The sequence below is a fragment of the Nelumbo nucifera genome, chromosome 6 (assembly GCF_055504915.1).
Source record: "Nelumbo nucifera cultivar China Antique chromosome 6, China Antique-T2T, whole genome shotgun sequence".
In the NCBI taxonomy this organism is placed as follows: Eukaryota; Viridiplantae; Streptophyta; class Magnoliopsida; order Proteales; family Nelumbonaceae; genus Nelumbo; species Nelumbo nucifera.
In genome coordinates this window covers 1998769-2064012 of record NC_142654.1, presented here as the reverse complement: position 1 = coordinate 2064012, position 65244 = coordinate 1998769, and the positions used below count along the sequence as shown (strand labels likewise).

Sequence of the window (65244 nt, the reverse complement as noted above, 5' to 3'; positions counted from 1 at the left end):
TCGGATAATAGAGGATAGCAGGCTGACAGTCAAAAGGTTTAGAGGCAAGAGCTTGAATCAAAGAAAGAGTCATTTAAGACTATCAGGCCCGAAATGCCAAGATTCTTTGCAGCATAGCAACAGGTTCTAATGACAAAAGCTTCAGCATATTCAGCTAATATCACCTTACATGAGCCACAACTAGCTTGCAAAAAAGAGCCAGTCATCCTGAATTACGAAACCAAAACCACTGCCTAGACATTTGGGATATGTTTGGATTAAAGGAAAAAGTAGGGAAAGGAAGGGAAAGGTAGATGAACCTTTACAAACATTGTATGGATTTTCCTACATTTCCTTTCCTTTTTTTACTTTTTCTTTCAAACCAAACACAATCTTAGAAAAACTACCATCTGTTCTAGTTACAAAAACCTGGTTTTGGACCATTCCAACCAAAAGAAGCATTGCTTGGCCTTCTATGATGCAAACAACCTTCCAATTCTTGAGGGAAAGCTATCTTCACTTTCCTCAACCTGTTTACATAGACAATGGATAGAGTTGGATTAGGGCAAATACCATTAAAAATAAATTCTTTTCTCGCTTACCAAACAATCCATAACATAACAGCTGGGAATTCAATAATATGCATATCTATCTCTTTGGAACATGAAACCTGATCCAACCAACTTGACCACCAATTTGCAAAAGAGGAATCTTCACACACGTTACCAAAAGATAAAAGTTTAATTTACAACCAAACCAGGTTGCCCGATCGTGATCACATAGAAAAAGAGCATGGGTAATGCTTTTTTTTAAAGACCTTTAACACAAAGAGCACATCTCATTGATTCGGATTCCTCTACTATCCAAGACTTTATTCACTGCTATACTATTGTCACAACATTTCCAAATGAAATGTTTGATTTTTTGGGGTATTTTAAAGGATTAAAGCCTTCTTTCAATGTTTCAAGGATAATCTGGAAGAGAGGTTTCAACATTACCCTAATTAGAAGACATCTTGAGAGCCACATAATAAGCACATTTGAATGAGAATCTACCCTTGTGGTCTAAGGTCCAAAGTCCAATATAACTTATCCTACCCAACAAAATAAAGTAGATCCATGTCCAAGATCTTGTTGACAGTATGATTATCAAAGTTTTGTGATAATCTCTTTCTATTCCAGCACTGGTTATGATCCTACCATATATTTATGTGGTCCCCAATTGAAATAATCCAACATGCCTCTTCTTTTAGAATATATCTTTCTACTAATCAATGTTTTTGAACCGTCGTTGACTTGGATGGTTGGACCATTCGGCCTGAAAACCGTCCAAGCAACTGGTTCTGTTTCACCCCTAATCCATTTTTGGGTAAAAAATCGTTGACTTCGTCAGAAAACCACTGAGCCGGACAGTCGAACCGTCGACTCATTTGACCCGGACAGCGGTTCGCGGCTTAAGAAAATTGTAGAGAGGGGAGAAACTAAGAGTCTAAGTCTGAGACATGAACTTAGATCTGAGATCCAGCATAGAGAGAGAGGGAGAGAGAGAAAAGAAGAAGAAGAAGTTGCAAAGAAATCGATCTCAGATCTAAGATCCGAGAAAAAAATGAAAAATCGATCTCAGATCTGTTTGTCTGTTACCACCGCCTTGCTGTCGCCATCACCGGTGAGCGTCAGAATCATTCTCCTCCTCTTCCTTCTTCTTCCCTCTTTCCTTCCTTCCTTCCTCTCCTTTTCCTTTTCTTATCCTTTCTCCTTCCTTTCTTTCCTTCTTTTCTTCTTTTTCAGTCAACAACAATCTCTTGAGTCTTCACTCTCTTCTCTAGTTCTCTTTTCTCATATAAGTATATAACTATTTTCCCTAATGCATACCGTCTGAACCATTCGACTCGGACGGTCGAACCATTGATCTAGAAACCGATAACTAGAACAGTTCTGTTTTTGGGTCGGTTTTTAAAACCTTGCTACCAATAGGCTTTTAAACCCCCAAGAGCAATTATATAGAGTTTTATTACTCCATACCTTTCAGATACCTCCCTTTAAAACTTACTTTTACATATCATAAAACTCAATTTGCACCAAATCTCCCTTTTAAACCCTCTCTATTTGCACCAAATCTCCAATCTTGCTTTGCCAAAAGTGCTAAATTGAAAAGATGAGAATCTCTAAAACCCAAATCACCATAAAACTTACTTTTACATATCATATTCCAACTAATCCAATTCATCCTTTTTTGATCTTTTGATTCCCTCCACATGAATTTTCTTTCGGATTTAGCAAGTTGGTTGCAAATATTTTTAGAATCAAGAAGCAAGACATGACATGTGCAAGGATGGTAGTTAGCACAGACTTAATCATTACTTCCTTTCCTATAAGGATAAATAAGCAGTTTTCCAACCCTTGGACTTACTCTCCATTCTCTCACATAGTTGAAAATACTCTTTTTTTAGTACCTAGAAAAGAAGGAATACCTAAATAAATAAAGGTCTGTTTTAACGGCCAAAACATTAAATACTATTTTTTTGAGCTTTTAATGTAATTTTAGATTAAAAAATACTTGATTTTGAGAGATTCACCTTCTGACCTAAGACCTTCCCGTATTGCTTTAAAACATCCATGATCACTCTCCCTTTCGAGATACTTGCTTTTGATAAGATGTAGGAATAGTTTGCAAAAAAAAAGTGAGTGATGACTGGACAAAGATTATGTAACTTAATTCCAAAGATAGCATTTGAATAATGTAAATTTCACAGAGCCAAGGATAAAACTTTAGAAGTGAGCAAGAATATAGGAGGTCTCCTTGTCTCAAGCCTCTAGAAGGGTAGGACTATCTACTTGGACTACCTTTAACTGATATTTGGTAAGACACAAGATATGCATTGCATTATCCAGTTTGAAAATCCATTCAACTTTATCATACGCTTCGTTCATATCAAGCTTTATAGCCATGAATCTTTGCTTTTGTTTAGAAGTTTTCATAAAATGCAAAAGTTGACAAGAGATTAGCACATTGTCAAAAATCATTCTTTCTAGTTATAATTTATGAGAGTGGGTTTTAACTTATTCACCAGAATTTTGGCTTAATCTTATAGATGGTGTTATAGGCTTATTGGTCGAAATTAAGAAGCATATTTTGGATTCTTACACTTGGGGATCAAGGCTATGAAGGTTTTATTTAGCTTTTTGTTTATAATCCCATTATGAAAGAAATCTTTAATTACTATGATGATGCTTGGCCCAATAACATCCCAATAAGCCTGAAAAAAGGAATTTGGGAAACCATCTGGTCCAAGGGCTTTGTAAAGGCAAATTTGTCTTCCTCATCTTCAACAGCTTTTTCTAGGTATTTAGGTCATGTTTGGTTCAATTTTCATTCTTTCTCATTCTTACCCAAGATGAAATTTTAAAATGGACAAGAATGGGTAAAAATCGGCAAAATGAGAAAATATTTCTATGAACCAAACACTTTTTTCCTAAAAAATGAATTCTTTTCATACTGACAAATGTCCTATGTTGCTCATTTTCATTCTTAAAAAAAATCGTGTTGGTATTCACAAACCATCAACCTAGGTCTCCAACAGTCAATGTTTACCACTTGGCATAGGTGTTTTGTAAAAGAACTTTCGCAAAAGTACTTTCATAAAAGTGCTTTTATAAAAGTACTTTCATAAATGTGCTTTTATAAAAGTACATTCCCAAAAGTGCTTTTTGTAAAAGTACTTCTATAAAAGTGCTTCATAAAAGTACTTTCATAGAAGTGCTTTCGTAAAAGTGCTTCCACAAAAGTGCTTTTGTAAAAATACTTCCATAAAAGTGCTTTTGTAAGTCCTTTTATAAAAGTGCTTTCATAAAAGTGCTTTCATAAAAGTATTTTCGTAAAAGTGTTTTTATATAAGTGCTTTCCTTAAAGTGCTTTTGTAAAAGTACTTCCGTAAAAGTGCTTTCACAAAAGTACTTCCGTAAAAGTGCTTTCATAAAAGTGCTTCCATAAAAGTGCTTTTGTAAAAATACTTTCGTAAGTCCTTTTATAAAAGTACTTCCATAAAAGTGCTTTTGTAAAAATACTTTCGTAAAAGTACTCTTATAAAAGTGCTTTCGCAAAACTAAACATTTATGGCAATAGTTTTATAGGTAGAGTTTCCTCAAAGAATGAAATGAGCAAAATGGGGCATGATTATTTTCATGTTGCAGACAACTCAATTTTTGTGCTATGAAGCTGATTTTTCATTCTGATGTAGCGCAATCCGGTCACTCCTAGCTGGCGCTCGCATGGCTCCTGAGAAGTACTTGAGACAAGAGGAAAGAGGAAGAACTCCCGGCGGGAATGCTCCGAGGCTTAAGTTAGTATTGTGTGCAAGAAGCAAAAGGAGAACGAAGGCTAAGAGTGTAGGTTACGCAAGTGATTCGAAGATACCTTGCTCCTTGAGAATAAGTTGCTTATAACCGAATTCCGTTGCTTCAGGCCCTCTAACTTCTGACAGGGCAGGCATAACCGCCACTGTCAGTCTGCCATAGCCATTACAGGCAAGACTGAGGTGGCACGCGCGGGGCCGTTGTTGCAGGGTATGTATCTGTTAGGTGCGGGACACCTTTCAAAAGGTGGCAGGCGCGGCGAGAGGGACATGCCTGCTGTCCACATATTTGTCGGGTACGGCGGTCGAGCAGAAAGCCCTCCTGTGGTATACCGAACTACCCTGAGCCGAGCTATCCTTTAAGTGATAGGCCGCTTGTAGTCGGTTGTGTCGAGCTAGCTGACCCGAGGTACCTGGGCCTCGGGGTGTTCGGGGAAGGATCGGTGCGTTCTTGCCTGGGAGTAGCCCGAGGTCCATTGGGAGGAGCTCGGGGTCTTAAAAGGGGTTAGGAAGCCCCGAACTCGGGACCCCCCAAAGTGCCTTAACCCCGGGGAGGAGGTGCGGGTAAGGCGGCTCCCGGCGAGTAGTTTACTCGCCGAGTTGCCGAGCTGAACTCGGTGGGACTTTCCCTCCAAGTTATGCTCACGCTCGTTGCGCTGTCATGCTGAGTCACTGTTTGGGAAAGGTCACGCTCACGTGTACCTGTGCTGCGAGGTCGGGCCAAATCACCCTCCATCAATTGCCCCCCACTCCCTGCACTGGTGGCGGTGACCCAACGTGGGGAGGTCATGACATGCCGGGTGGATTTGGCGTCGGTATTCATGCTGCTTTGTCACGCGCTCCATCCAGCTGGACCGGTCTAGTGCCCGGTTTGATCAGAAAAGACTCGAGTCGCGTCTGGTTTACGCGCGGATCTCACGCGATTTGGACTTCGCGGACGTCAAAAACGCGCTAAACTGCTTTCGCCTCGAGGAACCCGTAGCTGTGGCTATAAATAGGGGGCCCCTTGGCCATTTTCTTCGCCACAAAGCTCTCGTCGTCAGTGTTTGAGCTCGCGTTGGAGGTCTCTTAGCTCGGGTCTTCCAGTTTGTCCTGCTCTCCTAGTCCGATTGCATTTCTTTTGGTGAGTCCTCCCGAGCTTCCTCCCTCATTTTCAATTTGTTTATTCCCTTTTGTTCACTATGTCGTCGTCTAGTGTAGATAGCCTTATCGATGAGCCCGAGGTGGGTACCTTGGCTCGGGGTGGCTCCTTCGCTGCCCAGCCACCCGGCGTCCACCTCCCACCGAGGTTGGGAGCCAGACCAATTTGGCCCTTCTATAATGACTTCGGAGAGGCTTCAAGACCTCATACAGAGGTTCCGCCTCCCTAAGGAATTCTCATATAGCCTTCCCACCGGCAACTTCCCATGGGAGCACTGTCCCAACGAGATCGTGATCTTCAGGGAACAACTGATAGTCGGGCTCTGACTTCCTCTTCACCCTCTGATCATTGAGGTGTTGATACACTTCAACATCACCTTGGACCAACTCCGCCCGAGCTCCATACGAAATGTGGTGGGGTCCATCTCTCTTTGCTCCGATCGCTCCTTCTCTATAGATTTAGATATTCTTAGCACAATTTTGCCTATAAAGAAGAGCGCTTCGGGCGTTCTCCCTGGGCATAGGCGGTCCTATTACCTGTCCCCCCGCCCAGGTTTCAAACTCATGCACAAGCTCCCGAGCAAAGTCCCAGCTTGGAAGCGGGACTACTTCGTAGTCCGGAGCACTTGGAAGCGGGACTACTTCGTAGTCCGGAGCAGTATGGGGTGGCCCTTCCCCACCGATTGGAGGATAGCCGTTCAAGACCCCGGCGTCATCCTTGACGGGAAGACCAAGAAGGCGCTCCAGTCACTTGCTCAACTCGGATTGAATTATAAAGACTTCACTTCTGAGGAGAAGCTCGTCCAGGCGAGCTTGAGCCCGGGTAGGTTTTCCTTCACTTCGACTTTCTGTTCATATGTTCACTTCGGGTTGCTGACGTCGTGTTTTGCTGCAGGTCCCATGGAGGCGGAGAAAATAGACAACCAGAAGCTTTTCCACCAAATGAAGAGGAAGAAACGCGTAGCCAAGAAGGCGCGCGTTGAGTCCCCGTGAGTTTCAGCCGAGCCCCAACCTCCGCAGACTTCAGCCTCAGGGCCCGAGGTGGTAGTTGCGCCTGTTGCTGACTTGGAAGAAGGGACCGTGCCTAAGGGGCCCGAGGTGTCAACGGGACCTGCCATTAGGCCTGCCGAGCCTACTATCAAGCCCACCGGACTTACTAGTGAAAGCGTTGCCGGGGCCAATGCTGTTGCTGCCAGGGCTCGTCCTAACGAGGTTGCCATTGAGACCTCTGAGAGTTCCACTCGTGATGTGGAGATGACGGCTTCCAGCTCGGAGGGTCAAGGGAGCCAAACCGTCCTGAACCCCAAGTGTAGCCTGAAGAAGAGTAAACTGGCTGCATACCCGGGGGAGGTCAGCGAGTGGGTCGAACTCACTTCTAGTCAGCTCGGCGCCCGAGCTGCCACTCATACTATGGTGGTGAGTCTTTCCTCTTCTTTCTCTCTCCCCCCACCTTTTTTTTGACCGGTTTCCCTTTTGCAGGTGAACACCGCAAGCTGTCAACCTGTTGAGTTGGATTTCCGAAGTGGGTGTTCCTTAACGGCCATCGTGGCCCCGAACTGTTTAGTAGGGGTAGCCTCGTGTATGTCGGGGTGAGGGACATAGTAGGGCGCATGCCCGACCTATCTGTACCCGAGGTAGGTCGCCGTCTATTATCCTCAGTGGGTCCAACTCTTTGCATGCCAGGGCGGGCTATTTGTTGTAAGGTTCGTGCCTGAGCCGCTTGCACCTCAGGCGCTGCAAGTACTTGGTTCATGCTGATGGGGTGACTCAATTTTGTGTGCTGCTGAGGTTTCTTCATTAGTTCAGTGTTTCATCTCTTAGGCTGGAGGAGTGGCTCGTGGCTCACTCTCGGAGTCTGCCCATGCCGTAGATGCGACTGGGTCCTGTTGTGCCGAGGTCATTTAAGCTCGGTATTCTGGCCCTTAGGCTTTGGGAGTGGCTCGTGGCCTACTCGATTCTTACAGATAATATTGTCTTAGGTTGACAATATTCCATGCCCGAGGTACTTGTTTCCCTTCGAGGGTCCCGAGCTCATATGTTCCTTCCCCGAGCACTCGTTTCACTCGGTAAGGGCCTTCCCAGTTGGACCCGAGCTTGTTAGCGCCGGGCTCAGGCATCATAACTTTACAAAGGACCAGGTCACCAACGTGGAGATTCCGCTTCTTGACCCTGGCGTTATAGTACCGAGCTACTCTCTACTGGTAGGCTGCTGTCCTGATGTACGCGAGGTCCCTTACTTCGTCGAGTAGATCGAGGTTGGTACGTAGCTCATCTTCGTTTGTCTGATCGTTGTATGCCTCTAATCGTAGCATAGGCACTTCGATCTCTACGGGAATCACTGCTTTGGTAACGTAGGTGAGATTGAAGGGTGTTTCTCCCGTGGCGGTCTTCTCCGTGGTTCGGTATGCCCATAGAACACTGGGTAGTTCATCTGCCCACAATCCTTTAGCCCGGTCCAACCGTGCTTTTAATCCGCGGAGGATGGCTCTGTTTGTGACTTCTGCTTGACCGTTTGCTTGAGGGTGTGTGACTGAAGTAAAGTTCTGTCAGATTCCCATATTTTGGCACCAGTCTTGGAATTTGATGTCTTCGAACTATTTTCCGTTGTCAGAAATCAATACCCGGGGTAACCCGAAGCGGCATGCGATGTTTTTCCAAAAGAAATTTTGGACATTTCGGGCTGTTATCGTTACGAGGGGTTCAGCTTCTACCCACTTGGTAAAATAGTCCATTGCTACCACTAAGAACTTCCTTTTACCCGTTGCTGGCGGGAATGGCCCGAGTAGATCGATGCCCCATTGTGCAAAGGGCCACGGACTGGTGAGATACTTGAGGTCGGCAGCGGGTTGGTGGTGAATATTGGCATGTCTCTGTTTATTTGTCACATTTTCTAACAAGTTCAATGGCATCTGCCTTCATTGTTGGCCAATAATACCCTTGTCGAAGCACCTTCTGGGCAAGGGCCCTGCCCCCCAAGTGCTCGCCGCACAACCCCTCATGAGTGTCGCGGAGTACGAGTTCGGCTTTGGTAGGCCGCAAGCAACACAGATAGGGGAGCGTGTAGGATCTCCTATACAACCGCTCATCTATCATGACGTATTTGGCTGTCTGGCGTTGCACCCTTCTGGCCGCATTGCGATCTGCAGGGAGGGTCCCATGTAGCAAGAAGCTCGCAAGCGGGTCAATCCAGTTCGGCTCTGCTTGAACGACAGGAGCGACCTCCTCTGCCCCCCTGATAATGCTATGCCGAGACAGGTCCTCTATGTACACGGTTCTCATGGTGATGTCGCTAGTGCTAGCTAACTTGGACAGGGCGTCGGCCTTAGCGTTCTCCGACCTAGGGATCTGTCTGATGAAATGTGACTGGAAGTCGAGCAGGGCCTCTCTAACTTTGGTCAAGTAGGCAATCATGGTTGGCTCGCGAGCTTCAAACTCACCGGTGACCTGGTTAACCACGAGCTGGGAGTCGCTGCAGATAACAATGTGCTTTGCCTTTACTTCTCTGGCTATGGCTAGTCCGGCTATCAATGCCTCATACTCTGCTTCATTGTTAGACGCCGTGAACTCGAAGCGTAGCGCGTATTCCAGTTTCGTACCGCTTGGGCCGTGCAGAACTATTCCGGCACCGCTGCCTTGTTGGTTTGAGGAGCCATCTATGTGAAGGATCCAGGGCTCCTCATCCCAGCTCGTGGTTGGCCGAGCTAGGAGAGGTGCCACACTAGTTGCTACCTCACGGGGTTCGGACTCGACCGACCCGGGAGCTTCGGGCTCACCCGAGTTGGGAGCCTTGTGCTCAACCGGCCTGGGAACTTCGGAGCTGAATGTGCATTCGGCTATGAAATCTGCTAAGGCTTGGGCCTTAATGGTAGTTCGCGGCTTGTACTGGAGGTCGTACTCGCTGAGCTCAACGATCCACTTCGTCAACCGACCAGAGACCTCGGGCTTAAGCAATACTTGCCTCAAAGGTTTGTCAGTGAGGACGACAACAGTATGAGCTTAGAAGTACGGGCGGAGCTTCCGAGCTGCGATTATCAATGCGTATGCTAGCTTTTCCATCTCTGGGTATCTCGTTCCTGCTCCCTGAAATACTTTACTAACGTAATAGATGAGTCATTGGACCCGATCTACTTCCTTTATTAGTACCGAACTGACCACTTCGTCGCTCACCGAGAGGTACAGTTCTAAAACATCGCCCTCATCGGGTCGGGTTAAGGTCGGCACACTAGCGAGGTATTTCTTGAGCTCGTCGAACGCGTGCTGACAGTCTTGGGTCCATTTGAACCCTTTGCTCTTAATTGCCTTAAAGAACGGTAGACAGCGGTCCGCCGATTTAGACATGAAGTGGCTCAGGGCGGCTATGCGGTCGTTCAACCTCTAAACCTCCTTCAACTTCCGGGGTGATCTCATATCTAAAATGGCCCTAATTTTATCCGGGTTGGCCTCGATGCCACGCCGGTTAACGATGTATCCTAGGAACTTGCCCGAGGTCACACCAAACACACACTTGTTTGGGTTCAGTCTCATATTAAACTTACGAAGAATTTCAAAAACGGAATGCAAATCTTGTATTAATTCATGTAAGAATTGAATTTTGACAACCATGTCGTCTACATAGCATTCTACTTTTCTACCAATTAACGGCGCAAACAACTTATTTACAAGCCTTTGAAAGGTTGCCCCTGCGTTTTTCAACCCGAAGGGCATAACCTTGTAACTGTATAGGCTGAATTCTGTGATGAAGGTAGTCTTTTCTTCGTTTGTCGGGTCCATCTTGATTTGGTTATAGCCCGAATAGGCATCCAAGAAACTTAGCAACTCGTACCCTGAGGTCGCGTCCACCAATCGATCAATTCTAGGGAGCGGGAAGCAGTCTTTTGGGCAAGCCCGATTCAGGTCGGTGTAGTCGACGCACATGCGCCACTTGTCATTGGCCTTCTTTACCAGGACGGGGTTGGCTACCCAACTCGGGTAGTGGACTTCTCTTATGAAGTCAGTTGCAATGAGCTTTTCGACCTCCTCGTCGACCGCTTTCCACCGCTCTGGGGCTAGGTTGCGTTTCTTCTGTCTAACGGGCCTAACTACAGGATCAGTGTTCAACTTGTGAGTTATGAGTTCGGGGTCTATACCGGACGTCTCTGCCGCGGACCATGCAAAAATATCTAAGTTTTGAAGTAAGAAACTTGCCAGTTCTGATCGTAGAGGTTCCTGGACAGAAGCGCCGATCTGAAGCGTCCGAGCTGGGTCTGTTGTTGAGGCCGGAACCGCGACTGTTTCTTCTGTGGGTGCGGCTCGTTCTTCGCCTTGCTCCATAGGCCACTCCAGCTCGAGGTCATCGCCCCGCGTTACCCCACACCGAAGTCCGTTGGAAACTTCATAGCCAAATGGTAAGTGGAGACCACCGCCCGTAGGACATGGGTAATCGGTCGACCTACTATGGCATTGTAGGGGGAGGGGGTCGCGACCACCAAGAAGTCGTGCTTGAATCTGACCACACAAGGCCACGTGCTAACTTCCACAGGTACTGTTATTTTCCCAAGGGGCCGGACTTCCTCTCCACTGAAGCCTACCAAAGGAGTGTCTACGGGCTTCAGGTCGCCTCTCTGCAATTGGAGCTGGTCAAATGCAGTTTTGAAGAGGATGTCGGCTAAGCTGCCTGAGTCGACGAGTACGCACCTGACCTCGAAGTCGTTGATCCTTAGCTTTATTACGAGCGGGTCGTCGTGGGGGTAGTGGACCCCTCGCGCATCATCTTCTGTGAAGAAAATTGGCTCTTCTGTCCTCAGCCGCTTTGGGGGGTTCTGCTCCTCCCAGGTGGCCTTACGAACCGAAGTCCGAGCTGTTGTTGAAGTGCAACCAGCAACGATCAAACCTCCTACTATCATGTGGATGGTCCCCCGAACTGGCCTCTCCTCCGGAGGCTGCCTTTGTAGTTGTTCGGCCGGCCTGCTACTGGACTCGGGGGCATCCTTACCGTGCTCCCCTTGTCGACCTGTTTTATTACTATTATTATTATTATTCTATACAAAGTTTCTTAGATACCCGCGACGGATGAGCTCCTCTATCTCATCGCGGAGGTTTTTACAACTCTCGGTACTGTGACCGTGATCTTTGTGGAAACTGCAATACAGGTTCTTATTTCTTTCATTGGGATTCCCCCTCAGACGAGGTGGTCACTTCACGTACAGGGCGTCATTGATCGCCATTAAGATTTTAGCCCGCTTCACGTTCAGTGGGGTGTAATCAGCTCGGTCCGCTACAGGAGGTCGAGAAAACTGACCCGACCTTGCCCCTCGAGCTGTGTCCTTTTTCTTTCGACTGTCCCCTTGACTGGAAAGCTCTCCTTCCCTCTTTCTTTTTTCGGGCGCGCCCTCGCCCTTTTGGTTGATCTCCTCTTCGGTGGCTATGAACCTGTCCGCAAGCTTTAGAAACTCGGTTATGGTCGCTGGTTGGTTGACGACCATGTGCCATTTGAACTCTTTGTGTATCACGCCTTTCTTGGCTGCTGCAAGGCGTATGGCGGGGTCCAGGCGCGGTATTTGCATATAAGCATCGTTGAACCGCTTGATGTAGCCCCGGATGGACTTTCCCTCTCTTTGCACTATGCTAATGAGGCTTTCTTCAGTTTGCGGGCACCGTTTTCTAGTGACGAAGTGGGACGTGAAGGCTTGTGCGAACTGTGCCCAACTTCTTATCGACCCAGGTGCCAAGTTCCGGCACCACGTGCAGGTTGCTCCCCTAAAAGTAGTGGAGAAGGCCACGCACATGCACGACTCACTGGCTCGCGCCAAGTGCATCTGTGACTGAAAGGCATCTACGTGATCATTTGGGTCAAATGACCTGTCATACTTGTCAAGAGGGGGGAGCTTGAAGTCTTTGGGCATTGGGACTGCCAGGAGTTTGGAAGACAGGGGGGATGGAAACGAGAGGAGGGGAGCTTTGACTTCGGCCGAGCTTACCTCTTCTTTGCCCATGAGCTCAGGCAAATCGCGGGTGACAGATCGGCGAGCTCAGCGGCGGCGTCTCTGCTTCTTGGTGGGCTCGGCATTCGTGCTGCTCACCTCTGCGCTGTCCGGAATGGTTTGTGCAGGAAGTAGCCCGGTCTGCTGGTGATGGCTGCGGACAGAGGGGTCCTGCTTGGAGTCTGTTGCCAGGACCTCGAACCGGTTCTCAAGGAGCGGGGTTTCAAACTTCGACTGCCGAGGTGACGTAGACCTGGCGAGCTGGGGTCCTCCCAACCTATCCGCCCGCAGTGAGATCGGGGTAGCCGGTCTCTCTCGTCTACTGCGGGGGGAGACCTGGTTTTTTGGGAGGTTTTGGGGGACCTCTCCTTGGCCAGAGGGGCGCTCGTCCTGGCGGCAAGACTTAGCTTGCTGCGAGGCTGGGTGCCGAGGCGGGAACTACGACTGCTGAAGTTGAGGTTGAGGCAGCTGGGGGAACTGCTGCTGATACTGATACTGGGAGACCTGGTGCAGTACGTGTTGTTGATAGAGCTGAAGTTGCTGGAACTGTTGCATTTGGGCCTGCATGGCCCGCATGCACTGCATCAAGTCCTCCAGTTGGTTTGAGCTGGCCGCTGGGGGCACGACCGAAGGTTCGGTGAACGTCGCTCCGACTATAGCAGAGAGTGGGGCGACGACAGGTGCCACTGTGAGAGGCACATTCAAGCTGGGGATTCCGTCCTCTGAGAGGGGGATGGTGAACTGTTCGATAAAACAGTAAGAAGCTGGGGTTGTTCCCTGGAGTTATTCATTTTCGTTCTTCGTTTGGCGTTGCTAGAGGAAGCCATGAGCGTTGGATTGTTTCGAGGAAGAAAAGAACTGAGAAAGTTTAGAGAGAAAGGCCTTTTGAAGCGTTTCCCACAGACGACACCAAATGATGTAGCACAATCCGGTCACTCCTAGCTGGCGCTCGTGTGGCTCCTGAGAAGTACCTGAGACGAGAGGAAAGAGGAAGAACTCCTGGGGGGTTTCCCGGCGGGGACGCTCCGATGCTTAAGTTAGTATTGTGTGCAAGAAGCAAAAGGAGAACAAAGGTTAAGAGTGCAGGTTACGCTGGTGATTCGAAGATACCTTGCTCCTTGAGAATAAGCCGCTTATAACCGAATTCCGTTGCTTCAGGCCCTCTGACTTCTAATAGAGCAGGCATAACCGCCACTGTCAGTCTGCCACAGCCGTTACAGGCAAGGCTGAGGTGGCACGTGCGGGGCCGTCGTTGCAGGGTATGTATCTGTCAGGTGCGGGACACCTTTCTAAAGGTGGCAGGCACGGCGAGAGGGACATGCCTGCTGTCCATAGATTTATCGGGTACGGCGGTCGAGCAGGAAGCCCTCCTATGGTATACCGAACTACCCTGAGCCAGGCTATCATTTAAGTGACAGGTCGCCTATAGCCGGTTGTGTCGAGCTAGCTGACCCGAGGTGCCTGGGCCTCGGGGTGTTCGGGGAAGGATCGGTGCATTCTTGCCTGGGAGTGGCCCGAGGTCCATTGGGAGGAGCTCGGGTCTTAAAAGGGGTTAAGGCACCCGAACTCGGGACCCCCCGAAGTGCCTTAACCCCGGGGAGGAGGTGCGGGTAAGGCGGCTCCCGGCGAGTAGTTTACTCGTCAAGTTGCCGAGCTGAACTCGGTGGGACTTTCCCTCCGAGTTATGCTCACGCTCGTTGCGCTGTCATGCTGATTCACTGTTTGGGCAAGGTCACGCCCACGTGTACCCGTGCTGCGAGGTCGGGCCAAATCACCCTCCATCACATTCTAAAAAGAATATGGCTCTTGATAAGAATTTTGTAATCAAACTCTCTAATGTTATTCATTATTGCCCATTCTTGCCTAGAATAAAAAAGATTTAAGAGAATGAAACTCAAAACAGTAAATCAAACATGGCCTTATTATCTCTTATCTATACACTTGCATTTGTGGGACAGTAATAGCCTTTTGTTTTTTTTTTTTTTTCTCTATGATTTCATTGAACAAAGCTTAGTGATTCAGTTTGGAAAGGATATCTTATCGGTTTTTCTTCCGGGTTTGGAGCAGAAGTTAATGTAGATGACTCGAAGCAGATGAAGCTATATATCATGGCTAATATTTGGGTTAAGGATGATAAGAAAAAGAAGGGTTCTTTGTCTGAAACTCCATTCCACTTTTCTCTCTTAAACTTATCCTTTGACTTTTTTGATGCGTCCTCTCCAGAGGAAAAGCCCCCTTTGAGCCAAATTTCAAAATCAACCGCTTCATAACCAAAGCACCATGGAAGCTTAATTGAAGATCAAAAGTTCGTGGGTAGTTGAAAAAAGATCAAAAGCCATACTCGTGGGCCTCATTCATAACAATCAAGAAACAAAAGGCATATTGAGTAAGAATTAGAAAAGGGTCAACCTGAACCTGAACTGTAACGTTTGGAAAAATTAAAATGCAAACCCCATGGAAATTAAGAGTGGAATGTTGAACATATAAAATTGATCATGCATACCTGTTTTAATTTGTTTTTAGCTATATAGCTAGGTTGCAATGCATGTGATGGGGCGGGATGGCAGATAAGTAATTAAGGGTCTGTTTGATTTACAGTTGGAATTGAAATCAAAATGGGAGATGAAATGGTTCATTCTTATAGTTTGTTTAGTTCAGATAATAATAAAAATAAGAATTAAAATCAGCAGGAATATGATTTTATTCTCATAAGAGAGATAGGGAATGGCCATTTCCTCAAATGAAGAATATCATTCTAGCAAAAATGAGAATAAAATTGTAATTCCATTCAACCAAATAATTAGAATTGAAATGACCCATTTTGATTACTATTCCAGACCCTTATTCCTATGAACCAAATGTGACCTAATAATAGATAGATAGGAGACACAACAATACAACACACATGCATTATGTCAATCAACATTAATTACTGATGCATGGGCTGTTAGAGAGGCAACCCGCCAAATGGCAATTGATCCCAAACTCAACCATGTCTGGTTCGTTAAAGACTCAAGCCACGGATAGTAGTTGAATTATGGAGCGAAGTTGATTAATAGACAATACGATCAACGACTAAAATGTAAAAATAATTGGAAGATCTACACAATTTCTGAAGATATATAAAAGTTAAGATCCAGGGTCCAGTATGTATTATTCATTTCAGACCAGATCTATTAGATACAATATGGTAAGCACGTTGAATGAGTACTGATAAATATTCTGACAAGTATTAAAAGTGGTTTTTAATCATTAAAAATTGAGGGTATTTTAAAGGACATGTGTCTAAAAAATTTCTAAGTGCCCATCCAACATACTTACAGCGTTGTACTTACTTGATCCGAACAATATTCATTTAATCATCATGCATGGAAACAAGAAAATATTATTTTAACAAACTTTTATTTCTTCCCTCTAATTAACACTATTTCTCTTCCTTCTCCTTCAAGAAACTAGTTAGAATTAATGTTTAAGGAAAAAAAAAAAAAACCCGCAAGTTGAAAAACTAAACCACCGGGGGGCCGGTAGATGATTTCACATTTCAATAGCTAGCAAATGGCTTGCACTGCCAATCTCCTAGTGATGTTGCCATTGCATTTGCTTGATCCAAATGTTGCTTCAGAGGAAGTGATTTTACATCTCTCTTGTCCAAGACATGCCTGCAGCAAATTAATTACAAACATATACATAAAATTAAAAATTGGTTCTTCTATCAGAACTCAGAATTATTAATTAAATCATATATATTAATTAATTAATTAATTAAGTTGAGGTATCACGTACCTTGCGTACCACATTTAAGGTATTGGCAGATTCACAGGTTCCTTTGCGGAACATTCCACATGAGCCTTGAGGGTCTCCGAAGCTAGCAAATTGGATTGCTGTGAATTTCCGGCCACCTTGGCATGAGAGTTGCAATGTATTCCCTTCATACGCATTTCCACATGCTGTTCCCACGGTCACTGTCTGAAAACTCACTTGTGAAGGATTTCCACCTATTTCTTCAAACAAAATCAATGTGTTGCTTCTATTTTTCATCAGGAATGATCGTGGTATGTGGTACCTGATGATGCATGCAGTTGCAATTAATGTAGATTAATTAGTTTATTTTGTATATACATGCACTACTTATTACGTATTTAGTTATAAATTAATTAAGCTCTATCGCTATATATATATACATCTGAGAGAGAGATAATGCATGCATCAAGCAACCATCAACCTCTAGTTAGATCTGCTTGTACATTATATATATATATATATATATATAGCTAGAAAATATATAAAACTATTAATTAGTTGGTAATTAGGTAAAGTATTACCATCTTTGGGAAGGGTTTCCACAGTTGGTCAAGCATTTGGTTGGATCGTAAGTGCCACGATAGTCGCATGTGTCATTGCACCCAGCTTTCTTGTCGGCAAGGAAGGCAGGCCAGAACCGACCAATGCTCTCTCCATTTACCCACGCATGCCCTTTACCCATTCCCACCATATCCACTACTACAGCATCTGTTCCCAATGGAGTCTTGAAGGTGGTCTGATCATCATATACACACACATCCAACACTTTTCATTCTTTCTCTACTTTTCTAACTTATACTAACAAAATTAAAGTTAATTTACCATGTAATTAATTATGAAACACCCATTTTACTTAAGAAAATTAAATTAAGTGTTATACATCAGGATTTAATTACCTTGTACCAAGTCATGGGTCTGTTGATAGGAAGTTTCTTAGAACGCCAATACTTGTGATGGTGTATTTTGATGTCCTTGTAGAATTGCATCAACTCGCCATTCAAACCAATCTGATTGTCCGAAGATCAATATATATATATATATATATATTAAAAAAAGTTAAAACATCTAATTGGTCTTTTTTTTTCTAGCTTAATTCCAAAAGATTAATTAATTAATACCTTATAATACCATTGGTTTGATGAAAGGTCCTTAGTAACATTCCCACTTAGAACCAACTGAACTGGACCCCCTGCTATTCCTGTTGGCGTTAGATCGAAAAAAGGGCCATAATTCTGCTCAAACATATTAGACAAATTAAATAGAGTTATTGTGCAATCTTAACTGGCCTTTTAAATTAGAATTGAATTAGCTAGTTCCAATTAAACCATGCAATTCATATCAATTGTCAATATATATATATATATTAGCTAACCAGTGCAATTTCTTTTCTGTCCATATAATTATGCCTGTTTGTTTGCTTTTTCATACAACTAGCTTAATTATTCCATGATATAATATAATAGAGATAGATAAAAACAAGTTACATACATACATACCACGAGTCCAACTGTGGCACTGAGTAAAGTTATTTGGTTTTGCCCGGGCTTCAACATGATTGGTCGCTCAAACACGAATCCGTAATTGCCACCTTGCCCCCATTGTGATCCTGTGCAATCAACCCAACCCTCAATTTCGGAAAATTTTAATTACAAATTAAGGGTCCGTTTGGTTCACAGTTGAAAATAAAATTAAAATAATTTATTCCTATAATTTATTTGATTCAAATAGGAATGAGAATAAGAATTGGAATAAACAGAAATAAGATATCATTCTTAAGAAAGGAGTAAGGAATGGCCATTCCCTCAAATGGGAGAATACCATTCTAGCAAGAATGAAAATAGAATTCTAACTCTGTACAATTTGTGCTAACTAATTAAAATATATATTGTCCTAATAAGCTAGCTTAAATTATATTACCTACGAGCCTTCTGTTAACAAAAGCATGGAGTACATGCCCAGTTGTATTCACTCGCAGAATTGCTTTCTTTGCGTCTTTCTTAGCAACGAGTACGCTATATATGAGAAACAACGTATGCAGCATCATCATAAAAATTAAATAAATTAAAATGGAATGAAAAATAAAGAAAGAATTAATAATCTAAATAAACATATGTAACAAATTAATTTACACCAACAACGTAACAATTTATTTACCTGGTCATGTACCACAAGTAATCACTAACATCAATTGTTGTTGACTTTTGTTCAAGAAGTTTTTTGACCTTCAAAGGACCCCATCCTTTAAGAACGTCACGAACAGGCTCGGGCTTCCAAACCCACTTGAGTTGATGATTGTGTTCACTTTGATCAGTTGTTGCTGGCTTCTTTGTCATCAACGAGGTTTGAGTGTTCACCTGTGCGTGGAAGGATCATTATTATCATTATTATTATATATATTTAGACTTAAGAGTAATCTAATTAAGGTGTTATTTGGCACTGAAATCATTTTAGGAAGATACGTACTCTGATAGTTTAGATGGTCAAAAGACGATGTAATTAACTTTTGGGGTTTTGTCTGTTTGGTAAATATCCTTGTTTAGCATTATGTACAAAGTTGTTAAATAAAAAATTTTAGTAATTCTAAATTTTTGGCCATTTTGAATTTTAGGACATACATCTTTCTGGCTTCCTATGTTGAAAAAATCACACAAAAAGACTTGTCTAACGCTTCCTAATTCTTTTTGGACTCCCTTGCTTTGAGAACGAGATGTACCTTGGCAGTGTTGTAGACTTCCTTGCTGCAGTTGGCAAGAATAGTAGCAGACCAAGCAGGCACGAAATAGTCATTGCCATTTGATTGCAAGACAATGTTGGTGTCGTTGACCGTGTTTGCATTGCTCAAGAAGCAGATTGACTCTCCAGTGCCATTGTTTACGTATGTAGTCAACTGAGATAGCACAACGTTACCCCTCTCATTCACAATAAATTTATTTTGGTTATAGAAAAAAAAAAGGAAAAGATTAAGACTTTATTAATTATTAAGCTATATAATATACATAGAAAGAGAACTACTTACTTCCAGTCCAGCACCAAGTAGCTTAGTGGAATATGTACCATATGTAAGGACGCTCTGTGCTGACTTAATGACAGCATGAAGTTGCGTTAGATGTCCCCACTTTGGTTGATTCAAATTACCTGATATGTGAAGTTTGATCATACTAGTTCAATTAGTTTTAATTAGTAGGTAGAATAATTAGTGTCTAATTCATTTTATATATATATATATATATGTATAGTATTTAATTATATTTCTAGCTAGTGACCTGGTGCATGTGTTATATATGATCGATTGTATGCTTAATTAATTAGGCTTACCGTATTCATCAAGTAGTGCGTCGTAATCATAAGAAGTTGTAATGTACCCTCCTGGTGTCCGGCCAAAATTGGTTCCTCCATGGTACTGATGATGGTGATGAAGCCAATTAAAGCAAGCCCAACAGCGCCCACAACATCAACATATGTGTACATGTACGTAATTAATTAATTATTAAACTATATATGAATACATATTGCAATAATTAGTTAAGCAAAGCTTATTATTATTATTACTATTATATATTAATTATGCTAGGGAAATTAAATTGAAAATATAGATCTGTGCATGGGATGTGTAGAGGCTCTGGCTAGCTAAGGGCCTAGGGCTAGTGTGGAACTGACCATGTAGTAGTTATGGAAAACGCCACCAAATTGGAAGAAACGAGCAATGGAGAATGCCACATCTTCGGTGGCTCTGTGGGGGTCTGCTCCTCCCCACGTCTTGAACCTGAAAGTTGAAAGCTAATTAGTTAATTATCTATTTTAAATATCATATTATATAATTAGTTCTCACGCACACATTCATTTGCACCAGTTGATCGATCACTGAGAAGTTAGAACTGACTAATGAGTAATGAACAAAGAAAGAGAGTAGTAGCTACTAGCTAGTGTTACATTGGTTATAATTAATTAATTTAATTAGAGAAGAGACTACTACGTACATGCTAATACCTACTGATCAATACTCAGTATAGTCAGTACTACTCACCATCCAATCCAGCTTTCAGTCCACATTATAGGGCTATTGGGATTGTTTGGCTTGAAACCATCGCAGTAAAACCCATTACAAGTATTGATCTGTTCAAACATAATTAATTCAGGCTGATGGAATCAAATCTTGCATGGATGATCGATCCATGCATGCATGGGTCAGTTGAGAATTGATACAGAAAAGTTAATTAAAACTAGTACTGACCTGAGCAGCCAGCTAGTACGTACTACGTAGCTAAAACTAAAGAGAAGAAAAAAAAAGAGTATAATACCATTGGGTAAGGTGCATCGCTCTGTTTGCACATGATCCATGGGACACCAATATTTTGAGCTGTAGCCATTTTCGCACACCATTTGATATATTCTTTTCCCGCTTCCCTGTAAGGTCCCATTATGTTTCCATATTCGTTCTCAATCTGTTCCATTAATTTCCAATTTTCATGCATATAATTATATATAAAACAATATATATATATATATATATTTAATTAATTAATAGAGAGATGTGAGAAATTAAAACAGACCTGTGCAAGGATTATGGGCCCTCCTTGTGGGGCGAAGAGGTTTTCTCTTTTACACATGTCAACTATTAAGGTCGTGAAATTCTGCATCTCTTCCTGTTCAAATTAAATTAAACTAAATATGGTAATTAATTAAGATTTCAGATAGATGATGCTAAGATCGGCATTAAACAAAAATCAATAAATTAAAGGGAAAAAAAGGCAATTAAAAATATAACCTTGTATACTTGATTGTTTGTCCTTAATTGAATTCCTGGTAAATTGTGTAACCACACCGGGAATCCTCTGGTACAAATTAATTATAAAAATTAGCCGATTATTAGTTTCATTAATTACAATATTTATTAGGAAATAAATATAAATAATTATAATCCGCACTCACCCGTAATTCCATTCAGCACACACATAAGGACCAATTCGAAGAAACGCATACAGTCCCGCATTCTGTACAGTCTTGAGGAACTTGATAAAGCCTTTTCCACCAGAGAAATCATACTGCATGCACATGCAACCATACAAAATTAACAAATTAAATTACTTCATTTAATTAAATTAATGTATTATATACATCAATATAAGAGCTACACTACTAGTTTTGTAAGAAGATAATTAATTCCAACCTGACGACGACGAATCTCATGGAGGTCCCAAAACACATATGTCTCTATCACATCTATCCCACCATCCTTTGCCTTCTGGATCAGATCTGGCCACATCTGCATATGCATATGTTGCAATGATCGCGATCAAATTTAATTATTGATGATAGTAGCGGCCGGCCGCTTCGTTCCATTTCTATCCATCATCCGTTCTTTAATTTCTCTATACTACTTAATTAATTATTATTAACCTTCGTACCTCTGGTGTGCTGCGCGGATAATGGATCGCACCTGAGAACAAAACTCTTCGTATTCCATCGATTATAATTGCACGTCCATCGTAAGTTACTTGTGTTGCTTCAACTTCAAGCACCGGCAACCAAGACCAAAAACAACACACCAAAGCTACACCTAAAACAACTACGATTTCTCTATTACAACTCCTCCTCATCGTATTAATCATATACTAGCCTCCTTGTCAATGAAGCTTAATTAATTACTTCTGTATATCTCCACCTCCGTGTCGATACGTACTCGATACAACATTTATAGGAAAGAATTCCTATAAATTAATCAAAATAACTAATCTGTATTTTTCTAAATTTGGACAGAGGAGACAATTGGAATACTTCTGTTCTGTGATCTTGCATGTCCATCTGAATCAGATGTCATGCCTACTGAGACACATCTCAGTGACTCGTTCTCTTTCCCATTTTAAAATTAAAATCCGCTACAGACTCGTTCGTATTCTGTCGATGATCAGAATCAGATGTGAGGCGAGGTGGGTGCTCCCAAGTCCCAAGTCATCCCCAATCAACTGAGCTAATTGTACACGTGTTACATGATCAAGTGTTGCCAGAGACAGTGGATCCCCCACTCCTGAAGTCTCTAACTCCCTGGAATGTGCTTTGTTTGAAAGAGTAAAGCGGGAAACCATCAATTCAGGATATTGTTATTGCAAAACTCAAAACAGTTCCTTGTAGCAAACTAGATAGCCAATTAACCCATATTTAATGACTTATTGAGTGAATTAATATCCTAATAAAGTTTAGTGATCACAATAAACAGTTCGAATTAACTTGATCACCATATGTATAGCATTATGATCTAGCCAGTCATAGTAGCTTTGTTAGCTGCAAACTGATAAGTTTGAAACCTCAGTGGTTCAGTGGTTCTTTAGTCAAGATGACGTTGTAGCTATACTAAATGGGAAGATGTTGTTGATAAGAATACAGCGGCATTTGGCAAGTCTTTCCACCCAGTCTTCTGGGTTTCCGTAAATTTGAAAGTCCAAAAATAGTTATGTTTCCATTTGATAACCAAAAACCTAAAAAATAAGAAGTTGCATGTATAGAAAGGCCTGAAAAGACTGAAAACATTAAATTTTAGGAAGTTTCAAATTAAATTTTTTGGTCTTTCTACAAATAGATAGACTCTAAACATGTTTTTTAAAGCCTGATAGATCCACCTGCTTATTAAACAATCTTTATCTTTAAAGACAAGACCCAAAAGCTCAAAATGTCTTTGGGCTACTGAAAGATCTCTTGAAAAAAACTTTCCAAACGGCACCTACATCTTGATCATAATTAACACACCAGAAGTACTCTACCATGGTTAGGGTAGATAAAACAATTCCCATGTGCGCTCCTCACAGTTCATTCATCTAATTATAGTCCAGAAATGCTTTTGATTTTGCAATGTTTTGTTTATCAATTTTTTTCTTTTCATATAAAGATCATAAATTCATGTAACATCACGTAAATATAAATATGTACAATGCAAATACATTTAAAATACCCTACAAAAGATTTTGCACTGTGACTGAACATATTTGTACTTCACACTCAATATGTATCAGGTTTTGGACCCACCAATACGCCAAATATTAAGAATTTGAAAAGATTTTCCCATATCTAACGTCTAAATTCTAAAATAAAATGTTTAATTTAAGATATCAAGTTAGGCCCATTTAGCGTGCGTTGGGTATTGCTCATTGCCTTATTGGACTTAGATTTGAACGTGGGCTTACAAGGCCGAATCTAGGCCAAAATTGGTCATATGTTCTGTCTGGGCTGTTTGGCCTAGTCACAGACCCAGAGTTGTAGAGCAGTCCAGCTGGAGGATATATGGATATAGTACTGGTTCTAATCCAACTATCTCAAGTGGGATTCACCGCTCACCCAATCAATCTCAAGGAGATCTCCAATCAGGAGGCTGACAATTTTCAAGGTTCCGGCTGACCAACGGGCTAGCCAGTAGCCATTGAACTTTGAACGCAAGGGCCATTTTCGTGATAAGCTCAACATCCAAGGGTAGTTACATTCGCCGAGATTCCTCGGTAGAGTCTGTACCGGAACGGGATCTGCTCCTTATACAAGGGCGCCTCACATGCACATCCACCGTGCATTGGGTATCATTTCTCGTGAATAATAATTTATAAGTACGAGAGATGCTTCCGATGCATGGTACGATGTGCATATGAGGCGCGAGTGAGGCGCCCTATGTGAGGAGCAGATCCTGTCTCAGACGTACGTGTACTGTGTACATAAAAGCCTACCGAAAGAAACATCCATCGCTCTCTATCCGAACCCATGGCGGTCTTTGTCTTCCATTGCGACTGCATGTCTTTCCGGCCATATCGGCCGTCTCCGTCCGCTTTTCCCGGTGTACTTGTTCCCTCCGGTAAGTAATTATATCTCTTGACGACTTTCACCGTCAAATCATTCAGTTCTTCTAGCGTGAGTAGGAAATTGTCCACCTTCTTTAATGGATTTATAGCTCTGAATACTGTAACCAGACTTCGATTTTTCGGAATAAGACTTGAGTCCAAGTCATCTATTCTTAGAATGTACTCCAGTTTCTGTTGTTTTTCTGTAACAGGAACTGAAATGTTAGCTTATTTGGTAGATATTACTTATTTGTCGCATGGCATGTTTTATATTCTGGTTTCTGAGGTTACATTTGTAAGTTACGCCTTCAATTAGTTCAAATGATTTTCTGTTGTTCTTCTTATTCTTTTTTTTTTTTTTGCTGGAAATAAAACTTATATTATTCTTTAGATTTAATGAAAATGATAAGAATATGATTTACTAGAGAAAAAATGATAGCTTTTTTATCATTAATTAGAGTTCCTACTTACTTTTGCTAAAAGAATATGAAATAAAAAGGTTTTAGTATGATTTTAAGTTCTAAATTCTTTTTTTTTTTTGTTTTTTTTTCCTCTTCTCTTTTTTGAACAAACTTCAAGTGCTTTCGATATTGGTTATAATTTCTGGTATTTAGGTTGCTACTATTATTTGCTTTGAATTCTGTAAATAACGGTCATTTCACTATCTGCATGCAATTCAATATTTTAAGTTCTTTATTTGGATTTCTTGGTTCGTCTCATTTTAACATACATTTTGTTATGGAAAAATTGTTGTAGAGGAACGTTTTTGCCGTAATATTCTATGTTAATGTGCTATTACCGAATGAAGAAAGACTAAAGAACCAACTCTTTTTAGTCCTTCTAAAATTAGCAACTGATACTATCTTTTAGATCATTTTTTCCAAAAGCAAAATATTTTATTCATTACACATTTCATCTGCATATGGAATTTATTCATGAGATTGCAGCATACAGATTTTGTTTAATAATCATAATCTATTATCAATAAGGAAAATATGCTGTATCTATGACTCCCGTGTTTTTATTTTTCTTTCCCTTTTTTTACCTTAATGGGGAGTCTTAACTTTGGCCCAAGGACCAAGTTCCTTCCCTTTGAAACTCTGATTTAATTCTTGCAGCAAAACGAGGTCTAAAAGATATATTGCATGTGAGAATGGTGAAGATCTTTAAGCATGTCATGCAAGAAAAAGCATTGGGTAAGATTGATTTATCACCAACTAGAGGGGAAAGAAGTCTCTGTTCCTTTGTCAACGCTTCTTGTAGAACCCAGACACCAATTGAGACAAGATGCACATTGCCAAACTGCCGATCAATGTATTCAGGGCAGATGAACAAGTTGAAAGGAATTTGTGATACTGATCATAGGCTACTAGGCTTTTCCAAAGTTATTGTGGAACACTTATTTGTTCATCAGGTATGATGGTGAGTCTCCTTATATTATGCTTTTGATATTTCCTTTATTTAGATTTTATTAATTTTATATTTTCTTTCCTACAAGTGTCACAAATAAACCCTTTATAAGCATTGGAAGCTCCATTCCTCAGAGTTGTGCATTAACATATTCAGTATTGTACAAAGAAGTTTAGTTGCTCAGCCTGGCATTTCAATATCCTCAAGTTATTGCAACATAATTTTGCTTTAAGTTCAGAAGCTTTTATTGGTGGAAGACTGGAAGTTGGAGCGAAGTTGTATTTGTTGCTATTAGGTTGTCAATTTTCAGATCATTGTTTTAGAAGCAGCCTGTTTAAAAACCTAAATTGTGGTGTTACTGGAGTTTGACTTGTTTTCCTGGAGGTTTTCTGCTTGATCATCTGAGCCATAGGGACCGTTATATCTCTAGTAGATGTATGATGCATAAATCAAAAAGAGGAACCCGTGCCTCTATACTATAGATCATTTGTTTAATGAGACTTATGATTTGAGAGTTTCTTTCTGATTCGCTTATTCTCCTTTCATGCAATTCTCCTCTCCTTTCCCTACCCATCAATGGGATCCAAGGTACCCTCTGGTGGATGCTGTCTATTGTTGTTTGCTGGAGCATCTGTGAAGGGATTGAGAGGCTTTTCATGGTGCCTATGTGTGGATGCCGGTTATTACCTCATGGATTTGGGTAGTATTCGAGGACTTTGGGTTTAGAGGAATTTTGTTACTGTCTTTGTTTTGTGTCTTGGGAGTAGCATACTGTAAAGCCTTTTTTGAGGCTTTATTTGCCCTCTTTTTTACGTCTCTATATTTATTACACCAATGAATTTTTTTTGGGGTTTGTGATAAAAAATGGAATGGCTGAATACTTTTGTGTTTTTCTTATGTGTTAGTATATGGCATTTTCATAGCTAAAAATATGAATGCATGATATGATATATTATCATGGAAAGATGGAAGTCTTTGGATTTTGGCATCAATGCATACATTCCACAATACTTTATGTATCTCCAGCTTAGATTTAAGTAGTATATCATCCTATGCAGATCACTGTCAAGATTATCACGTTCCCCCATTTGATGGAAACTATGATTGTTGCAGATCACGGCACCATTCAACTCACCGACTACAATATTTACTGTTGCAAATATTTTGATGCTGGTCATGCCTTTTGAAGCTCTGGCAGAAACATGTGAGGCTGATAACTCTGTTTTCAACATGCCTCTTTTGCTCTTTGTAGCCCTTGTAGGGGCCACTGTTGGAGGTAGAGTAGTATTAATTTCTGTCAGTTTGTTTCAATGGAATTCCACTAGTACTTATAATGAAAGTTTTCATTAGCTTCCTGGAATGGATTATGGATTATTAGCAATGTAGTGACAGTTGAACTATAGTTGTTCAGTTTCTATTGTTTCCTTACATGTGTTGTTATTATGTGCATTTGACATAATTCTCAAATAATATTCTGAATGTAGTTGTATCTTAAATCATAGAGAAAATTGAATTGAATCAAATTGTGAATTGTATAATAAATTGTAAGATTATTTCCCTCTTTTTACAAACTTGTCTAAAAAATTAAAATAGATATATAAAAAATTTGAATATATTTAGAAAAATGATTCCACTCCAAGGTTCAAAATTTCGATATGTATTGAGCCGTATTGTATCGTGGGCTTCCCGATACACCCCTATAGAGGGTGTTTCGGGGTCTAACCCGGTTCGGGGGTTAGACGGGCCTTAAACCGACCCCTCTGAACCAGGTTGGAAAAAAAACTAAAAAAAAAGAAGATGTGAGCCTCGATACAATCTGATACACCCCTATTGACGTATTGGACTGTATCGATATTATGAACCTTGTTTCACTCTACTTTTAATCCATATGTACCATATATGTACCTAAAACAAAAGAGTTCACCACTTGTAAACTAGAAGTCTAAGATGATAAGTTTGACTTGAAAGTCAAATAATCCACATACAATGGCTCATTAACCTACATATGGTGGGAAATAAACTCAATATTGCTACTAAAAGGTTTTAAGTTTGACCTGTATCCATCTTTTATTTTCTTAATAAAATCTTACTCTACCTCTTCATAAAAAAGGTTTTAAGTAACCTAAATAAATGATTTTCTGGTAAGGAATTTAAAACAACTTTCTCTTGACAAAACTAAATAGACACAAAGAAATGACAAAATATATTACTATTTCTTAATTGATTTTTCTACCCAAAAAAATCTTAATTGAATTGATTTGAATCACATGAATCATATAAATTGTAAGATTCATAATGGCATCATAGGATTCAAACAAAAATTGTAAGGTTTTTGTAGAAAAGGATTTAAACATACGATTCAAAACAAAACTATTGGGATTTATGATTCAAATCATGAATCATATAATAAATCATAAGATCTTGACTTCTCGAAAGGAATGCCATAACTATAAATCAGTGGTTGCATAATAATTTGGTTCCTGGATCTTAACTTTTAGACATAGAAAACCAAGGTTTATGCTTTGGTTGCCACAGGTGCCTAAGAGGTCAAATGGCATGCAATTTTTAAATATGTTATTATATAATAATTTCTCAAAAAAAAAGGTTTTGGCCCTTGGGTTTGTTGTCTTTTCTTAGGGTACTTAGTTGTCAAGGCAACTCCTAGGTGACAAGGCACCCATGGAGAGTCGCCTAGCTTTAAAGTGCTTAGTTGTTATATACATGGCGCTATGAATTATTTATATTTTCTATTTTTATATTATAATAATTATATAGACATCATTAAATTAAATTATTTATTTTGTGGGTTCATATACTAGTTTCTTTTTATTATTTTCTTATCTGTTGGGGTTCAATCAACACACATGTTAGTGTATGCTGTCTTGAACCCTCAAAGGCTTCATAACCTGAACTGATGAGCAAGGAAGAAATTTAAATTTTGTCCAATCAACAATTCAACATATTCTTCCATCCTTTCTTTTCATCTTTTACTTGGATCAAAACAGGGGCTAAACCCCTGTATTTTTTTAATTTTCTATTCTTTCTTCTTCTTCTTTATTTTTCTCATGAATGTATAGATTTCAATGTTTTAATATGCAGGTTATAGATAATTACTAGTGAAAGATGGTTGTTGGTTGCTATGGAACCTAGGGAATTACCCTAGATGTTAAAAAAAAAAAACCATCACCTAGGCAACCCCTTGTCTCCTAGCCTTGCCTTGGTGCTTTGAAACCTATGGGATGCTTCTATTTTGGGTGCCTCAACTCTGTTTGAATTACAAAACGCAAAAAACATTACTTTATGGAAATGAATTACAAATTTGATTGTATGCAGATTTCAATTTGATACGTTAATAGAAGAATATTCCTAACCAAATGCAATATAAGAATCAAAAGTTACATATGGTAACTTTTTTCTATTTGAAATTGTCATAGGATATTAACTTGAGTTGGAAAAAAAGATATTCTTATAATGTTTAAAAGAAATTACTTAAACCTCCCCCATTTTCTGATAATTACTTAACAACTGCCCGGGTATTATCTATTGAGAAAGTATTATCTGTGAGCTTCTTTGTAATTAAACCACACTGTTTGTTTCAGGTTTGCTTGCACGGCAGAGGAGAGGAGAACTTCAAAGGTTAAATGATCAGCTTCGACAGATTAATGAAGCACTTCGGAGGCAAGCAAAAATTGAGTCCTATGCCCCCACCTTGAGTTATGCTCCAGTAGGTAGTAGAATATCAGAGAATGAAATAATTGTAGATTCAAGGAAGCAGGAGTTAATTTCACGTTTGAAAAATGGGAAGAAATTCCTGAGAAATCAGGACCCCCAGAAAGCATTTACAGAGTTTAAGACGGCTCTTGAGCTTGCTCAGAATCTAAAGGATCCAATTGAGGAAAAGAAGGCTGCTCGAGGCTTAGGTTTGTATTTCAGCCTTTCATTTTCCTATTGTCCTTTTGTTTAGTCCTTTTTGTTTATGAACTCTAGAAACGAAATAAATGGAATACTCAAACCCTCTCTGCTCAATATCTGCAAATTTTGGCATTATTATTATTATTATTTTTGAAAACTGTAAAGTAAAGCCACATGAGCTCTTCTCGTTGTGAAAATTTGTTCTCAAAAACCTAAGTGTCCACAGCACACAAATAGGAAGGAGGACAGAGGGTCACCCTGGTAGAGGCCTCTAGAGTCTAGAGCATAGTTTTCTAAGGCGCCAAGGCGAGGTTAGGCGACAGGGGGGCACCTTGTCGCCTAGTTGCCTAGGCGGGTACCTAGGCAATGGATTTTTTATATAGAAAACATAGATCCTAGGGTAAAATAATAAAAAGAAATTAGTATGTAAACACACAAAATGAATATTTTAGTTTAATAGTGTCTATTTTATAATTATAATGTCAAAAAATAAAGAATAAAAAAGTATTGTATAATACATAGTACAAAACTGCTTGGCGATTAGGCGAGGCGAGCCTCAAAGGGTGCCTTGTCGCCTAGGCATCGCCTTGATAACTATGGTCTAGAGTTTCTGAAATATCTATGAGATGCACTGTTGACTAGAATTTTTTTTTTTTTTTTTATCGGAAACGGTAACTTCGTTACTGTAAAATTAAGATACAATTATCAACCCCTAAGATAGGAGTTGGGCCCAAGTAATTTGAATTACAGAACTGCCCAGAACAAACTTTCCCTCACTGTCCCTTGTTTGGCTAAGGTATCAGCCAGACCATTAGTTGATCTTCTTTTCCACTTGAAGCCTACATCAAGCTCCCTTGTTATATTGAGAATTTCCCGTATGGGCTTTTGTTATGTCCATGCTCCCAACTTTCCTGATTGCAGCCAGTCCATTAACAATTTAGAATCTCCTTCTATCTCCACTTGGTGTAATCCCAATTGCTTGGCATATTTTACACCTTGAAGCAGAGCCATCACTTCTACTCGCAATGAGTCTCCCACCCCTATTAGCCCAGAAAACATAGCAACAATTCTCCCATCACCATCTCTGAATACTCCCCCTATACCTGAAGGCCCTGGGTTACCTCTAGATCTCCCATCAAAGTTCAACTTTATTCTTTGTTGTGTTGGAGGGGATCAAATTTCCTACAGAATAGGTTTTATAAATGTTGTAGCTGCCACCATTCCCCAATTCCTAAATATGTCCTCAACTGAGAAATCTTTAAACAAATCTAGAGTTTTCAACCAATGGGTAGTCATAATGGTTATTCTTTCTATAGCTGCCTCCTTGGATTTTCCACTCCTTTAAAGATCCTGTTATTTCTTTCTTCCCAGACTGACCAGAGTATAGCTGCTCTTGTGGCTCTCCACATAAATCTACCACGCCTCTTTGGTTGACTAAAAAAGCTTGGGTCAAAAAGGTTTATCACATCCGGGGGAGGTGTCCACCTGCAAACAAAGAGAGAAGAGAACTAGGACCAAATAAAGTGCACAAAAGGACAAGATATTAATAGGTGTGTGATCGTCTCACCAAAACCCAAACAGAGGCTACAAACATGGGGTGAAAGGCAAAAATTTGGCCTTTTTCTTTGCAACACATCCGGAGTATTGATTTTTTGAAGAACCACCTCCCAACAAAAAGCCCGAATTTTTGGGGGTACAGGGCTACACCATACCTCCTTTGATGGAAAGTTTCTTGGAAGGTTATTTGATTGAATGAGGACATTAAAGAAAGAGGAACAAGTGAAAACACCAGAGAGGGAAGGTTTCCAAATTCTACTATCCTCACAAGACTGATCCAAAAAGGTCAACCCTAAAAGGGAAACTAGTTCATCCACCATTGCCATTTCCGTCTCCCTTAGACCTCTCCTTAATCCCAAGTCCTAAGAATTATCAATAAAAACCGAAGAGATCACTTTTCTTTTATTTTCTGACAGTGAATAAATAGTAGGGAACTAAGGGGACTCTCTCCCACCCAAACATCTTCCCAGAACAACACTTTGACTAGAATTGAGAAAATATAGTATCTTGGTGCAGACTCTTATCCAGTTTCTCCAACTTTGGCTGAAGTTCATCATTTAAAAATATCGCCATCATCATCTAAGCCTTGTCCCAACTATATGGGTTGACTATATGAATCTTGTTTTGCCATACCATTCTGTTTAATTTATATCCATTGTTAAATTATGAGCGCTTAAATAATTTCTTACTACTTCAACCCATGTCCTTTTCGGTCTGCCCCTAGCCCTTTCAACTTGCAAGAGATTACTGCTTGTTTTTTTGAAAGGTAACAAATCTCTACTTCTTGTGGGTGCTGTAAATGATCTTCTATGCACATGACCAAATCAATCATCATTTAAGAATATATTGTAGACAATCCCAATTGACATGATATTTTGCAAATTATGCCAGGTAACCTCCTCTTTTGTCGTGAATCTATTAGCTCATTTATAATGAACACCCCATCTAGGATTTACCTTCCTATCACAAAAGCTCCATTTCTAGAGATGATTGAATGTAGACCTTCTCCAACCTGCCTGGCGCCTGCCAATACTTCATCTATAATTTTGTAAACGCTGGCAGTAAGGCTTATAAACCTATAGGCTTTCAGTTCAGCTTCTCCAGTGAAACTAGTCATGCCATCCAATATCACTGACTTCCACTGTTGAGTGATCTGATCCAAAACTCCAGCCTTTTGCAGCCTCATATTGTCAAATCTGAAGGGAGTCACCCTCCTTTCTATGTGCCTCTACATATGAATAGACTTGGGGCATGGCCTGAAGTTGGCCAGTGAAGAGCCTCTTGTATGGGCTTAAGATAAGCGTCTTTTCTGTTACGAGAGACTAGGAGCCTGCCAAGTTTGGTCATGGTGAGTTTTTTTTAATGGTTGTCCATGTATATTTTGCACCTTGCAATTGCACATCCAACAGATCCCACTGGTTAACAAAATGTGAAATTTCTCCATTGCTGGCCTGATTCTTGACACACACACACCCCCGTACTTGAGAATTTGATAAAGTTGAACCATCCATGCACCAAGGTATATCCCATATACCTTTGATCTCATTTAGCTCAGTCTCACTCTAGAACAGTTGTCTTGGTGCTTATTCTGTTGGACCATAAATACCAAACAAAATAAAAGAACAAGCCTTTTGCTATTGATTCCAAAACTATCAAGACCTAGAAGTTGCTGGTCAACTTGTAAGATTATGGACATGATTATTGCCATGAAATCACAACACACACTGCGATTCCCAAACCTCTGTGCACAAATCTCACATACAGGTGCTCCGAGACTCGCAAAACTTGGAAGACTTTGAATCCAACATTTAGACAATCCATCATTTTATGCATGATGAGTGCAGTGATTGCAACGAGATCTGATGGTGACACATGGAGATCGTGTGAGAGGTGGGGAAAAGTGTGCAAGGTTGTACTTGGTTCCCTCTCATATGTGTCCCTGCCCATGACCGCCTATGCTGAGCTGGTATAACTAACTAAAGAACTTTCCTACGAAGAATATTCCGGAACATTATCCAAGGCAATGCACGAGAGGCATGGCTGCCTTGACCTATAAACAAGGAGCCTGATCTCCTTTTCGGGGACCTTTTCAATACTTTAGCACTTCTAGGGTTTCAAACACCTCTCTTCTAGTTGACTTTCCCACTGGCATAGTTCCTAGCTGACTATTCCACTGCCTTAACGTCAAACACCTCTCTTCTAGGTGACTTTCCCACTGCCTTAACGTCAAGCCCTTACACAAGTGGTGTTTTCTGTCCAGCTTTCAGAACTTCATAGACCACTGCCACTTTATACTCTTACACAACTATCATGAGAACTATAATTGTTTGTGTCCCAAATATTTTGCAAGCAGCTCCTACTGATGGAAGATAGCACTAATCACAAGGTTATGCACCCAAGATAATTCTTATGATTGAGGAGTTGAACACTTCAAGCTTTTTTTCCTGCACAATGAGTATATCTAGATTCCATTTCCTGATGTGATGACTGCACACAAGCACCTTCTACCTGACACCAAGCCCCTGATGTTCCAAGATAGTATTTTGCATGACGACATTTAGGTGAGGCACTGATCTCTACTCCTTCCTTTTCCCCATTGGTCCCTGAGATGCTGCCTGCTTTGTCATTGAGTCACCATGTAAGTCACAGAAATTCTCTGGATTGGCCCCTCTTGTCTCTCTTTGACCCCTCTTTGCAAGATTGGGCGAAGTTCTGTTTCTCTTAAGAGCTCCATTATTCTGTCCTCCATGCGTTCATAGGACCCTTCCAGAAAAAAAAATTGCTGGACTGTTTAGATGGGAGTGGAGGGGAGGACAGGAGTTTTGGTGCGACAAGAGCCATCCAGTGTTCTCCCTCTAAGGTCAGACAGCTTTCACTCAACCATTGCCAAAGGTTTGAGTTTCTGGTTTTCCCTTGAGCTTCTTATTTATATCAGCAATCTTGACCATATGGAACAATATGACCCTTCTCCTATGTGGGGTGTGATAGATGTCTTGCCCTGATCTATTGGCACTGATCAGAGAGCAACTGCACCATGACTCTTAGTATACTTTTCCCCTATACCATTGAGTCACCAGTGTTGAAAATTTTGCCCATGGAATGAACTCATTAGAGGACAGGGAGTAGTACTCTCTAATATATTTACACGTACACAAGCACCTTGTAACTGCCAAGATGGCTGGTTGGAATTGTGGCAGAGTATTGTGTTAATATTTTTTTAATATACACAATGATTCCATGTGCAAGTATAATTTTGTACAGCAAGATGTTATGCATCGTTTAAGCAATAAAAGGAAAGGCCATTACCCAATGTTGGTCCCAGATATCTTGGGTCATGGGAAGGTAGACTGGATACGGATCTAACCTTCAGCAGTTTTTGCAACTCTCAGATTCTAATCATGTTTTCATGTTTGTTAGCCCGAGAGTTTACCATTAAACCAAGCATTGTGTGGACAATAAGCCCAAAAAATTTAAGTCAATTCTGCACATTTTATTCTTTGTACTCTCCATGTATCCCAATCAACCCTTTTCTTTTGAAAACTGGCTTCATTGCACTCTTTGCATTTTCTACATATAGAGCCCACAAAATGGCAGCATATAAACCCTTTTCTAGATATGTGGTGTACTCTCCAAAATGTCTGCTGCCAATTGACTGATGAAAATACTAGCACACTTATAAAGATGCTTAATACTTTAAATTTGAGTACATACAGACCCACAGAACTCGATGAAATAACAAGTTGGATGGGTCTTAAGACTTGTTTTATTTTATGCCAATTATGGTTTCATATAATTTGTATAAGTTGGGTTCCTCTATTGTGACCTGGGTGACCAGGGTTCAAATCTTGTAAACAGCTTCTGTGTATCTCAGGGTTAAGGCTACTATCATCTGTCCCTCCCCAGGCCCTGCATTTACGGGAGCCTCATTCACTGGGCTGCCCTTTCTTACATAGTGGAGCTAGATTTGAAGTTAAAGGATACAGTGCATGCTTTCTACCTCCTTTAAGAGCTCTTGTTGATCTTCATTGGTTACAAACTAGAATGTCATAACATTTCTACTTTTTTTTCTTCTATTGGAGGAAAGGCTGCAAATTTTATTATTTTACTAGTCATGTATTACTTCTGGGTTCTGACTCATCGATTTTTTTTTTCATTTTTGATAATTTTCTGACTCTCACCAATTTCCCTCAATTATTACTTAGTTTTTCTTTCTCATACCACCATATACGTGACAAAGTATATAATCTGTATATGCTATTTATGCATCTTTGTAATGATGAAAAATGCTTGGTTCAGGAGCATCTTTGCAGAGGCAAGGGAAGTACCGAGAAGCAATAAAATACCACTCTATGGTTCTAGCAGTGTCAGAGCGAGAAGGAGAGGATTCTGGCAATACGGAAGCTTATGGAGCAATTGCAGACTGCTACACTGAACTCGGAGATCTTGAGAGAGCTGGAAGATTTTATGACAGGTACATTTCAAGGTTACAAATGGATTAATCTGATCTCTTTTTCTTCCCTTTTCAATGTTGTATCAGGATTGGCACGTTGGCAAAGCTCATGATTTTGGGTTTGAGGATGGCCTCTGGCCTAAACTTTGCGGGAAGTTCTTTGGTAAATTTTCACCGTATATTGAAACTTGCGTTTTGCAATGTATTTTTAATGCTTATTGATCATTAGGATATTAGTTGTATTTACCTCTATGATATCATTATGGGAAACTCTATGATACAGAAAAGATATGATATGGAAAGAGTTTTGACCAATCAAAACCCACCCATGAATTTTGATAAATAGCACCTGATTGGCTACCATGTTTATGTTTTTCGGATATCACATCTTTTCCATATCATAGTCGAACCCATTCATTATAGTTTGGTGATCCATCGGCAAAGTCTATGGTCTCTTCAAATCATTCTAGAGTATAATTTTGACCAATTGTACGACTCATGGCTTTGCTTCTCATGCCGCTGCATAGAGATTCCACCCCTTTTGAATGCTCACTACTTCTGTTGTTTGTGTTCCTTGTGTTCTTGAGTTTTGGCATGACATCAATGCCGACATATCAAGTTAGATTTTGGGTTTTTGGTAAAATCTATGGTGCAGAACTGCAGAGGTAAAAAACGTGAAGTATACTTTGTGTAAGGTAGAAGTATACTTTGATGCCCACACATCAATGCCGACATATCAATACATCACAGCTGGCATCTTTAACATTGTTAAAATCTTGATGATAAGCACACTTTGTGAAAGGTAGAAGTATATTTTGTTAATCTTCAAGACTTCAACCAATGAAAGCGAAGTAGACCATGTGAAATCTTGATTTAATATACAACAAATATTTATAAGTGGTCGGTGATGGACTTTAGATTTTGGCATCCTATATATATATATACAGACTTAAGGTTGGGTTGAGGGCAACAATGTAATTTCACTTTTGTAGATGAGGGCTGGTTGATGTATTAGAGGGCTGATAGAGCCGAGGGCTTGTAAGTCTGACCTGTAGAAGAAGAAGCATGTTAGAGGCCTCGGGTGTTATCTTAGGGGTGGAGACTCCGATAGTCAAGAGGGGTTGGACGAGGCCTAGGTAGAGATAGTTCAGACGATGTCACTAGAGAGTTAGGGAGCTTAGAGCCGTAGAAGCCAAGATAGCTTACTTAGGGAATGATGGTACTTATTTTTACTTGAATCTACCTGGAGTTTGTTATGGGCGGACGGCCAGGATGCGATCTGGCTGTGTCACGTGTTGCCATCCTGGGATGGCTATGTCGCCATCAATATATATATATACAAATAACCCGATCTTTGTTCATGGAAATTTTGTTGCCAGAAAATACCTGAAGAGCATTGACTAATCAAAACCTTCAATGAATTTTGATAAATACCACTAACCGATTGGTTGTCAATTGCTTGGTTACAAATTTTTCCATTATTATAGTCGAACCCTGATATACTATTCTCATTGATCATTTTAATGAATTAGTCAAAATCCATCTCCAATTAGGGGTGTTAATGGATCAATTTTGGATTGCAGTGAGGTTCAAAGTATCAACATAGGCCGATACGCTCTATCTACCAGCATATTAACTTGTATTGGTGTTTTATTTTTTAAGTTTTATTTATTTATTTTTAAAATTGGTTCAGAGGGGTCAGTTTAAATCCCGACTACCCTCTGAACTATGGTTTGACCCGATACAACCCCTGGAGGGGTGTATTGAAAAATCCATCGGCACAATACGTGTTGATACTTTAAACCTTCATTGCACTCCACCCAAACCAAAATCAATTTGGACAGATTGGACGGACCAACAAGGCATTAAATTGGACCAGTCTAGATTTAATGGTCTAAAATATTTATTGGATTAGATCTGATCCATCCATAATGAATTTATATTGGATTGGGTTGGATTGAGACAATATCTGGTCCATTGATAGAAGATAAGAATATAGGTGACCACGGATCAGGTTTGGGTTAAAACCAATCTAAATTAAAACAAATTTGAACAGGATGGTCCAAACATTGAATTGGACCAGTCCAAAATTCTCATAGATTGGATTGGATCTGGTCCATTTGTAATGATCCAATCTGACTGGATCGGATTGGACCAAAATCCAATCCAATTGACACCCAATCTACAACAAAGCAAACCCCTTTCTGGTCAGGAAGAAGAAGATACGATAAAATGTCAGCAGCTGCCTTTATGGTCTTTTTTTGGTAGGTAAATAGTTGGGGTACACAAGGGGTAGCACTCCCAAACACCCAGGCCTCCGCTATGACCAGAAGGATATCTGGCTCGGCTGTTTTTATGCCCTAAGGTTTAAAAGAAGAGAGCTATCAGCTCTAACAAACATTTCATAAGAAAAAAATTATTATACAAGCATTTCTATCTTTTTCTAATTAATGTTATAAACATTTACATAAAATCCCAGGAATCCATCAATAAATGAGGAATTCCATGATATAGATGATGAGACAAGGCTATATCTGTAATTTCAATAAAGAATAGGGTAAGTTGCAATAAATAAAACAAGAATTAGTAGAAATTCTCATAGGTGAAGACAAATCAAACCCGTTTTCAGATAAAAGAAGGCATAAAAAAGATTCAGATAAAAGAAAGTAACTAATCTTTAAGGGTTAGTTGAGGTATTTACATAAATATTAATTATCATTTTAAACAAACATTAAATTAGTTTTAAGATATCCCCTTAAAATCATGATGCAGAAGATATACTTATGTCCATACTCTTCAGAGTTCAGACCATTTTAAATGCCAAACGACATATACTCTTGGATAAGAATATTAGATATTAATCATATTATCATTTAACAGAAATTATTTTTTGTTAGCATCCAATTGTCTTACACTATTAAACTAAATATTCCAGGGGATATAATGTAGGCGTATTCTATCAGATTTAAAAAGAAAATCTATAAAGCAAACTTTGTAGACCAGAGATTAATTATCTTTTAGACAAAGCTTCATATATTTAATAAAGAAAGAGATATGATTTTACGGGCCATTATACAACTAGAGAAATGACAAAATGTCACCTGAATTATTGAAAGCGAGAACCAGCTTATAATATTTGTAAAGTGTAATTAAGCCTGCATCAATCATTTTAGTAGTTTAGAATAAACAAGATTGCAATAATATTCTTTCATTTCCAGAATCTATGGGTTCAATTGGTACAAGTCTACGTTGATGGACTGATGGAATAACTGGACACGTAATCAAGACTTGGCTTTTTCTATTTTAGTGGGGTTTGGTCGGGGAGGAGTTGTTAAAACATGGGCCGTGGCCCATGGTTTAATTTAACCGCTTAGAACTAAAGAGACACGTGTACGATGAATGTTCTCATGAAGTGGATACGCAAGTCGTTCTCAAGCAAAAGAGAGGAATCGGCCCCACTCAGACGTCCACATCCTACCTAAATATTCCGTAAATTTCTTTTTTTTTTTCTCTTTTTTTTTCGGGGCGAAGAATTATTCCGTAAGTCAGGACTCGAGGGCTCATTAGTCATCACAAAAGAGGCAGCGATGGCAATTGCAGGATCGTTCTTTCGGATATAAATCAATCATCCCGATGAGAATTTAGGTTGTGTTTGGTTTGAAGGAAAAAGTAGGGAAAGGAAGGGAAAAGGTGAGGAAATTTTTACAAATCTTGTATATGTTTCTCTATTTTTTCCTTCCTTTATCTTTTCCTTCAAACCAAATCTAGCTTTAAAGAAAAACGGCGATCATTTGCATTAAAACGTGAAAGTGGGGGTCTGTAGACTGTAGCTGTAAGATGGGAGGGTCGGATTTGGAATAACAAAAAAAATCCTCATTGGACAATTGGATGTCTGTGATGTTATTCTGTTAACTGTTACTGCCTTCGACATCCATGTGAACTGAAACCTACGTAATTTCACTTGTTCTAAATTCTAATATAAAGCCCAAAACCTAATATAGGTTATGTAATATCTTATTTCTCTCTTTTAATTTTAGAATTTTTAGCTTGTTCCTATCCAATCAAATACCTCAAAAATATTGTTGCCTAAGATATAATTATATATTTATTTTCAAATAAAAAATCACATGCAAAATACAAAAGATAAAATAGTAATACTTATTACTAATATGTACTTTTTATTATTTATGATATTATCGAGCTCAGGCTGTGCTTATTTAAAAAGTCGTATTATATTTTGTAAACTTTTCTCCATGTGAGAAAATTATTTTACTCACTTGAAAGATGGATATCATTTACGTCCGGATCTCCTACCCGCATTTATCTCAGCCACACATGGAGAACATTTCATCCTCTGCATAGTATTATGCAGGGGAGATGTTCCCAATTCACAGGGATAGTGTGTTGTAGGTAGACGTGAGCAGGAGATCTGGACTCATAAGTGATGCCTATTGAAACTAACTTTACCATGGAGCCTAGAGCTTACGTGAAAATAAAATAGTAAAGTTGGTCAATAAAAATCATTTTCCTGTTGACCAACTTTCCCCTCCTACTTCCCAAAAAACAAATGAGACATTAAGGTATAATATATAAGGTGGGATTTTTTGAAAACTAAAAAGTATGAAAACATATCTCCGCATGAATATAATATACAAATACAGGAAATATTCCTAACTCAATAGTACAAATACAAATATATTCGGCACAAAGCCTTTCACCTTTGTATATAATATTTTTAAATCTTACATTATACATATTTACTTTGGTATCATGAACTCGGGGCAACACCAATGTATAAACTTTTTTTGTGTTTTTTCCCCCTTGTGGAGTGTGAACCAATACAATCAGGAGGAATGCCCCTCCTCCATAAAGAGAGATACTGAAGACCAACTATTAACGACCAGGCCATAGAATGAGTAATAAGGTTTTCCTTCATCCCGACGACTATTGAGAATTCTTTCGCAAGACAGCAATCAAGATTCAAAAATCGTCGTCCATGATCGCCTTAAACCTCCAAGGCACATTTAGGAGTTGGACACAGCATCTAGCATCTTTTCCTTTCCCGAAACGTCGAAGATGACCTTGACGACAAGTGACAATCAGGCCCACAAACACTTGAGTAAGTCATCAAGGCCCACCGTTAACCCAAGTCCAAGCAGAAAGCAGAGAGGGAGTGAGACAGAGGAATAGGATTGTAGCCTTAGGCATAGGTTGATGACTCACACATTGTTGGTTATTCGTTGGCCCAAAGGATATTTTGAAGACGTTAGGGTTTAGGGCTGACCAGCACCACAGAGTATCAGCATCCATCAGGGACGGGGGACCTACCAGCTACCGGGTATTTATTAGCTACCACCATCGGTGTTCATTCTGCTTTGCGTCAGATCCCGGTGGTTCTGGGTCAGATCTCGGCATTGAGATCAATCAATGGAGTTGGAGGTTGGAGGTTGGAATCTATTAGGCCGCTGATATGTGATGTTTTATAGACTCTTCTTCAAGTCCGTTTCTCTCCACTCCAGTACTTTATTTTAATTTTTAATAAAAACTTTCTTGGTTGATGTGTTGATGCTTTGATGGGCCAGGGCCAGGGCCAGGACCAGGACCAGGACCAGGTTTCTTTTGTTTATTATTTATTAAGTTGTTTTTCTGCTAAATTATTAATCACCATATAATTCCAAACCATGGGCTAATCCCATCCCCCCACCCCACACCACTCACCACATAAATAAATAGAGAGAGAGCATATATACTAGGGAGGGGAGAAGCGGAAGCCCCATCTTCACTCAACATATATAATTCTCTTTCAACATGTTGGGCAAGATATCCCGGCCGGCGATCGGAAAGCTGCCGGACCCATTGCTCTATGGTGGTGAGCGATCCGCAAATCAGGACCCAATTACAAGCCCCAAAAACCCCATAGGCATCAAGATCTCATCTCCCAGAGGCTTGAAGAATTGTGATCTTGGCGCAGTCGGGTTGGGCATCGTGGCCGCTCTAGATAAATCGGGTAGTAAGGGTAATGAAATCTCACCAAAATTCATCGTCGGTAGCTTGAATTTTAACCGGTCTGATCCGATTTCGGTCGCTGTTTCTGCCACAACCTCTGTGAAGATTATAGGAGGTTTAGGCATGGAAGAGGATTTGGAGAGCTATACCAGTGTTACTTCTCGTGGGCCCAACAAGGCCACCTTCTCAAGAGTAGTGTATTTTGATAGAGTACGTGAGGATGGTAACAGTAGAGGTTATGACAAAATAGGTTTTGATAAGAGATGCAGGAACAACTTGGGTGTCTTCTACGAGTCACCGCCGAGATGCACCGGCGATATTCCTGTGATTCCGACGTCGGATTTTCTCAGTTCATGTTACTTGTGTAGGAAAAAGCTGCACGGGAAAGACATATATATGTACAGGTACAATACAATACAACATCTTCTTCTTCCTCTTCTTATATCATAAATAAATTAATTCACAAGTGCTAGCTAGGATTCATCTATATATATGGCTGCCCGTCGAAGTGTAAATCCACGGTTGAGCATGAATAATGGGTTGTAGCCCACACTGATTGCTCGCGCGGTGCCATTGGGTCAGCCAATAGTCTTAACCGAATAATAGTAAGAACCCGGTACATATAACTTGTGATGAGAAGAGCCTAATTGTGCATATATAATTAATGTGTGGTATATATATGTGCAGAGGAGAGAAAGCATTTTGTAGCTTAGAGTGTCGGTATAGACAGATAGAGATTGATGAATACAAAGAGAAATGCGGGTCTGAAGTCTCAAGATCGGTCGACATGTGTTGTTCGCCCTACTCTACCGGTACCGGAGGCCAACTCTTCTCTACCGGTATCACTGCCGCCTAGCAATATCATCATCAACTAGCACAAACAAATGCTTGCATAGTTTTGCGGTGGCGGTGGCGGTGGCGGTTGTGCAACCAGGGAACAACTCTTGGAATGATAGACAATCCGAGATACAGATACATACGGCAACAATAACAATAATTATACGTAAGAGCAGTAGAGCACTAATCAGTCGGAAACTCGGAGTTTGATATATGATATCTGAAAAACAATTGACCAATAAATTGGAATCATAAACGTGAAGAATAAGATGTTCTTTTGGCGTAAAATATTTTGCTTATGCATTGTAATGAAAACTAAAAGCCCGGATGTTGTTAAGATGATCATCCACGTTCTTATTTTCTTTTGGGTCTTTTTTACTTTTGCTATCCCTGATCAGAATAAGCATACTCACAAATTTTGAATGGCCAAAAATGGGCATGCACGAAGGTAATATCCTGGAAAAAAAATATCTAAATCATTTCCTACAATAAGATAAGACTCGAGTGTCGAGAGGCCAGCTGGATCTTTCTTTGATGAATACAAAACTGATGCATGACTCCACGATCAGCAAAGTGGTGAAAGTGATAATTTCTCATCTCAAACTACAAGCGATGAATAAGTTGGTATACTGGTATTTGACTGAAACCCCAGGATTTCTCTTATACCAACCCCCAGGGTACATTTAGCATTTATAATAATTAAGGGTCGTTTTGAAAGGAAAATTTGGTTCGTGGAATTTTGGTTCCTATTCAACAAGATTTTTATATTTTTTTCCATACTTATGTGGAGTTTGGAAAATTTTATTTTTCTTGGGTAAGTAATACCCATTTCTTAGGTGGGTAAATAACTTTTTCATGAGAAAGAAAAGTTGACAACACATAGATGGGATAAAATTGCCCCTGCCCCTTTTAATAATAGAATTTTAGGACTAAATGTCTTATTTATCTCGCAAATAAAAGAATCTGGGTAAATGCACCTACCCAGGTAAATAACTTCCCAAAAAGTGATCGGGTCTAAATATAGTTCAAAAGTGGTCTACGTATAGGAGAAAGATCCACCCACCTAGGACTGCAACTTGGGTCGGATTAGACTGAAGTTTGGGTTGGAGTTGAGAGACCGGATCTGCTCCGCACACAGGGCGCCTCACACACACATCCTACCATGCATTGGGAGCATCTCCCATACTTATAAGTTACTATTCACAGGAGATGTTACCAATGCATGGTGGATGTGCTTGTGAGACGCCCATGTGTGAGGAGCAGATCCCGTTCCTAGGGTTGACAACTTATGCTTGTGTAACCCAAACCTGACAATATATATATATATATTAAAATTATATTATTTTTTGCTGATATGACAATTGAATTGGTTTTTAAAAACAAAACTAACCATGTTGTCAAATAATGCCTTAATGACAATAATTTTCTAAAACTTGATAACTATGTTCTTTTATACACATAATAATGCTAAAATTCAATGATGACCCTTAAGTCTAGAAATAAGAATATTTGGCAAAAGGTAGTAGTGACGTCAGGCCAACCCAAAGTTTTAGGGTTGGGGTTTCAACAGCTCATGTTGGGTTAAGGTTGACCTTAATCCAACCTAACCCAACCTGACTTCACCTCATCAGATTGTATTTTAGACCTTATTATGTGCACTTTCCTATTTATATCTAAATTATGTTTCTAGTTTGTACGGGAAGGTTACTTGGACGTACTCGAGTGATGAGTTGGAGCAAACTACAAAACAGAGATCAGAGTGACCGGGGTGGATGACCCAGGGAGCTAGAATTTGAGTGCTAGAGAGCTTGGATGTAAGTAATCGCGCGTACCTGGACCATGGAGGGATTGATGCCTTTATATAGCTGAGCTATCGCGGTTTCCCGAAACATTTCCGAGATCTGTGGCCTATATGGACGAGATCCCTTTCCGCTTTAGTCGGGGAGTAACGTATCAGCCAATGAACCTTATTGTCACTGCCCGATCCGGGCGAGGAGAAGATAAGGCTTGTCGTTATGTAGTGTGATCCCGTAATATTTAGAGTTTGCTGGGAAGCTATTGCAATTGATTACGTGTTACTTCGGTTCCTAGGCCCCGAACTCGATTAAGCGCCGAGGTGGCCAAACATCTGAACTCCGCATACTGCTGACTAGGCTCCCCTTGCTAAGTTATCATCCTACAGGCAGATCGCGTCCACGTGACCTTTATTTACTAAGTCGTGCCAAATTACCTCTCATCAGTATATAAATTGAAGTCTATTTTTTCCTTATCCTTGTAATTGTCGATGCCTTTGTTTAGGATTTTGATTTTATCTTTTATATCATGATAATTGATTATTTGGTTATGTTAAAGTATGGTTTTTCTTTTACTATTTTCATTAATTACATAGTACATAGGTGGTTTAGCTCCTCTTTTAAGGAATGCTCATGGAAGCAATTCCATTTACATGACGGAAATAGCCGATCAACAGCCATTAAGGCGCCTATCTCAATGATAAAGGAGGTAAGGGTGCAGAGACAACTAGGAGGTTTGCCTAAAAGCACACACACAAGCAAGTATGGACAAAGAAGTATAAAGAAAATTTTAAAAAGAAAATTAAAACAATAAAGTCAAAGTCCTCCCTTACTCTGTTAAGTCTACCCAAAACAAAAGAAGTGATGGGAAGGAAGTACAAAATTTATTTAGAAGATGAATGAGTAATTTGGGCTATGTTTGGTTGGAAGGAAAAGGTAAGGAAAGGAAGGGAAAGACAAGAAAACTTATACAAATCTTGTATAGGTTTTTCTGTCTTTCCTTTTTTTTTTTTTTTTTTTTTTAAAAAAAAAAAAATTTTTTTTTGTGGGGGTTTTTTTTTTGTTGTGTTTTTTGTTGGTTTGTTATTTTTTTTTTTTTTTTTTTTTTTTGGGGGGGGGGGGGGGGGGGGGGGGGTGTGGGGGGGGGGGGTGGTTTGGGTGATAGCTTTTTTTGCTGAGTGGGGGGGGGGGGGGGGGGGGGGAGGGGAATTTATTTTTTTTTTTTATTTTTTTTTTTTTTTTGTGTGTGGGGGAGGGGGGGGTAGGGGGCTCACCCTCTTTTTTTTTTTTTTTTCCCTTTTTCTTTTTTTTTTTTTTTTTTTCTTGTTTAAGGTTTATTTTCTTTATTTTATCTCCTTTTTGGGGGGGGGGGGGGGGGGGGGGGGGGGGGGGTGGTGTGTGTTTGTATTTTTGATATTTTTTTTTTTTTTTTTTTTTTTCCTCCCTTTCCCCTTTTTTTCTCTTTTTTTTTTGTTTTGTTGGAAGGGGGGGGGGGGTGGGGAGTGTGTGGGGGGGGGGGGGGGGTGGGGGGGGGGGGGGGGGGGGGGGGGGGGGGGGGGGGGGGGGGGGGGGGGGGGGGGGGGGGGGGGGGGGGGGGGGGGGGGGGGGGGGGGGGGCGGGGGGGCGTTGAGGGTTGTGGGGGGGTTTTTTTTTTTTTTTTTTGGGGGGTTTTTTTTTTTTTTTTTTTTGTTTTTTTTTTTTTTTTTTTTTTTTTTTTTTTTTTGATGGGGGTGTTGGGGGGGTGGGGGGGGGGGGGGGGGGGGGGGGTTTGGTGGTTTATGGGTTATTTTCTTGTTTTTTGTTGGGTTTTAGGAGATTGGGTTTTTTTTTTTTTTGTGTGGTATGTGATTATTTTAAAGGAAAGGGAAGGGGCCCCCCCCCCCCCCCCAACCCCCCCCCCCAAAGACCCCCCCCGCGCGGGGGGGGGGGGGGGGGGGGCGCGGGGGCCAGGGGGGGTGTGGATTGTTCTCTTTTTTTCTCATTTTGTTTATTCTTCGTCTGGGTTGGGCTTCTGAGATTGATTTTGTGCGATCAGAAAAAGCTTGGACGTTCAGAGTTCCAGAATTGAAAAAACACAGGGTAGTTTTCGGTCTGGCCGACGACAATTTGAAATTAGCTAGGCTTGGACGTTAGAGAAATCCTTGAATGAGTTCCTCCTTGCAGTGGCCAAAACAGTCTTGTCTACAACCATAAAGTATGCAGACTAGCTAGCCACTGTTAACAGTTCCATTAGAAAACAAAGAACAGAAATTATCAAATTATCAATGGTGATGAATAAGACGTGGGTGAGCTGGTGAATAATATTACCTGTAGAGATGATGACTGATGAGAGCTTGAGCGGTGGGATTCAGGAGAGCTCTAGCTCAAGGGAGAAAGTTGGCCACTAGTGGCTGTTGATGTTGATCTCCGCAACAGTCGCGTCACTGCTGCTCTTTCTCTTTCTTCTTTCCTTTGTTTGTGTATTTTTCTTTGTCCTTGTGGCTGCTGCTGCTTTCTTTTCACCCTTCTTCAAAATGTCTCTCCATCGCTTGGATGTTGATACCACGGATGGTGCTCACTCAGGCAATACGGCTGATGACTCTGGTCTTGGCTCCACAACCACGTCACCCATTCTGCAAATTGGGGGTTTGCGTTTTAGGTTGTGTTATAGTTGGTGAGGATGTCGATGAGGACTTTCCGGTTCTGAATGTGGGGATTAGCCATCGGTGAGGATGTCATAGAATGGCGCAAGTCCATCATAAATATATGCTCTATAATGGGAAAGGAAGATGGAAGGAAAAAGGGGGAGGGCAAATTTTTATTGGGTGGATTTTATTTTGAAAATTTGAGGAATAATAGGGGACAAATTTAATATTTTGTTTTTTTGTTGGATTTAATGGCAATGTCATTCTCAAAAGCAATAGTAATACTTTAAAGATAATAAGTAGAACTAGTCAATTACCTAAACATAAATATAATTTAAGAAACGTAAAAAAAGTGCTTAATCCATAAAGTTCTCCCGTAAGTAGGTGTATATAACGAGAAATGTAAATAGTATGGCTCATATGGTATATTAGTTAAATGAGCTAGAAGATGAAGGTGCCAAGTAGAATATATGCTCATGAGCTTATATTCCAATCTAATCCTCTATGATGGCTCTTTTTGTTTTTTTATTCATGGGAAAATTCTCAACTAGTACCCAGTATTTTGGGCCTAGTGCCACTTTGGTCCCTAAACTTTAAAATGCGATAATTCATTACCTAAACTTTTGAAACATGACAATCTAGTACCTACTGTTAACTAGTTGTTAATCAGTTGTTAAGTGGCATTTGATAAAGACACAAATGCCCTTCTAAGGCTACATTTGTTTCCGGTGTAAATGCATTTTTACACCGATGGAGTTGAAAAACGATGATTCGGTGAGAGTGTAAAATATGGACCAGCCATTGTGCCCATTTACACTCATCCTGTTTGGTTATATCTTGTTGCAGCGGGAGATTTATCAAAGAGAGAGGCAGAATTGGGGTGTAAAGATCTCCCTTCTCAGAAAAGATAGAGCCACCAACGAGAGCAAAATGCCCATGAACGACAAGATGCTACAGCCATGGAGGGGAAAAACGCCTAGAAGCAAAGAGCGCCCATCTGAATCGGCCTCCAAGTTCCCCCAATCAAACCCTGTCAGAGGTGGTAGCAGTGAAGGAGAATGCCCATCTGGATTTGCTCCGATGCCACCAATAGACACCACCTGTTGTTAGGAGAGAAGGAGAAGAGAGAGAGAGAGAGAGAGAGATGTAATAAATACATCGATAATTTTGATATATTTATTACATCAATTATTGATGTATTTCAGTGTAAAATTACATGTTTACCAAATGTTTACAAAATCGAACCAGGGTGTAAAATTTACCCCAATTCGATTTTATACCTCTACCAAACACAGCCTAAAGAAAATTTACCCTTTTAACAAAGATTCCGGTTGTTTTTCTTCCTCGTATCGCATAACGCATTCTGAACTTCACTTAAAGGGGCAAGGTTTTATTTGGAAAATACTTGTTTTACCCATGTATATAAGGCCAAATGGAGTAAGAGAGAGAAAAAACATAAAAGAAGAGTGAGATGCCCCAAACATTTCCCGTGAATAATAAGTACGGAAGATGTTGTTACTCATGCATGATAAAATGTGATGTGCGTGTGAGGAGCAGATCCGGTCTCGCCCACAACACACTATCTATATGCAACGGGAACATTTCTATTATGCAATTTCTATGCGAGTAAATGTGGGCAGGAGATTCGGAATCCAATTGGAAGCCACTTGAAAATTTGCGGGAGTCACTTTGAAGATTTTCTTTTTCTGATATTTGCGTATTTGATGATATGCATCACTGATAACCTCCTCCCAGAGTCAGTGGTTGCGGAAACTGAATTCGCGTATTCTTCTGGAGCGAACCATAGAAAAATCGAAAAAGGGTTAGAAATGCGGGCAAATCTCCAGCACGGGCTCAACCCTACGTTTCACTCTGCAGAACTGCTGTCTATTCTACAACCTCTCAAGCGTGTACGAAGAATGGGATCGACGAACCAGCCAAGCACTTGCTTTCTCTCAAAGCGAATGCCTTCTTCTTCATAATTTAATCTTGCGATACTATTGCATTGCAATTCTAGTGGGATGAATCAATTGAAGGAACCGAATCAAGTGTGGAGACATCAGAGGTAAATCGGTCCTTTTTGTGACTGTGAGTTGGGTTTCATTCAGTTTTTAATAAATTCTTCAGTTTATTAGTTATAAAACACAACTTTTGTTTCGTTTATATATATTAAAAAATTGTAAAAGTATAAGGTTCTGTTAATCAAAAAGAATCTATGTATAATAAGGGACTGGGAAAAAAAGGATTTACTGTAGTGTATTTTATTTATAATGGAAAGGTTGTTTTTCTGTGAAACTTACTGCCTACATGATTGTCATTACCCAGACATTATGGTGAACATGGATAAATGAAGAACCATATAGGATATAAAAGGTAAATGCTATGTTTTCAGTTATTCTAATCTGTTGGTTTTTTTAGTGGATGCGTCACTGTTAGTTGTATCTTTGCTGGATTGTTGGTTGATATGGTTCAATGTTCATGCCATTATGATAACTGTTTAATACAAATTTCATATTTCTCACAAGATTAAAAATTTTGACACAATACGCCCCGTATTGGCAGGTGGTCAATACGCCTTTTTTGAAGCTTCTCCTAAAATTCGAAGTGTCGATACACCCCTTCCAGCATATTGGGTGTATCAATATTTGAACCTTGTTTTATCATGCCGAATGCAAGTACATGTAAATGAAAATAATCCATCTTTAAGTATAGTTAAAAACTTGAAAACTACACACTTCTAATTGAAACAATTTCCCAGCATCAAGTTTGGCTTTGGTCAGGACAAGCCTGTCCTTACACAGTTCCAACAGCCTCTTATAACCTTGCATTGGAAATATCTATCGACGAAATAAAGCACATAAATAGAGAGATATTCCCAATGCAAGGCTGAAAAAGTTGTTCGAATGGGCTTTGCCCTGACCGAAGCCGGACTCGTGTTTTTTCTGGTTTGGAGTCTTTGGACAGCTATTCTTAATAGATATCTGATTAAGGATAACTTACAAAGAAGGGGAATGGGGCTGAATAGTGATTTGTGCAGGTTATGTAATACTTGTACAGAAGCTGTGAGCCATTTATTTCTACACTGCAATTTTTCAGAAAAAGTTGCAGACCTCGGTGAGACCGTGAGGGGTCTATTTGCTGTGTTCTGGATTATTTGGACTGAAAAAAAAAGAAAAAAAAAACAACTCTCGGATATTTGAAAGCAAAAGCGAGACTGAAGATAAGTTGGTTCTTTCATGGTTGGGAGTCCATAAGTTGTTCAAGGGGAGACCATATAGCTCTTTTTTTCTCTTTGTACAAACAGGAGGGTGAATGAAATTTAAAGTTTTGTAAATCCCTAGTGTACAGGTCCTTGGTGTACATGGGACTTTTGCTATTTCCTTCTACTTTTAATGCAATTCTGTACTTTACAGCTCATATATGTATCAATTCATCATTTACACTCTTCCCATGGAGCCTGATGGAATTGGTCTGACATCATGCCACAGTTCATCATTCTGCTTCTTTAGTGCAATTGTAATCTGCTGTTATATTTGAGTTGGATAGGCATTGCTGATTCTAGGTTATGCATGTGCTTTTTTTTTTTTTTTGAGAGTGAAAGATTGGTGTAGAAGATTGGGGGAAATCCAATTTCTGAGTTTACCGTCCTTCTATATCAGGGGAAGACCATTTTTTGAGTTCATGGTCCCTTCTTCTTTATCCGGTTTTGGCTGGAACTTGGATCTTCGTAGGAATGTGAAGGACTCAGAGCTTGGGCTTTTGTTAGATCTTCTGCTAGTTCTTTATGGGGTGTTTCTTGACACTAGTAAAGGGGATAGTCAGTTTTTGGACTTCTCACCGTTCTAGGGTTTTCTCTTGTGCTTCTTTCTTTGTAAGTCTTTATCTTTGCCTTCCCCTCTTTTGCCATATTTTCATATTAAAGAAGTTTGGTGTCATCCTATCCTCTCCCCCCTACATTTAGGTGGCCAAAAGGCAGTGATCTAGACAATTTGGAAAGAAAGAAACGTTAGTTTATTTTTTTTTTCTTTTTGATATAATGAGAAAGGCTGGCACAATGGGTAAAATGTCTGGAATTGTTTTCAGGATTCATTTTTTAGGCTCCATTTGGAAGGAGTACAAATACAAATATATAGAATACAAAATCTTGTATTTTAGGGTAAAAGACTTGAACCTCTCTTTATGTTTCACCTGAATACTAAGATATCCCCTCTATTTTCAAATTGGACTAAGACCTCCCCTGTAGAGTGACGTAATTGGACAGAAACTTCCCTTCCATTAGCTTTCTGCCCAAATTGCTTTATATGTGATATCATGTGAGAGTTATTTCTTTTTTTTATAAACCCCTCATTTCCCCTTTGCTTGCATATGAACAAGTATCATGCACAAGATTGAGGTTCCTCTGGTTACAGAACAATTGATTAGAGTTCCTCCTTTTTGCATACAAAACTGGGAAATTCAGAACTCTGTTCCCCTAGGTACCACCAAGGCTGTCGGTCCGTTCATAGCATATTATGTCTGCACTTCCTGTACTGCCAAACTGGTTCTACAGATAGTCAGATACCATACAATTAATATGAACATCCACTATCTATGTATAGAGAGATTCAGAATACAAAGTGGACGGTGAAGTGATATTACATAATGGACGGTGAAGTGATTCAGAATACAATCCGTGTTTCCTAGTTTTGCCAAAATAAAAAATAAAACACCCTGTTTTCCGGTTCAGTGGTTTTCTTTATAAATTTAAAGAATTCTCAAGGCAAACATGGTCTTTTCATTAATACAGTTAAATATAACCCTACCTTATTCTGTTAAGGGAGGTTTAAGTCCTGTGAGAAATGAGAGGGGAGGTTATTTATGTTAAACATCAGGGAGGTTTAAGTTCCCCCAATTCTATTTTGTATGTATTTGAACAGTACATATTTGTGTTTGTATTCCTTCCAAACTGAGCCTTATGTAATGAAAAAGTGGGGGGTAGTTGCAAAGAAACTAGGCAGCTAAAAAAAAGAATTCTAAAAATTGGCCTTCAATGGGAGCAGTTTTGGTAACTCAGGTCGCTCTAAAATAAGAGGGGTGATAAGAGATGAAAATGGAATATTCAAGTATGTTCTCAGGGACAATTGGAGAAGGGAATTTTTAACTAAGGCAGAAATGAAGCCTGCCATTTTTAGGGTGCAGCAAACTTTGGAGATGGGGGCAAAGAAACTTGTAATTGAAGGAGACTCAAAAGTGATTATAAGTAGGCTGACACAGGCTGAAAAGTCTCCATGGAATTTTAAGAATTAAATAAAAAAATTCGAATGGTTTGCAAGAGACATGCAACTAACAACACAATGGGTATGAAGATCGACAAAAGGCTTAGCGGACCAACAAAGCAAGGGGTTAACAAAGGGCAATTTTTTGGCCTCAATATTTAAAAGAAGAATGGCTGGGTTTTGTTTAAACAAATAAATGAACTTGGGTGGGTAGCCGAGGCTACCCAAGAGAATGTGAGATGTACCCTTTTTCATTACTGATTAATGAAATATTTTTTTATTGCTGATCAAAAAAACGAAAAATTAAAAAATAAAAATAAAGATTGGGGTGGAAGGAATCATTACTATTATTGATGCTTTTTAATAGGAGTGTCTATTGTTTTGACATGGAGAGTTCTTGTTGTTTGGGTGTCAGAATTGGATTTTGATTTGTTTGGGTAGATAAGGTTTAGGGCTTGTGGAACTTTCTCGTATGAGATTTCAAATGTGTGCACAGTAGGGGGTGTAACTTTGCGGGCCCAACCTGAGCCCAGATCGGCCCAGCGTACAGCTGGGTTTGGATTTTAGGGCTGGACCTGGGCCTAATCCTTGATATAAAAATTGCAACATTTTCTTGAAGACAAAATTGTAATATTATATTAACACATGAATGTATGGATATAGTTGAGATGTGATTCAAGTTTTGATAATAAACTTTTATTGGAGAACTTGGATAGAAATTTATGTATGTAGTGTGTTTTTTTTAATAAAGCACAACCCTATAGCGGCAGTCATCGCCATTAAGGATATAATCTACAGTTTCTTCTACTGCTAAAAGCCAAGTTAACATATAGCGGCGGTCATAAATCACCATCAACAGCGTTTAAAACCGTCGCTATAGCAGTTCCTAGGCCTCTATGGTGACGTCGTAAAAAACACAAAAAACCTATTTTAATGAACCCTAAATAACTGCCACCGCTATATCTATAGCGGCGGATTCCTTGGCTTCGGCGGAGGTTCATGACTGTAGCAATGGCGCTCTATAACTGCAGGTGTTAATGAACATTATAACCGCCACTCTATATCTTTATATAGTGGCGGTTACCAGCATGTAGATTTTGACGGCAGATTTTGTAAAACGCTGCATTTCGCTGGCGTATACATTGGAGCAGCGATTATTAATGCCGCTATAGATTCTTTCCCTCGAAGCATTGTCAAGTCACAACCGGAGAACCGAAAAAAAATGCAAAAACTACCATATGCAAAGCTGCTTTTTAGTAATGCAGTGGTTTCCTTAGCATCTCCACCTTTGAGCGCAATTTGGATCCACTCCCATTTATCTGACGGAAATTTTTTTTTCTCAATTTATGTGAATAGAAAACATGAAAAAACCGGTTCTCTAACTACCAGTCTACTATACCCTTCCCCTTTGGAATTTCTCCCCCTCGCTCATTTGAGCACAGCAAAGGAACCCACTCAACAGGCTGCTATGTTTAACACGAGCAACTTACAATAAAATTATAGGCTTAATAGCCATTGATCCCTATTTAAAATAGGAAGTAGGAACCATGGACCATACGTCACAATTCACAATATATTATATATACGTCACAACTGGGATGGGCAAGAAAAAGCACCACAAACGTCTTAAGAGTTCCAACATTCCAACCAATCAACAAAGACTGGAGAATACAATATAAAAAAGAGAAACACGTTACTACTGGTAGTACATGAGCTGTTGTGCAGCAGATACATTCTGGAAGCCTCCATCATAGATTGCCTGGCTAGCTCCAGCAGCAGCACCCATTCCCATGGCAGCCTGCTTCAATGCATGCTGACCCTGTGGATGCACGAGGGCCTGAGCACCAGCCATCTTGCTCATTGCCAGCTGCCGCTCGTAGGCCAGAAGATCAGCAGGTGAAAGACCTGACATAGGAATAGGACCTGTAGGTGGTGGGAGAGGATTTGAGACTATTCCTGGAGGAGTAGGTTTACTACCCCATGAGCACTGCAACGTTTGGAGAAACGAAAATCAATTGACAGTGGCGTTAGGAACCTCGGCAAAAACATAGTCAAAAGAACAAGTATACAGCAATTCTGCAAAACGAGAAAATCAATGGTATGAACAAGATTACTTTAATTGGCTTGCCATAGATAATTCGGCCATTGCCCATTTGGATAGCTAGAGCTGCCTCAGCATGGCAACTGTATCTGACAAACCCAAAGCCTTTTTCTCGTTGCACCCGGACTTCTTCAATCACTCCAGCAGCTAGAGAATGGAAATGCCGGTGGAGATCAAGCTGCGTAACCTGAAAATAATTTATTCTTGTATATATAAGAAATATATTATAAGAACCATGTCCGGATTTGTCAGACAAAACACTGAACGTCATATACAGAAAGCTACATTACCAAGAGCACTTGCCCAAAAAGCTATTTGTTCAAGAACTCTCGGCAATCTGATCTGGCTTCAGACTTGGTGTCAGGTTGGTTTAGTAACAATACACTGGGTCTGGATGTAAAAAAACAGTTAAAAATAACGGGGCGTAAGCGTTACAAGTCATGTCCCATGGGCACTTCATCTGGTTCAATATTGACACAGCAATGTGATTGCCTTGGATAAAATCCCCCCTCCCCCCCCTTCACCACTACGCAGCTATAGGGCAAATGGCATTAATTGTGCAAGTGTTCTACTGCTCTTAATCAATAATATTCAATAAATAAATAAATAAAAAAGTTGCATGTCAAATGCAAACAAGGTATATGAATTCCTACTAGTAGATTTTAGTAATTGTTTTTTCCCTTATGATGACAAGATCTACAAATCACATTGTTTGGTGGGAGATTTTTCAACCTTGAGTAGATTCAACAGTGATGACATTCTAGCTCAGGTGGATCCGTTGTTAATATTTGAATATTATGATTGGATCTGTTTTCAGTTTCACAAGTTTCAAGGCAAAGAAACCCAAAAGGCAATGTTTGGTTAAGAAATATGGAGAGCCAAAGGTAAAGCGGTTGGTGAACCACATGAAGGGCTTTCACCTCAAAGTTCCCTTTCCTAGCTTTGGCACTCTCGATACTTTTCCATTTAAAATATTTTATATACGATGGCCAATTTAACACTTTTGTTCATCAAAACTCAGGTATCCAGTCCACTCCCAACTAAGATCCCACATAGCAGGACCAGATTTCCAGCACTTCCTGGACCAACCAATCACTGTGACAGGTTTTCAGGACTTTGTGCAAAATTCAGTTACTATTACATGCATGGGTGTTTACACGTGTAACAGAACACCTATCAGAGAAAATTCGTGCATAATACATTGTATTATATTTTTATATTGACATTTAAAAAATACATCAAACATTCAGAATCATATCTTTTTAAAGATAACGGAAAATAATTCAGGAAGAACATACAATACATGAATAACTCAGATTTTGAAATGTACAGGTCCAGAAATTTGGGAATTTTTAATTTCATTAATATTTTAAAATTTTAAAACCTTTTACATGTGTGTGTTGAAAATGTCTTAAAATATGCCAAATATTTTACTTTGAACTTTCTCTTTGATGCGATTATTTGACCAAACTTTTACTATTGTCACATGGTGAGTGTTTAGTGCAGGAAATCCAGACTCCATTAGGTAATGGCCCTTTCCCTTTCCTTTTTTGATAAATCGTTTCCCTTCCTTTTTTTTTCTTTTTTTGCCACTTTACCAAATTGGTACACAAAGAATCAGGGTAAGATGTTTTCTTACTTCAGGAGCAAGGTTGCCCACATAAACTGTAGTATACTGAGGATTATGTTCTGGAACATCATCATTCGTTGTCTCTTGACCATCTTCTGCACAAGAAAATAAGAGGCAAAATATTAGCCAGGTCGCATGGACTATACTAAGTGGATGAAGTTTCTATGTTGGACACATGTAGACTCCAGTACTCCAATTCTTGAAGGACACTTCAATATAGCATTTTCTGTTTCCTAGCTCATTTGACATAGAAGAACAGCTAAGTGAGTTGACTTTTGCAGTAAAGAGGTTTAGGCCCTGGGTTGTTGCAATGATTTAAGAGGATCTACATTGGTCAAAGGCACACACGCATTAAAGTGATACCAACAGCGGAGAAAGTGGCACTCATTTGGAGCCCATGTTAAACATTTCCAATTATATCAGTCTCACTTTTAATGTCACCAGGTCCCACATGCAACATGGAGCCCCTTCATTCACAGCAAGAGGACTTGTGAATAATGAATTGTCAGTTTTCTGACAAAATGTTATCAAGCAACAAGGTAATCTTTGTCTCTTTGTCTTGGCAAGCAAGACCGCTATACATGCATCAGATGACAGTTGATTAGCTGAACTTCATAGCCATTTTACAGGCTGTAGGACCAATCATTTTGCTCTGCACCAGCCAATTCAAGTGAGATTTCAGTGATTGTGGGCCATATACGCTTTATGTCCCATAAGCCATAAAACAACTAAAGTTCAGCTCATCCTTTCTCCTAAAATCTGGTTCCTGTGAAACACAAATAATAGTCGTTATGTTATTAGCTCTTAGGTAGACGATAAAAGAAGAAAAAGTAGTGAATGTGTTCCTTGGGTGAAATTGGTACACATAACCTATGCATGTGACCGTACATGTATCAGTCAGTTCAACACAAGCAGAGCACCAATGATTTTTGGTTTTTAATCAACTAATAATGCAGCTCCTGAGGACACCATAACAGCCATATCCATTATATCAAAAAAGGCTTGTTAGGCTGCGTTTGGCATGTTTTCAAATAATTAATTTTGATGAACTTTGTGATTTTAAGAACTAATTTTAAGTTTGCATGTATGAAAGTTACTGGAACCGAATCCCTATTTTTGTGGGGAACACTCAAAACTCATTCTAAGAATTAATTCTTGGAGATAAAAATTTAGCTTAAAAAGCATCATGGCTTAAAACTCATTACACAACCAGTGATTATTTGGAGCTGAATATGAACCATGTAAAATCCATTTTAGAGATGAAACCACCTGATGTTCCTGTTGTTAACTCTACCACACTTTTGGCATCTGAGTTTTGCTTGTCATCATTAGCTCCAGCACCTTTTGTAGCCCAATTACAACGAATTTGTCTACTACCGAGCCACTTTCCTGCATTAGAGAATAACTAAACCAAATCAAACAAAGAACTCAGGTGTCAAACTTTTTAATGTCCATAATGTCACTTTAACATTTCCCCTCGGGATGAAAATTGCAGTATTAGGTTCTTGTAAAAGATTTCAAAAAGGTTCATATTTTCGTAAGTACGATAAGCATTAGGTTGCACTAGGCATTGCTAGAAATGGCACCCCAAAAAGTAAACCATCTTCATCTAAGCCTTGTCCCAACTATAAAAGGTCAACTGCACAAATCCTATTCCACCATCCATTACCATTGAGTATCCACTATTAAATTATTGTTTATTGAATCATTTTTCACTAATTCAGCAGCTCAGCCCATGCCCTTTTTGTGTGCCCTTAGTTCTTCTAGAACCTTTGAATTGTAACAAATCACTTCTTACTGGTACTGCAAATGGTCTTCTTTGCACATGATCAAATTATCAAACCATCTTTTATCTACTTTAACTTGTTTTATCACTTATTTGAGCCACCACTAGGCTCCTTCAAATAAATTCATTTATGGCCCTATGCCTATTTTAGTTTTCTAAGGTATTTGTTAATAAATCTAATGTTGCCTTTCAATCCTTTTTTAGTTTCATCAATTAATACCATGTCATCAACAAATAACATACACCACGGGGCCTCCACCCAAGGATCAAAAGATTTATATGCATGATACCAAAAATTGGATATCGGTGTGTTTCAATAAGACCAATACTCTTTTTTTATTTTATTAACCTGAGAAGGATGCTTATATCATCCCAAACTTTCAAAATCACCCAACCCTGTGTATATCAGTGTCTCCATGAGTTTCCATGACATTAGATACAACTAGGGTAACTCGATATGGGGCCTATTGTCCTGATATTTTGATCCTTGCCTCCACCTGGAATATCCATGGTCAATTCATCCATGACTAATGCAAATAAATAAGGATTACGTGTTGAGTAAGTTCAATCATAACTAGAAACTTTCATGTCTCTCCCATAGGTGTTCTAACATTGGTTGTTGCACTCTCATACATGTCCTTATTTGGTCCAATACCACCTATGTAGCACTCCTTTTTTTTACAAACTCACTATGTTCTCTCTCAAGGAACTCTATCATGCTTTGGAAAGGGAAGCCAACAAAATATTCAAGCAATACATCTTTCCTTACCAGTTAAATCGTTTATGGCACTTTGAGCATCCTGGCCACAAAGGAACAATGGAAATATCATTGTTAGACACTAGCACATAGGAACACTTTCATCATCATCAAAAGGTACTAAAAATAACAAAAAGAAGAAAAAAGCATACTACCTGTTGATTGCGAAAAGAAACAAACCCAAACCCTCTTGAACGGCCAGTCTTTTGATCCCACATAACCCTTGCATCTCTGGAATCACCATAGTTGTTAATATATCTCAAAACAATTTACTACCACTGAATATGGTGCCAAGCATAAGCAAAAGGATTTTAGAAAATCAAGGGAAGTGCTAAAACAATATGTAGCCAGCCTTATCTGGCTGGATCACACCTCCAGTGCTGTTTCCTTTGCAATCTATCTTTGATATTCAGTAATATAATACATTAATACCTTACTTAAATGTTCAAAAAATGAGGAAAGAAACTGTTTAAACAACAGAGATTTGCTGAGAACTTACGAACAACTGGGATAAACAGAGAAGCATGCAAACAAGGTAGCATCTGTAACCTCAGGGCTAAGATCACCAACAAATATGTTATAATGACCTGCATAGAAAAGTTAAAAATCATTCAGTGTCAAACTAAGAATCAAAAGAATCAAGGAATACATTACACTGTAACATTGATAACAATAGGTAACCTGATGTGTCTTCTCTCTGACTACTGGCATATGCCCAATTAACTTTAATAGGCTGCCCAAACCTGTAAATATGAAGTAAGAAACAGGATACAGGGTTGACACAGAAGCAAATGGAAATCCACCAGGACTTTACTTACAGATGCCTTCCATTAAGAGTCAAAATGGAAAGTGCAGCTGACCTACGATCAAAGTAATCTATAAAACCATAGGATGACTGTCAACGTGCAACCAAGAGATGTGTCAGTATTATGATGAACAACCACTAAGATAATATCGAAGTATGAAATTAGAATGTTGATTCGGTTAAGAGCAGGATCTCTTTCCTGTAAGAGGGAAATCGCACAAATTATTAAATTCTTTGTATGTCTAGGAAATGTATATAATTTATAGTTTTATACAATATTTGTTTGATAACTAGTCTGTAGAGTTGGAACCAAATGCCTGTCCACAAGTCTGGAGAGATGATTAATAATTGAAATAGAAGTGAAGTAAGTTTCATATAAAATTTGTTCGTTAGAGAAAGCATACTGTTTTGAGTTGCTTGAGAAAGGAAAGCAAAGGGTCCCAGGTAATTTTACAGACACGTTTGGAGAATTTCTTATCAGTAACACTTCAATTTATTAGAATTGCAAGAAACAATGAACAAGCTAGTCAGGGTGAGCTACCAAAAACACCTAGGTTAGCATGTGCTACCCGCCAGAAAACAACAGTATTGTAGTTCCTTATACAAGTGTTCCTATTCACTTATCTTCCAGAGCATCAGCAATACTATTGAATACCCATTTAAATGTTACTCCCAGTTCCCTCCCTACTTTTATACCTCTCTTATTAATTGCCTATGTAACAAATGCCTAAATTGTTTTCTATGAACCAGCCCATCACAACTTTTCAACCTCCCTCCACCTCTGTGCTTTTGTAATTTAAAGACTTTCCAAATTAGACAATATGACCAATAGTTGCTACTGTGGTGTGGAGTCTCCGAATCCAATAGGACCCCAAAAATAAGGCCACTACTTTCACATTATTATCTCTAACATGTTAGGAAAATGTTGTGCATGATAAGGAAGTAGCCAAGGAGATAAAACTAACCCATTTTCCTGCATTATGGATGATGGGGAACTTAGTATTTTTTTTCCTCAAATCATATTCACTAATCACTACCATGCCCAATAGTTTCATGACAAGAACACTGAAGAGTATGTTCTCATAAGAGCTGAAGTGGGATTGATGTAGAGCCCACAGTGATTTAAAAGGCGCACAGGCGAGGCGTATTTTGGGGTATGCGCCTCGCCCAGGTCCTAGGCACACCTCTTTCAAAAGGCGCATGCCTGGCTGACGCGCCTTGCGCCTTTTTAAAATTTTGTGCTTTTTGCTGTTTTTTGAGTCTAACGGTTGGGCCGGGGGCTCCGTCGGCTTGCCTCAAGGGGCATGCTACAAAGGCAACTCATAGAATCAAGAATGCAATATGTTTTGCATCACATTAACTACTTGAAGCAATGCAATTAAGGAAAAAAAGAGATTGCGGGTTTTACATGCTTGAAAATGCTTTATATGTACTCTTTTATTTTTAAATTTTCATTTGAATACACTTTACATGTTATGTTTATGTATTTTAATTTTAGATAATAGGTTTTTAAAACCATTTATTTTAAAATTTAAGTTTATATTTTTATTAACATTATGTTTAATATTTTTGCATTTTTTTGGCATTTTTTGGAATTTTCAGACTTTTTTTTATTTTTTAGCTTTTTTTTTGTAATTTTGCGCCTTTCTTAAAAAGGTGCGCACCTCGCCTTGCGCCTTGCGCCTCAGGCGCAAATTGGCCCTTGCACTTTTAAAACACTGAGAGCCCAGGGCTAATAGAAGGGCCTGATGCAGATTCCTTCAAGCTTTTAGGTGCTGACTCCTAAGCAGTGTTGCATGGACATCGACATGGTCAAGGACATGGACACAGAAATTAGAATCTGACGTGTATCCAAGAGTCTGACTCTACAAGTGAGAAAACAAAGCATCTTAGGCATGTCAATGGAAAGTATATACTCTTAAGGTAGTACACATGTTGAGATACAAACAAACCGAGGAACAAGATAAATGATTAGCAAGTAGGGAAACAAGAAAGAAAACATATAACAGATTAAAAAAGCAACACAAAACACAAAGATTAGTGTGGTTTGGCTTATAGCCTACATCCACGGGTATCAGAGGAGAAGAAATCCACTAATGAAACAATGGAGACTACAGATACAATATGTTCACAGCCATCTGACCAAAGCCCCAGCTCCCAACACACCCAAAGTTCCATCTTCCTATATCTCACACACTCTTCTGTTATCTTTTCTTGGCACCCAAAATACAAGATGACTTTCTGTGCAAGGTACAAAGTTATTTATATGAGAAACCCCTAAACCGGGTCAACCCCACAAAATTGCTAAGAATGGGAGTCCAGAGTCTTAGTGAATCTGGGACCCGTGAGTCCAGCCTGCAATTCCAGGATACTACAACATTGGACGACTTGTGAACCTGGAGTATCACGAGACCAGATAAGCTATGGGTCTGGTTAAGAAATCTACGAGACTGGATGTCTTGCGAGATTGAATGATTTATGATTCCCTTAACACTGGAAGTCCATATATCCAGTCTTGCAGGTTGTCCAAACTCACAGCTTATTTGGTCTCACAAGACTCCAGACTCACAAGTCATCCAATCTTGTAGTAATCTAGCATTGCAAGCTGGACTTGTACATCCTGGAGTTGCTAGCAACATTCGATACAAAAAAATGGCATTCATCTTGTATATTAGTGGTGCATTTATGTCAAATAATATAGGAGATAAAAAGGAAATGCTATATAAAAATTTCCCCAAGAAACCATGGGTATCAGAATTCTATGTGTAGGACATCCATTTAGGAGGGTTCATGCAATACTGCTCCTAAGTGAAATTATCCTTTTCTTTTCATTTATTATTCTACAGCATCTATCATACACATCAGATCTTCATTTAACAGCATGAGTCTTGTCCTTGGATCAGCAATGAAGTGGAGAGATGTTTGTGGAGTATTATGTGCAGTGTTTTAAAAGCGCAAGGGCCAAGTTGTGCCTGAGGCACAAGGCGAGGCACGTGCCTTTTTGAAGCAAGGCACAAAAATACAAAAAAAAAATCTAAAAAATCGGAAAAAGTCAGAAATTTAAAAAAAATTGTCAAAAAAAATAAAAATTCAAAAAAACATCAAAAAATATTAAACATAATGTTAATAAAAATATAAACTTAAATTTTAAAATAAATGTTTTAAAAAACCTATTATCTAAACTTAAAATACATAAACATAACATGTAAAGCATATTCAAATGGAAATTTAAAAATAAAGCAAACATATAAAGCATTTTCAAGCATGTAAAACCCACAATCTCTTTTTTTCCTCAATTGCATTACTTCAAGTAGCTAATGTGATGTAAAACATATTGCATTCTTGATTCTTTAAGTCACCTTTGTACCACGCCCTCGAAGCAAGCTCGAACAAGTCCATGTTAGGGTCTTAAATTCTTATTTCTCACATAAAAAATAATGATTTTGTAACTTTAATTGCCTTTTAAGAGGATATTTTATTGGAATGAATGAATGAACAACATTAGCAAATAGGATTTAAGACCCTAACATGGACTTGTTCGGGCTTGCTTCGAGGGGCATGGTCGGAGTTCGGGGGCGGAGCCCCCAACCCAACCGTTAGGCTCAAAAAAACAAAAAGCACTGAATTTTTAAGAAGACGCACGCTGGGGTGAGGCACATCAGGTAACACGACTGCACGCCTAGGTGTGCCTTTGAAAGGGGTGCACCTAGGACCTGGGCTAGGCACATACCCTAAAATGTGCCTAGGCGCGCCTTTTAAATCACTGATCATGTGATCAATGCATATTAACCTCTGGGCAGCATTAATACATAAACTGGTGAAGGATGAATCAGAATATAACAACAAAAGAAGGATTAAAGAGAAACCCTCTCTCTTAATTACATCATAGTTTTATTATAGATCCATGCGGCGGCTGGTAATGCAAACCAAATGACTTCAAATGGAATGTATACCTTCTCCTTCCTGATGAGCTTGCACCCTTCAAGGGGGCCAGTACTTGAGAAAACCTCTTGAAGAAGTGGTTCAGTAACTTGTGTATGAATGTTACCCACATACCTGCAACTTCTACAAGTTAACAAAGAAAACTAAAGGGGAAATATAAACATTATAAAACGACATCACTACTGAATAGTGGTGCATAAATACTTTTTTGGGAAGTGTGGATAAAGTTGACAGATTCATAAGAAAATAAAAACAAAAATGAAAAATATATAGCCTCAAACCATATGAAAGTGAAAGATTTTGGTAACTAAAAAATTATCCTAGTTAACAAAAGCTACATGCCCGGTAAATAAGCATAAATCCATAAAGGCATAAACATAAGACAAAAATGCAAAAGAAGAATTAACGGGAAAGAGAGGGGGAAGAACAAAAAATAAAAGAAAGAGAATGTCCCAATAACACTCACACACTGCGGCATGTACTTGAATCAAACCCAGGAGGCAGATTTCCACTTGGGATCAGCTCAATCTGCAAAAGAGAAATGTGAAAAAAAAAACAAAAAAAAGGAAAAAATAGCCCTAGCGATAAAAGACTGCCCTCACTTGGTGTTTCAAAATATAATAAAACCTATTTTCAGAAAGTATCCATGAGTGCGCCTACTAGGAACCAAAAGAAAGAAACTTTGACACAATTAATGTATTTCAGTAGTAACCGAAGTAGCCCAGAGAAAAAGGCAAAACTAGCGTCCATTCAGAGGTGAGTTTTTCTTGAGAGGGTTGTGACCAACAAATCACCCTAAACTGGTAATACATAATACTTAATAATATTTTATCTTAACTAAAATTTCCTTGTTAATTTGTGGACGAGATGATTTCGATTTATTTCTACCCATAAAAATACATTTAGTCCCAAAAGTCGATATATAACAGGATAAACCCAGAAAAAATAGGTAATGACAATTGACAAGAAAATCATTATTTGGGAACAATGACAATAAAATAAAAACACTCTACAAAACCTACCTAAGAACCTATTGAATTAAATAGAGAAAAAAAAAACAACCAAATTTTTATCAACTTACCCAAAAACGTAAAAGAAAAAGTCAACAGAAGCCCTTAAAACCACCAAAGAGAACACTCCCAGAACCATACTTTTTTCTTAAAAAAGAAAGCAACACAAAGATCAATTTGTATCTCAAAGTGCAACTATAGCTCCCAAACTGAAGAACAACGACGAATCATGAAGAAAGAACGCAAACATTGACTACATAAAGCAAAACAGGAAAGAACAAAAGAAAATAAAATCAACACGAAGATCAAACGGTATCTCAAAGAAAAAACCCTAGCTCCCAAACTGAAGACCAATCATGACGAAAGAACGCAAAGATTAAGTCCATAGAACACAACAGGAAAGAACAACAAACAGAAAAGAAAGAAAAATAAAAGAAAATTCAACCAAAGAGGAAAAAAAAGGACACCTGAGGAGGGGCTAGGAGGCCAGGATGATAGAGAGGTTGCTGCTGTTGCTGAAGGAGAGCCGCTTGCTGCATTAACGCCTGCTGTTGCTTCAGCCTCTGCTGCATTTTCCAAACTCGAAGTTGCAGAGAGCGAAAGAAAGAGGTTCTTAGGGTTTCAGTTGTAGCAAAGAAGAAGAAGATAATGAAGAAGAAGAAGAAAGAAAGAAAAGAAAAGAAAAAGAAAAACAAAAGAAAAGAAAAGGGAAAAAAAAAAAAAAGAAAAAAAAAAAGGGGGAAACCCTCGAAGCGGAGGGAACGAAACGGGAGAAAGAAAGGCCCTCGTAAAAGGGATTGTGAAACCCTCTCGACCCAGAGATTTAATAGAGATGGAAAGAGAAGGGTAATTGTGATGTTAATTTTTTCAGGAATACCAGTAAACAATCATTTTAGGCAACTCTTGGGTTCTTCGCGCTACAGACATGATACGATACTACGATTATGTCCTCGGGGTGTCGGAGGATGGAAAAGGTAGAATTTCATGCACTCGTTATTTTAACGACACGTGAACATGACTACTTGATTAGCGAGAAAAGATCAGTTACTTTACACGATCCACCAGTTGGTGGTCATTTGTCTTCTAGTGGATGCTGAAATGGACTGTACGTGGCGTTGCTTGCTAATTGCTGTTCTGATCGAGTTCGTGGCTCCGGCAACATTTCATGGCAGATGGGCACATTGCCATGACAGACGAATCCGATAGGAACGAAGTAAATGCCTCACCGTGGTTTACTGAGAGTAAAACTGTGAAGTGTGAACTACTGTTTTGAATCTGGTTTAGAGGTTGGACCACTCAGGTGCAACTCGGGCGAGCTCGGGTTG

At 39.6% G+C, this 65244-nt stretch overlaps 4 protein-coding genes and 1 long non-coding RNA gene across 8 annotated transcripts; 3 read left to right on the top strand and 2 right to left on the bottom strand.

Moving 5' to 3' along the window:
- Positions 1-15760: 15760 nt before the first annotated feature.
- LOC104609388 (beta-galactosidase 15-like) lies at positions 15761-21905 on the bottom strand. Its single transcript, XM_088889972.1, has 19 exons — positions 21636-21905; positions 21398-21493; positions 21160-21272; positions 20996-21062; positions 20781-20873; positions 20529-20672; positions 20255-20343; positions 19888-19993; positions 19546-19630; positions 19247-19365; positions 18944-19117; positions 18385-18584; positions 18148-18242; positions 17727-17836; positions 17349-17462; positions 17127-17237; positions 16752-16966; positions 16213-16492; positions 15761-16088 (listed from the first exon to the last, which is right to left on the bottom strand). Exons 1-19 carry the CDS (start codon positions 21837-21839, stop codon positions 15978-15980), a joined length of 2526 nt encoding a protein of 841 aa, XP_088746098.1. The 5' UTR covers positions 21840-21905; the 3' UTR covers positions 15761-15977.
- A 1994-nt stretch (positions 21906-23899) lies between these two features.
- Positions 23900-35716, top strand: LOC104609292 (protein FLUORESCENT IN BLUE LIGHT, chloroplastic-like). 3 transcript variants are annotated; one of them, XM_010275568.3, is made up of 5 exons: positions 23900-24058; positions 25163-25458; positions 26568-26658; positions 29054-29374; positions 35220-35716. In XM_010275568.3, exons 1-5 carry the CDS (start codon positions 23968-23970, stop codon positions 35420-35422), a joined length of 1002 nt encoding a protein of 333 aa, XP_010273870.1. In that variant the 5' UTR covers positions 23900-23967; the 3' UTR covers positions 35423-35716. The 3 variants fall into 3 exon arrangements, with proteins under 3 accessions (XP_010273870.1, XP_010273869.1, XP_088745808.1); XM_010275567.3 differs by having other exon boundaries at positions 26568-26730; XM_088889682.1 differs by having other exon boundaries at positions 23958-24058; positions 25163-25466; positions 26568-26730.
- Positions 35717-41107: 5391 nt separating this feature from the next.
- Positions 41108-42561, top strand: LOC104609291 (FCS-Like Zinc finger 13-like). Its single transcript, XM_010275566.3, has 2 exons — positions 41108-41783; positions 42067-42561. Exons 1-2 carry the CDS (start codon positions 41182-41184, stop codon positions 42233-42235), a joined length of 771 nt encoding a protein of 256 aa, XP_010273868.1. The 5' UTR covers positions 41108-41181; the 3' UTR covers positions 42236-42561.
- Positions 42562-48158: 5597 nt separating this feature from the next.
- Positions 48159-50200, top strand: LOC148790542 (uncharacterized). Its single transcript, XR_016077343.1, has 3 exons — positions 48159-48698; positions 48959-49006; positions 49196-50200. It is a non-coding gene; the product is annotated as an uncharacterized LOC148790542 (long non-coding RNA).
- A 3243-nt stretch (positions 50201-53443) lies between these two features.
- LOC104609290 (oligouridylate-binding protein 1-like) lies at positions 53444-64730 on the bottom strand. Of its 2 annotated transcripts, none has more exons than XM_010275565.3 (12): positions 64387-64730; positions 63376-63437; positions 62921-63023; positions 58981-59057; positions 58844-58905; positions 58662-58749; positions 58318-58393; positions 58175-58205; positions 56889-57008; positions 55629-55714; positions 54003-54176; positions 53444-53875 (listed from the first exon to the last, which is right to left on the bottom strand). In XM_010275565.3, the coding sequence occupies exons 1-12, from the start codon at positions 64489-64491 to the stop codon at positions 53585-53587; spliced, it is 1275 nt and encodes a 424-aa protein (XP_010273867.1). In that variant the 5' UTR covers positions 64492-64730; the 3' UTR covers positions 53444-53584. The 2 variants fall into 2 exon arrangements, with proteins under 2 accessions (XP_010273867.1, XP_019055316.1); XM_019199771.2 differs by having other exon boundaries at positions 55629-55711.
- Between the last annotated feature and the right edge of the window lie 514 nt (positions 64731-65244).

Excerpts from the sequence above, each read along its gene's own strand:
- LOC104609290 (XM_010275565.3), bottom strand. The coding sequence starts at position 64,491 with ATGCAGCAGAGGCTGAAGCAACAGCAGGCGTTAATGCAGCAAGCGGCT. Across the intron at positions 58,206-58,317 it reads TTTCTTTTCGCAATCAACAG|GATGCTCAAAGTGCCATAAA; the intron begins GTAGTATGCTTT and ends CTTTGTGGCCAG. Across the intron at positions 54,177-55,628 it reads TGGGCAACCTTGCTCCTGAA|GTTACGCAGCTTGATCTCCA; the intron begins GTAAGAAAACAT and ends AATTATTTTCAG.
- LOC104609292 (XM_010275567.3), top strand. The coding sequence starts at position 23,968 with ATGGCGGTCTTTGTCTTCCATTGCGACTGCATGTCTTTCCGGCCATAT. Across the intron at positions 24,059-25,162 it reads CGGTGTACTTGTTCCCTCCG|CAAAACGAGGTCTAAAAGAT; the intron begins GTAAGTAATTAT and ends TAATTCTTGCAG. Across the intron at positions 29,375-35,219 it reads GAAGGCTGCTCGAGGCTTAG|GAGCATCTTTGCAGAGGCAA; the intron begins GTTTGTATTTCA and ends TGCTTGGTTCAG.
- LOC104609291 (XM_010275566.3), top strand. The coding sequence starts at position 41,182 with ATGTTGGGCAAGATATCCCGGCCGGCGATCGGAAAGCTGCCGGACCCA. Across the intron at positions 41,784-42,066 it reads AAAGACATATATATGTACAG|AGGAGAGAAAGCATTTTGTA; the intron begins GTACAATACAAT and ends ATATATGTGCAG.
- LOC104609388 (XM_088889972.1), bottom strand. The coding sequence starts at position 21,839 with ATGATTAATACGATGAGGAGGAGTTGTAATAGAGAAATCGTAGTTGTT. Across the intron at positions 19,631-19,887 it reads TTTTCCATAACTACTACATG|TACCATGGAGGAACCAATTT; the intron begins GTCAGTTCCACA and ends CACCATCATCAG. Across the intron at positions 17,238-17,348 it reads CAAACCAATGGTATTATAAG|ATTGGTTTGAATGGCGAGTT; the intron begins GTATTAATTAAT and ends TCGGACAATCAG.